General features: G+C 50.0%; 1 protein-coding gene across 5 annotated transcripts; it reads left to right on the top strand.

The window, feature by feature from the left end:
- The first annotated feature begins 5,882 nt into the window (after window positions 1–5,882).
- Window positions 5,883–58,816, top strand: MVB12B (multivesicular body subunit 12B). Of its 5 annotated transcripts, none has more exons than XM_048965858.1 (11): window positions 6,440–6,511; window positions 9,977–10,288; window positions 11,547–11,669; window positions 15,986–16,093; window positions 18,298–18,394; window positions 21,325–21,454; window positions 21,862–21,981; window positions 31,999–32,093; window positions 46,916–46,971; window positions 48,673–48,732; window positions 56,181–58,816. In XM_048965858.1, the coding sequence occupies exons 2-11, from the start codon at window positions 10,043–10,045 to the stop codon at window positions 56,307–56,309; spliced, it is 1,164 nt and encodes a 387-aa protein (XP_048821815.1). In that variant the 5' UTR covers window positions 6,440–6,511; window positions 9,977–10,042; the 3' UTR covers window positions 56,310–58,816. The 5 variants fall into 5 exon arrangements, with proteins under 5 accessions (XP_048821813.1, XP_048821817.1, XP_048821815.1 ...); XM_048965859.1 differs by lacking the exon at window positions 6,440–6,511 and adding an exon at window positions 6,770–9,607; XM_048965856.1 differs by lacking the exons at window positions 6,440–6,511; window positions 9,977–10,288; window positions 56,181–58,816 and adding exons at window positions 5,883–6,233; window positions 51,223–55,525.
- The last annotated feature ends 202 nt before the right edge of the window (window positions 58,817–59,018 follow it).

Below are 59,018 nucleotides of genomic sequence, written 5' to 3' on the forward strand. Positions count from 1 at the left end.
CACCCTCCGTGGGACTCCGTGTGCCCATGGGCACTGGGCACGGTGCCCGGGATTGATGCCTGCACATGTGCTGGCGCTTCAGTTGTGCAAATACTGCTGCAGTTCTGAGATGCTCCCAGCAGGCTGGTGGAGGCTGCAGGGCCATGCTCAGATGGAGCGCCATGCTTTGCTCCCAGAGCAGCAGAGTAGCACTGCGCTGCATCCCATAACTCCCACGCAGCACCGTACAGCGCCTGTCCTTGCAACCACACATGGATTTAACAACACAACTCTGACTCCTTCTCCCTCAGTGCTGCAGCTGACATAAGTAAAAGTGCAGGCTGCAGCCTCGCTGGAGATTTTATACTGTCTGTATTTACAACATGAATATTTCAGTGAATGTGACATTTTGGAGACTTCTGTCCTCCAGGTTTGGTGATGACACATATCTGGGTCAGGAGAGCCGCAGGTCCGCCAGCAGCATCCTGTCAATAACTCACTGCTCTGAGTGCTGAGCGGCGCTCGCAGGACATGCTCCGGCACTGCGGGGTTTGTTGGCTCATTGAGCTGACACCATTCTGTAGCAACAGAAAAACAGGTTTTGATCTCTGGCTGCTGGCCTCTGTCTGAAAAACACAGAGCAGGAGGCAGCCCCGTGGCGGCCATTCCACTAATGTCACTGTAATGCGGGCACTGTTTTACTGTCACTTAGGCAAAAAGGAACAGGGAAGAGTGAGCGGAGGCCCTTCTCAGCCTCTCTGCCAGGTGCCCTGGGCTCCACCCACAGCATCGTCCTGTTGAGAGTAGTACAGACTGTCACACCTGTGTGGGCCACAGCACCTGCTGCTGTCAGCCCTGGGCAGCCCCACCTGCCCCACACCGCCCCAGAGCACATTTAAGCACAGCTCTGGGTCCCTCCCTGTTCCTGCTGAGCTCTGCTATGGGCCTCTGCTCACCTGGCCTCTGCCCTGCAGGCTGGTGGCTTGGCCTCTGTTCTGTTGCATCTTGAGTTGTTGCACTGAGGAGACAGAGAACAGCATCCTCCAAGCAAGCCTTTGAAGAAGTGGTAGTTCTGGGAATGGGTGTTTCTGTTAAACCCAGGTGAGATTTTTTTCTTTCATTTTATGAAATGCCAGTCTTAAAATATTTACATTGCAGAAATACTCCATTTTGCCTACAAAAGCTGTGCTTGGCATGGACCCCCTTCAGCCAGGAAGGGGCTGAGGAGCCCTTCTTCCACTAATGCTAGGCACTATCGTGCTGCTGGGGCCTGGTGCTGTGTGCCCTGGGGGGTGGCTCTGTACGTGGCAGCTTCTAAGTGGGGTGTGAGGGCCTCCACCACTCTCGCTGGCAGCTCGGTGAGAAGCCCTTCCTGCTCTCCTAGTGATGCTGTCACTGTATGGTTATGGCTGCTGCTGGCATTGCTCTGCCCTGAATGCTGTCAGGCAGCCGAGCAGCGTGCTGGGGTGCTAAGCGGCACAAGCTGCAGCAGCCAAGGAGCCAGGCAACAGTGCAATGCTGCCAGCTGGCCTGGGAGCTGTGGCGGGGGAGCCAGCCTGCCCTGAACGGGGGGAGGGGGGGTGGCCCTTGGTGGCACACAGCCTCGCTGTGCTCCTGCACACAAAGGAGAGAGGCTGGAGGCGGCTCGGGGCTGCACCAGGGGGCAGCAATCCTTTGGCTGCGGCACTGACTGCAATGTGCGTGCATTATTTTGTTGGTTTTAGGAAGAACAAAGGATACTGAGGTTCTGCTCTGGTGAATCTGAAACTCACAGCTGTAGTTTCTGGGCCTTGTAAAGTGAAATGAAGAGGGGGCTGCACCTAGGGAATGCTTCACAGAGCCAGCTGGACTGTGAGCAATGCCAGTGCTGTCAAATGGTCGCTGCATGAATGATTGACAGCATTCCTCTGTGCAAACACCAGGTCACCTGTGTGCCGCTGCCTGGCAGTGTGCTCCTGGGGCAGCAGTGCTACATCCGTAACTGCCATCGACTGTGCTGCACAGCTTCCCAGGGAGAACAGGCAGCAGCACACTGCATGTGGGGCACCTCGGCCTGCGCGGGTGAGCCCTGGGCAGTGTGCAGCAGTGCCTGACAGCAGATGGAGGGCAGGGCAGTGTGTGCTGCACAGGGAGCCCCACGGTGCCCATCCTCAGCAGGAAAGTGAGGTGAGCACCAACACTCCACCACAGGGTTTGCAGAGAAAACGTTATTTCCCCAAATGTGTTCATCATTCAAAATCATTCAAGCAAAAGTCTCTGTCTTACTGTAGCTATTACTCATAATCGGAGACCCTGGGTATGTGCAGCCCTGGGTAATTAAGCATGTGCTTTTTCTGCCCTCTGTTTGGGTAGAAGGGCAGCTACAGTTCAGCTCCAGGCTGTCTTGCAGAACAGACAGGGCTGCTCCTGGTAGGGCACAGATGACCCCACTCCAGTGCAGAGCTGCTGCAGTGGCAGCACCTTGGGCAAGCTGTTCCCTTCCACCTTGTGATGCTTTGAGCCTGGCTCAAAGGGGGAGCTGTTGTCAGGGGGAGCTGATGGAGCCCTGGGCTGCCGCTTCCTGTGAGGAATGCCTCCACCTGTTCTATAGCACGAGCATATTTGACTGTGGCTGTCTATTGGTGCTCTGTGAGTCACAGCTGTCATCGGCAGCATTGCTGTATGCTGGTGTTCCTTATGCCATAACTGAACTGGGCTACAATATGTAGGTTGTTCTGGAAGTAATGCCTCCTATTTTTTCCATGGAAGCTACAACACACAGGCCAGCCGTGCAGCTCTGAGTCCGACCTTGGGTGCAGGCACTGCCCCAGCCCTGGACCAGCACCCCAAGGGCTTTGCAGCACTGTGTCAGCCTGTGTGGGCTGTGCCGCTGCACTGAGCAAAATTGCTGTCCCTGCGGGGCTGCATGGAGTAGCTGACCTCACAGCCTTTCCTTTAGTTCAGTGAACTGTTTAAGCATGTGCTTGAAATGGTACATACGTTTTAGTGCTTTGCTGACCTGGGGCTAAGTGAGGAACTGATAACACTAAACGCAGTGTTTCCTTTTGTGTTCAGGCTCCTGCATGAAGTGCAGCTTTGCCCGGGGAATTGCAAAACCAGCATAAATGTGCAGGATGACTTTGAGCTGCTCACTGCTATGCTGCAGGGACCTGGCAGCACCCAGTGTGAGGCTGTGGGGCTGTGGCCAGGCGGGCAGGGACAGCCTCTGTGTTGCTGCTGGGGCTGGTGGAGAGCAGGGCTGGCTGCCCCCACTGCGATCCAGCCCAAGGAGCCCTGGTAAGTGGGCAGCAGCAGCAGCAGGCAGGCAGCTCAGTGCAGCATTATCACCTTTGTCTTTGTGTTCTGCCCTTGATTTGTTCAATGAAGGTTAATGTTGCTCATGGCTGTAGGCAGTTTCCAGCTGGAGGGCATAGCACATTCCTTTGCCTTTCCCACCTATCACTGCTCTCACCTTGGGACCCTAGAGAGCTGTCCTCCCCCTCAGCAGCATGCAGGAGGTGCCATGTGTTCAAGGTAAGACACCACTGACCTGGTCTGCCCCGCTGTGTGCTCCCCAGCAGAGGGGATGGCTCTGGTCCCTGTCCCCACAGTGCCCAGCGCCAGGCCTCGGGGAGCAGCACCACAGTTGTGCTGTTGGGAAATTCATGGACAATTCATAAATGTGTTTTACAGACAGCTGTTAGTGTGTGCTGAGCAGAGCTCATTTTGTCAAGGAAAGCCAGTTACAGGATTATAGCAGGGCCACTTAAATATTATGATCCATAACATATAAGTAGTGGGCTGAGCGCTGCTGCGTGGTGCTGCACAGACAGCGCTGTGTGCTCTGCCCAGGCTCTCACAGGAAGATCAAACTTGCAGTAAAATGAGATGCAAAAAGTGCTGTGGGACCTGGTGGGCGGTCTGGAGGTTTTGACTCCCAAAATATCACTGCTGTTCAGGATCGTGTCACTACCTGAAGTGCTCTGGGATCTCCCCATTGAAGAGCAACCCACGCACATTCCGGGAGGCAGCAGGTGGTGCCCCACAGCCTGCAGCAGCTCGAGAGCCTGTCCTCAGTGCTGCTTTGCTGTAGCTCAGACGCTTTTAAGAAATGGTATTTGGCTGCTGATCTGCAGTGCAGTGCCCAGGCCTGTGCTTCCCTTAGGATGGAAATATGTGGGAACTGCCTCAGCTTCTGGAGAAAGAGAACCTGGAGCCCTCTGGGGTGCACTCAGCCATGTGCATCCCTCCTTCTGCACACTCCAATCTGTCCAGTCTTTGCCTGGGACCTCTGCTGGCAGCTGTGCTGTTCCCATGCCTGGACTGAAAACCTCCACAGGAGATACCAGGATATTTCTGCTCCTTTCAGAAAGCCATCCTGGGAGCCAGAGCCCACTGTGATGCGGACAGTGCAGGTGTCAGGGGAACTTGTGAGAAAAGGCACTGTCTGAATAAAAAACAAATGTACCCTTGGAAAAGAAATATATGAGAAGTATTCAGGGAATAACATTTTACTTGCAAATAGTTATGCTTTTGAGGAACTTTATATGGTAGATGGACCAACTGCAGTATGGTTAGTCACGTACTTAATGCTATGGGAATAAATATGTGCTGATTCAGAGCCTGTGCTCGTGCCCTGTGGAGGGGCAGCATGGCTTCCATCTCAGCCCTGCATACAGCAGCTCCGCGTGCCCCGAGCAGTGCCGGCACTGGGCAGCTCCTCCAGGGGGAGAGCAGCAGCAGCTGAGCTGTGTTGGGAGCGATGTGTCACCGCAGCTCATGCCAGACACACAGGGGTGTATGTTTGCAGTGTATGGTGGAATGTTTTGTGGATGCTAAGCAGCAATTAGAGTCTTCCTTTGAAATCGATTCATTTCACACTGTCATGGTAGCAGGGAGGATCTTATTGAAACTGTAGGATTTTTAATATTATTACGCTAAAGACTCTCTCAGTATCGGTGTCTCCATGGAGGGTCATTAGTGCACTATAATGGGTAGCAACTTCTCCAGTTCAGGAAATCTTGTTGTATTTGTAATTGGACTTCTGGGGCATATATTATGTATGGGACATATATTTCTCATTTCCACCAGGCATCATCTTTCCTTCTCTCTAAATTATTCTCCAAATAAAAAATAAAATAAAAAAAAAAATCTTTCCCCTCAAAAAAGATGTATTCCTTATATCTCACTATTTTATTTTAATCTTTGAATCCAGAAACTGCTACCACCAGGGCTGTACACACTGTATAGAGGAGTACTCAGCTGCACAGTGAGGGAAGGCCATGGGGCCCAGCTGTGCTGGAGCAGGAGTGCCATGTTCTGGGGTACACAGCACAGCCCTGGGCATTGCTGCCTGCCTTGTTATAAAGGTTCTCACCACACCTTCACAGAACCTTTCTTACTGCGCATTGTACCCACTGCTCCCAGACCAGACTGAGGACAAGAACCGGTTGCTGCCCTCTTCTTTGATTCTCCTCCAGCTTAATGCTTTCCTCTGTACTGCACTTTGCTTCTCAGCTCTGCTTATTTTTGTTTCATTATTTCTTTCCCTTAGTTTTTTCAGTGCCGCATTAAAGGCTGTTGATGTTGGCCTTACACCAGCATTCTACTCTGTGGGTTATTACCCCCTGCAAGAACGGTGCCCAGAGCTGGGTGCAGGAGTGCTGTGGCATTACCCTATGGCTGTCGGTGTAAGCCGTGCCGTGGTTTGCATCAGCCGCAGACTCAGTGCATTCTCAGTGCTATCGCTGGAACGTGACAACATCGAGCCCAGCAGAGCTCCGCAGCAGCTCATGTCAGGATGCCTCCGTGCTGCAGGGTTGCGTGCCCCGTTTGGTTGCGGGCTGTGGCGGGCGCCAGGCGGATGGCCGAGGTCGGGTCAGACCGGAGCCGTTCGACCCCGGGGGCGCGACCGCTGCCCTGCTGCCATCGGCCCGGTGATGCTCGAGGGCACCGCGCACCTCGGCCCCGCTCCTCCCGGCGACAGCCGCGCGCGGGAGCCCGAAGGCTGCATCTCGCGGTGGGGTGAGGACACGGGCGAAACGATTCCGAGACCCCTACCAAGCGGACGTCGACAGACGCGTCGTTCTCTTCAGAAAGTTTATTTTTTGGCAACGCGGAACTCTCGGCTTCCCGGACCGACGGGGCACGGCCCTCGGGTGGGCCGCAGCGGACCTCCGCGATCCGGGGTTCCCGTGGGTGGGGCGGCCGTCGTTTCAGCGGCGCGCCGGTCCGGCTCCGCGCGGGCGCGGGGGGAGCAGCGCCGCACGGCCGCGGTGAGTGCGGGCGGCTGGCGCGGGGCGGCGCGGGGCCGGGGCGGGGGGCGGCGCGGGGGCGCGGATCGGGGCGCGCCGGAGCTTCGAGGCGCGGAGGAGCTGCTCCCGGGCGCCGGCCCGGGCCGCCGGTGTGGCCCTGCTCGCCGCCCCCCGCGCTAGGCCGCTCCCCCGCCCCCGCCGCTCCTCCCGCCGCGCTGCCCCCGCCCCGCCGGGCGATGAGGAGCTGCTTCTGCCTGCGCCGAGGGAGCCGCGAGCCGCCGCCCGCCGCGCGGGGAACAGTTAAGTGTCCCCGGCCCCGCCGCCGCCCTCGGCCGGCCCCGCTCCGCCGCGCTCCGGGAGGGAAGGATAGGCGGGAGGAAGGGCTGGGCCTGCTGAGCGCTCGCGGCTCCGCGCGAGGCCGGGCCGGGGCACGGGGGAGCGGAGCCGCCCGCGGCCCCCGGAGAGGCGCGGCCCTGGGCGGAGGCCGGAACCGTGGCCGCGGCGCCCCCCGCGCGGGGCCGGGCCCGCGGGACGCCGCCGTGCTGCTGGGCGCCGGGCGCGGCCTGCTCCGAGGCTCGGCCCGAGCCGGGCTGCTGCTGCGCGGAGCGGGGCTGCGGGCGGGACGCCGGCCCCGGTGTGTTGGGGAGTTCGCTGCGAATTTTGTTCTCGGCTGGTTAGAGAGAATTGCAACGGCGCTGCGTTATGTGGTCTTTTGTGCGAGCATTTACGGCGCGGGTTTGTTTGACCGTTATTGTTTTTTTTCACCTGTTCGCAGAGGTTTCTGCACAGCTGGAGGTGATCGGCGTGCGGTGTCTCTTTGCCATCCCAGCCGGGACGGGGTGCTGAGCTGCCCACGCTCCATTTGCTCCCCTCCCGCATTCCCAGCACTCAGCGTCTCTCTGTAGCGCCCAGGAAGGGTCAGAGGGACCCTCTGAGCTTCACCCCCTCCCGTGCGTCCTCCGAGCTGGGACAGTCACAGCTGGGTTATGATAGCGTAGGGTCCTAGGAGGTGTTCGCTGCCGGGGCCGACAGCCGTGTACGTCCGTCGTGTGTTTATCAGGCATTGCTGTGCCCCTCTTTGTGCTTCGATGTTGTTCCTGCAGACTGAGGCGGCCTTAGCCTTGAGATGTTCTGAGGTGAAGCCTCAGTTTGAGCTCTTGAAGGTGTAAGATAAATACAGAACATTCTGGTTCGTGATGTGCTTCTGTGAGTGAGTCCCAGGCTTCAGGCCTTGCAGCCCCCAGGTGCAGAGATGGAAATAAATGACCCAAGTGTCACTGGAACCCTGGGGAAGGTCATCTGTGTGTGTGGAAATCTATTTTGGGTTGAAATAGGATACCTCACAAATGGGTGTCCCCAGTTAGAACTGCTGCGCAGCAACTCGAGAGCTCCGTTTTGCTCCGTCCCAGACTTCTGTTCCATTCAGGTCCATCACAGCTAATGGGGCTCTAGCAGCTGGTGCAGGGACAGCTGTGTGGAGAATGGGAGTTGCAGGTGACTCTTGATGAACCTTTGTTTGGGTGAAAGATGACCCTGAATCTGTGTCTGCTTGTGACTAATGTGTGTCCAGGTCCCTAATCATGTGTTCTGCCATTGGCTCCTACTTTTTTTGACCCAAATGTCAGTAGTGTGTGCAAACAGCCATGCTGTGACTTGAGATCAGAGTGATGGAGCAGAACCAACCTGTGTGGATGAGTTTCCAGCAGCACCTGCTCTGATTTGGTGGGATGTCTCCTGCGCAGTACAGGAACATACTGAGGTAGTTGGTGTTTGTTTGTTCCAGTTTTGCCTTAGCCCATGCTTTTGATGCCAGCCAGCTGACTTGTGCAGTTGACACAATAGAGGGGAGGGATGCCATCCAGAGCGACAGGCCAAGTGCAAGGTGTTGCACTTGAGTCAGGGCAATCCCAGATATGAGTACTGACTGAGAGAAAAACTCCTCGAGAGCAGCCCTGTGGAGGAGGAGTTGTGGTTCTGGAGGATTAAAAGCTGACATGAGCCAGCAGTGTGTGTGTGCAGCCCAGAAGGCCAGCAGTATCCTGAGCTGCATCAGCAGAGGGGTGGCAGTTGAGTAAAGGAGGTGATTGTCCCCCTCTGCTCTGCCCTTGTGAGGCCCCATCTGGAGCACTGCGTCCAGGCCTGTGACCCTCCGTACAGGAGGGATGCGGAGCTGTTGAAGTGAGTCCAAAGGAGAGCCACAGAGACGATCAGAGGGCTGGGGTACCTCTCCTGTGATGATGGGTTGAGGAAGTTGGGCTTGTTTAGCTTTGAGAAGGGAAGGCTCCAGGGAGACTTCATTGCGATCTCACCAACTTTTTCCAGTCTGATCGTGATAGGACAAGGGGGATGGCCTTGAAATCTTAAGATAGGTTTAGGTTAGATGTTAGGAAAGAATGTTTTTATTCAGTGAGCTTCTGGAACAGTTTGCTCAGAAAGGTTATAGATGCTCCACCTCTGGGAGCATTCGAGGCCAAGGTGGATAGGATCCTGTGCAGTCTGATCTAATGGTTGGCAACCCTGCCCATGGCAGGAGAGTTGGAACTAGATGATCTTTAAGGTCTCCATTCTGTGATGTTCTTCTCTGTAGGACGAGCAGGTTGGTGCCAAAGCACAGGGCTTACAGTTGCGAGAAGAACAATGATGCTCTTCTTTCTCCCAACTCCATCTAGCCTCAGAATCTGGCCTGGCTCCCTGCATTTTGGGGCTTCTACAGCACATACATCAGGCACTGGCTACTCATCTGCCACCCACTCTTGGTCTTGCTTCTTGAAAAAGAGCACGGAGAAGGAGAGCACTCTGTGAGCTCAGTGTAATGTGTGGATTTCTGGAGCTGCACTGCTGTGTGTGTGTCCCCACCGTGACGCAGCAGTGCGGGCGGCTGTGTCACCAGGGCACAGTGCTCCACTCCAAGCAGATAGTGAGGCCAGCAGGAAAGTGTGCCTGGGATCATCAGAGATGAGCAAGCAAGGAAACAGTTGAGAGAGAGCACAAAGTAGATGTAAAGGGAGTGCTTAGGGGCTGCGGCACGGTGAGGCCTGGCTCTGAGCACTGTGCTGGGGACTTCTTGTATGACATGGTGCTGTGCCTGCAAGTCACGGCTTCCAGCCTGTGCCTGTGGGGCTGGGCAGGAAGCCGCCACTGGTGCGTGCTGCAGTCTTTGTTCTGTGGCTGTTCTGTGTGGAGTGGAGCGTCCTTGCACACAGAATGCAGGGAGCTGGGGTGACTGACCCACGTGGAGCCTGCCTGATGCGGGCTGCCCTTGGAGCCATGGTTGAAGCTTTGCTGCTGAGGGACTGGGGGTGGTTTTGCTGCTTTTCAGGAAGGTCAGCTTCTGATGTTCCTGAGGCCGCTTCAGAGTGGGAATCTCTCTGTGCCCCGGGCCAGTACTGCACTCGGTGAGTGGGCCTGAGCAGGGCCTCTTCCTGCCCAGGACTGCGTCCGGCTTCCCCAGGCTGGGAGCAGGAAGTGCCCTGCTGCTGGGAACAGCCTCCAGGGAATGTGCTTTGAGCAGTGCAAAAAATGCGGTGCTTGTTTTTGGGGCTGTGCCCAGATTTACCCTGCAGGGGGGTGGTGGGGCTCTGGGGAGCACTGGGCCGTCCTTGGTTGTCAGCTGAGTCCTCAGGCACTGCCACACTGCAGGCAGGTCAGCGCTGTGGTGTTTGAAGAGAACTTCCCTAAAACAACAAGCTATCTAATGGATGTATTTATAGAATCTTGTTCCTTAATTTAATCTGCTTTTTCACTGTTTGTTTTTTATTTTTAAGTTCAAAGGTGTGATAGCAAAGAAACTAAACTTTGCAGGCGCCCGAGGGGGAGCTGAAATGTAACTCATGGTCTGCATCAGCCCGAAGCTCTGCTCTGACCTGTTCCGAGTTCAGAAAAACATTTACCAAGCACGCAGGCCGGTTCCTGCTGCTCTGCGCCAGCTCCAGCTGCATCCCAGTGCCCCGCGGGTGAGAGCTGCCCCGCCGTGCCGCACAGCTGGGGTCAGCCGGGTGCCATCCTGCAGGGTGCCATGCTGGCTGGTGGCACCACCAGCAGGAGGCTTCGTGTGGGCCCTGACCGAGTGTGTGTTGGTGCGTGTGCTGGGTGCTCACCCAGGTGCTGGGGTAGAGCTCTGTTGGTGGTGGTCTTTTTACCACATGCTTGCTCCCGCTGCTTTGTAGGCTTTAGGCAGTCTGGTTTGGTTGTTTGTGTGGCGTTGTTATTTACATAGGCCCCAGATTTGCTCTTTTTTGTTGCCTGCAGCACCGTGTTGGTTCAGACTGGGCATTGTGAAGTGTAACCCTGGTCCTGCTGGCACCAGCACTCACCTCTGCCTTTTTAGAAGCAGTAAGTAACCTGCCATCTCTGCAGCCTTAGTGCTGGGCTTGGTCCCCCTGAGGATACCCTGCCTGCAGTTTGTCTGCCTGCCCGCCTACAGCAGCGCTTGTGCCAGGTGCTGCTGTTGGATCTGCAGTGCTGGGGGGTCTGGGGCAGTCCTGCCAAAGCCAAGGGCCCTGCCCTGCTGCCGCTGCAGGAGGATGTGCCAAGGCAGAGGCACCTCTCCTCTCCCATGAGCTCTTTGGACAGCTCTCCTCTCCTCCTGCTTCCAGCAACAGCATTTCTCCAAATGGGTTGGTTTCACCTGCTTCTCTCCCTCTTTGTGTCGTCCTCTACCCTGAAGTATTCGGTGCTGTTCTGCCTTGCTCATGGGAGATGCTCGGGCTCCTTGAAGGCCTCTGTCTGCTTTGCATCGGACCATCCTGTGCTGCTTCGTCTGTGTTCCCCTGGCGCTCAGGCACTCTGCCACGGGCACAATTTCGCATACAGACACATTTGTGCTGCTATGCGGCCGTGGCTTGGTTCAGGGGGGTGTGGTGGGGATGAAGCCTCGCAAGAGCCCTCATCGTGCCCAGTGCCTGTCGTGGGTGGGAGCCTTATGCTGAAGCCATGGGGAGCGGATTTCTTGCTGCTTAAAATAGTAGAGCAGCTTCAGCCAGCCTGAGTCAAGGATGGAATTTGTTCTTATTTGGGAGGGAAGGGATGAGCTTGGGTTTTCCCATCGTTGCTAGATGGAGACCAGCCCATGCAAAATATCCTGGAAGTGATAAAATTAATCTCAGAAGTGGCTGCTGACCCAAATTCCAAACCAGTTGGGCATTGCACAAGCGTGTCGTCTTATCAAAAACAAACGAAAGCACAGAAGGTGTGTCTGCCTGATCCTGCATTTGACTTGGCAGCCCATGGTTTTTGGGCACAGGCGCTGTGGCACGCATGTGGGCTTCCAGTGCTCTGTTACTCTAGGGAGTGCATGCTCTCAAGCAGCCCCTTAACTCTGCTGCTTTCTTTCAGGATCAGTCCACAATGCCTGAAGTGCGAGATCTCTCCGATGCCTTGCCTGATGTGCCAATGGATCCCATCACAGGCGTTGGCGTGGTTGCGTCCCGGAGCCGCGCGCCGACAGGCTATGATGTAGTAAGTAGAGCTAGTTCAGCTGCTGTTGCAAATGCTTTGGTTCTGCACTAATGAAACTTTACTCTGCTTGGAATAGTATCTCTTCCAGCCAGGATTTGCCATCAGACATGTTGTAAGAAGTAATTTGGTGTCTGCATGCCCACCTTGCAGCCCAGGGCACTCAGCAGTGCTTTCCCTGGATGGAGGTCTGTAGGTGCAGTTGTGCAACTTTGTATGTGCTTCTCCTCCAGAGCATAATTACCTGGAGGAGGGGCTCTGAGAAACAGCTGGCTGCTGTGGCATGCAAATTTAATAATCCTAGTAACTGCCATCCTGAAGGATTCCTAAGTATCGCACAAATTACATCTCCAAATAAATGGATCCCGCATCAGCTGTTTAATCCCACATATCAGCACAGCATAATAATGATGAGAAGCTCCAGATTGGGAAGCAAAGAATTTCACAACCAGCTAAAATTGCGAGGGCGATTTTGATGGACAGAATGCAAACCTCTAAATTAAGCTTTGGCAGGAGGCTGGGCAGCAGAAAAAGGCAGCTGGATCCAGTGGAGATGAATATGTGAATGGATAGATGGAGGTCATTGTTTAACAGCTGCTTGTTCCCTGGATTAGTTGCTGTATAACCAACAGGGTGATTTTATTTGCCTATAGATGAGTGTCCTAGGCAGCAGAACATCACGAAGTACTGACTTCGCAGAGCAGTGTAGGGAAGGTTTGGCCTATAGCTCATCTTTCTGTGTGTCCTGCTCCAGCTATGCTGCATTGCATCTTGGGTTTCAGTGTCACACAGCTCGTGTAGCTCACGTCCTCACAGCCCTGGGTTGCAGTGTGCCCTGTGCTGCTGTGTGAGAAGGAAGGAAATGGGTCGAGCTGCAGTAAGGAGGGGGGAATTGTGAAAAGGCTTCTGAAAGGCAGAAGTTTTTTTGCATTTACTGCATTTTTCTGAGCACTGATTGCCTGTGTGAGCCAGGCTGTGTAATTAGCTGCTTGCCCTGATAAAGGAGCATGGGGCAGTGTGAGAGACATGGTAACAGAATAGTGTTCTGCCTAAATGACCAGGTAGAGACCTCACTTGCCCCAGATAGCATGTGTGGAGTTTAATGGGGGCTGCAGCCCCAACACTGTTTAAACTAAACAAGATAAAAGATTCTTCCTGAGGCTTAATCGGATTATAGTGGTGTTGCAATAATGCTTGGGAATGTGGGTCACTCTCTCCTAGGGGGCATGGGGAGGAGTCTGTTTTGCTTCTGATTTTTGTCTCACTTTGTGTTTACAAGGAGCTCTCCTCTGACCCTGGGGCCAACAGCTTCTGCTGTAGGCTCTGAGGTGTCTGCTGCCTGCAGCAGCTCTGCCCATGTTCTGTGCATGCAGCAGGTAGCTCTGCACGGATCACAGCTGGTGTCCCACTATGCAGTACGTGCGGTTGTGTGGCCTTATCCAGCATGGATGGATGCACTCAGGGCAGCACTTCCCTCAACCTCCAGAACCCAGGCTGTAGTGTCTTAAAGCAGGAAGCCAAGCACGCCCTGACTGCAGGTAGCTTTGGGAAGGTCTTGCAGCTCCATGGGGGATGCCATCTCTTTGCCCCTTGCCGCAGCATCCTGTAGCACTCTATTCCAACAGCGGGCTCAGAGCTGTGGGAATGCTTTTCCTCTTAGTAGTAATGAATTGGGCATTGTGTAGTTTTGTTGGTGGGTTTGAATTCTGTGATGGCATAATAACCAGTTCTTTTTTTCTGAGCCAGATGCATTATATGTAGGCTTTATCTAGTTTTCCTTTCATCTGTGCACTTTCCACAACACGCAGCCATTACTGCGCTACTTCCCTCCCTTCTGCCCTGTGCAGGGCAGTGCCTGGGGCTGCGGCCGGGCCCTGGGGTGCTGCCTGCCCAGGCAGGGGTGGCAGGGACTGGGGGGATCTGAGGGTTTGTGTTTTTTTTCATCTTTTAGTTTTTTTTCTTTCAGTAGTTTTCTTAATTATCCAAACAACTCATTTCCCTTTCAGTCTGCTTAGGAAACAGCTGCTGGTGCTTTGGCCAGATCTTTTAGTAGCTGGAGCACTAAAGAATGCATTTTGCCAAAACATACAGAGTGTGTCTGAACTCAGATTCCTGAAAATCCACCCCAGCTGGCACTGCTGAGTGCAGAGTTGGGCAGGAAGGGTGAGTGAGGAGCTTTGCAGCATGGCACAGGCTGCAAGCAGTGCAGACTGTGCTTTTCTGCTGCCTCTCTGGGTGTCTATAGAGCTGTGAGTGGGAATCCTCTCCTGTTGGGTTTCAGTGCATTCTGGAGTGGGAAGGCATGAAGAGCAGCTGAGCTGACCCATGCCTTTGACCCCTTGGTAAGGTCAAGGTGGATGTGCTGGCACCCATTACCAGGCATCTGCTCTTGTCCCCCGTGTTCAGCCTGGGTAGGAGGACACGGCTGGGGCTGCCTGGGGCCACAGCCCTTCCTCGTCCCTTCCCCTCAGTGCAGCCCCCACGGCCATGCCCTCATGCACGGTGCTGCTTGGGTGCAGCTCCACTCCAAGGCGCTGGGGATCCTCCCCACCTGCTGGTGCCCAGAAGATGATGCAAGAACTTCCTCATTTATGTTACTCTTTTTTTTTTCCCCATGGGTTTTCTGACAAGTTAATGCATGCTTACATCTAAGCTTAGAAAAAGGATTCAGCAGGACGATGCGAAGCCTCAGCACTCAGGATTAATTGCTGGGGATGGTGCCTGCAACTGCCGCATTTCAGTAGAAACAAGAAGGGTTCTCTTGGCTTACCCTGCCCGTGGGCACTGGGTGCCAGTAAGACCTGGACCCCCCTGTGTTGGTTTCCTGCTCACAGTTCTGCAGCGCTGTGGAGGCAGTTGGGCTGTGTGGGGCAATGGGGCATCAAGGCAGTGCAGGAGGGAAGTGGGGGCTGATGGGCCACGTGCTTCTCTTGATGACTCGCTGGTAAACTGGCTTCAGCTGCTGCATGTGGTAACTGTGGAGTTAGAATTGCAGGGTGCTTCCCTAAAAGGGTTTGTGGTGCGGCTTTGCTGTTTTTTTATTGTTTCTTTTTGAGGGCTTTTTTTTATCAGTCAGTGTGGGACACTGCTGGGCTCTGCTGCTCGGGGCAGGCACTGGTGGAGGCTCACAGCCCGCAATGGGGGCTGTTCCCATGTCCTGTTCCTAGGAATGAGCTCATCAGGGATTTGTGAGCAGAAGATGCTGAAATGTGAAGAGCAACCCATTCACTTTGTTGCCTTTGTGTTAGACATGCATTTCTCTCCTCCTCTTTGGATAATGGGGGGCTCAGCATGCACCTTGCCTCCTGCACTCTGCACAGAGCCTCTGCCCTACAAAATGTGGATGCAGACAGTACCAAAAGATACCAGCTTCTATGTCATCAGGCTGTGCAGGGGTCAAGGTCTCACTTAGTTCGGCGTGATCATGGCTTAAGAAACAGCAGAGGGGAAGTTTGTTCCTTCCTGAAAGGCACTGGGTGGTTCTGCCGTGCTTACTGTCCTGTTGGACTCCTTGTGGGAGCTGTGAGTGGGACGGTAGGGGAGTGTACGACATGTTTGCTGTCCCCTCTGCTTAGCAAGCGTGCCCTCTGGGCAGGGCTTTCTGCCCCCAGCTGCTGGCACAGCCCTGCTCTGGCCCCAGCGCCCCTTGTGCCGTGCCCCGAGCCACCGCAAATAACATCTGCTGCTGCCTGCCTTCCTTGTGCATTTGTCTCTTCCGTGCAGAACCTTTGGTGTTTCCCCCACCCTCCAGTTTGCTACTGATTGTACTGAATGCAATCGCTGTCACAGCTCCACAACTCATTTGATGTGATGCTTTAATCTGGTTGAAATCGTGTAAAATCACAAGGAAAGACAACGATTTTTGCAGGAGTGCTGTTCTTCCAGCTTCGTCCTGTCAGAAGTGGCCATGGCTGTGGGCAGCCTTGGAGCTGTCACTTTGCGGATAGCTCTCCAGTGCTTTGTCAGAATGGACCCCTCCTTGCAGCTTGCACAGTGTGCGTATAGTGTAGTGAATGCCTCAGTATGCTGACTTGTCCAAACTATTGTTTGGAGACTGCACCAGAGTTGCTGTTTCCTCATTAGAATAGCTTTTGTCAGAGCATCTTTAATCACTGCACTCTCCAGAGACAGCATTTTTAGAACTTTATCATACCTCTGCTTGGAAGTTCTCTGCACTGCACCTTCTGAAGAAACTAATGAGATGCTGTGAGAGTTTGGGCTACTGTTAATTAGAAAGGGTCTGAGAAAGAAGTACTGCACACATATTAATGTTATCTTGGCTTACATATCTCCTCTATCCCTCTGTTTCTTCTTTCCAGGTTGCACAAACAGCAGATGGCCTGGATGCTGACCTCTGGAAGGATGGCCTGTTTAAATCCAAGGTCACACGATACCTGTGCTTCACAAGATCATTTTCAAAAGAAAATGTAAGTCCTTTTGCTGAGTGTCTGCATGATTTGCATTTGTGCCTGGTGTGTTCTTACCTATACAATGATTACGGTTGTGGAGCCAATTATAATTTAAGCGAGTGTTTAGCTGAACTGGGGTGACCAAGAAGGCAAACTGCAATGGCCAGATATTTGTGTTTTATCTGTGTTCTTTGGGGAAGGAAATAATTGGCAAAATCTGTAATAAAGGCGGCAGAAAAGTGCATGTTTGCATTTCAGCAGCTCCCTTCCACGAGCATTTTCTCTTCTTAAAATGGGAGCTGCATGTTCCAAATGATGATCACAGAATCACAGAATGGCCAGGGATGGAAGGGACCTCAAGGATCACGAATCTTCAACCCCCCTGCCACACGCAGGGCCACCAACCTCCCCATTTAATACCAGCTCAGGCTGCCCAGGGCCCCATCCAGCCTGGCCTTGAACATCCATCCAGGGATGGACGGGGCATCCACAACCTCTCTGGGCAGCTGGTCTAGCACCTCACCACTCGCTCTGTAAAGAATTTCCCCTGATGATGGTTCAGATGATGAACCTCTAGCTCTGATCACTTGGAGAATTATGTAATAGCAACAAAGTAAACGCTAGTTGCTGAATCCAGGGGCACCATACAAGTTTTCTTCCTTTTTTTTCTTGTGCCAATTCTTAAAAATTTGCCCACACTGTGCATACACTGCCCTATACTTGTAATCTTCCAGTGTGGCTGTGAAACACGGCTTATTGTTGATTGGTGGCAGCTGTGTGCTCACATCTCCTGTGGAAGGGAGGAGGCCATATGCAGTGAGAGCCTGATGCCTTCTGCTGTCTTCACTTAATTTTTCAGCTGAGGGTAGTGTGAAAACTTTCTCTTTTCCAGGAGGAACTGTTCAGTTCGACAATGAATGCGCTCCATCTAGTGGGTAATTCTGCTTTTCTTGGTGTTTTAGATATTCTCAGGGACTGGATTCTCAAGGGTGTAGTGGTATCATTTTGTACTTGAGCCTTTCCCAACAACAGAAAAGCAACTGTGACTTTGGAGGTTGATCATAGATCTTGAAATGAAAACCAAGGGCCTGTCAATTCCCAGCCTTTGACCTTTATTCCATCCACTTTCCTTCTGTCCTCCGGATTAAAATAAAGCTCCAGAGCTATGCTTCCTGGGGTCAACAGACAATAATTGTGCAATACATCCTTGAGTAGCTGCAGTAGCAAGAATGATAGCCCAGAATAGGTAGGGAGGATACTAAACCAAAAGATTTGTGATTATTTGGTATTAAGTTTATCTGTGGCTACCTTAAATGCAAGGTTGTCAGAAATAATTACAGGATAGTAGCAACTACTGGCTATTGGAGGCAGTGTAAATCCCCTCAGTCAGTGTCTGTTGGGCTTTGGCATGATTCATCTGCTCAGCATGGTTTGGGAATACATTCCTCATATTTATGAGGAATGAATTAAAGCAAATGTAGCAGGAGGGCTGCGGGGGTCTCAGCTGTGCAGCAGACGGAGGTGCGAGGAGCAGCACAGCACTGCGCCCTGCGCTGGGGCTGAGAGGCAGCCTGCTGGGGCACCGCTGGGCAGCTGCTGCACTGAGCCGTGCTCCCACGCCTGATGGCTGGCGAGGAGCTCCTGTCTTTGGAGGCCCCATTTCCCGAGGGTGGTCAGCCTGCTCACACCTGCAGGGATTCCCTCCTGGGGCTGCTCCTCCATCCAAGCTGAACAGAAGGTGCAGAAGGTGGCTTAGGATGAAATTTTATATTGTCTTCATGTTTATAAGGGCTGCATACTAACTAAAGTATAGAGGTTTTTTCTTACATACGTGAGTGTAGATTGCTGGCAGCAGTGTTGGCTTTAATGAGAACTGCAAAGAAAATCTGGTCTCAATTGTGGAGGTTGTCATTCTGAATTGTGTTTTTAGCTCTTCAAGCCTTGATTAATAGGACAAGGCATCAGTTCAGAATTGATATGGACTCAACTGAAGTTCTTTGTTCCAGATGGCCTGCTTTTCTGGAGCACAGCTTTGTTTGGAGCTAGAACTGTCTTTATTCAGTACTAATTAGCTAATGCATGTAATAACTTTGGCTGTGTCTGCGTGAACCATCTTCTTGTAATACATTCTGCCGTTGTTGTCACAGAAGTGTTGTGTTGCTCTTTTAGAAGCAGAGAGAGCACTAAGGTTACCTGATGAACTGTTTCTTTTCTCTCTTCAGAGTCACTTGGGAAACGTCTTGGTTGACATGAAGCTCATTGACATCAAGGACACCTTACCTGTGGGCTTCATCCCCATTCAAGAGACTGTTGACACACGTAAGTCGAGGCTGTTTCTTCAGTCCCATGCTCTGGTGCCTGCACAGTTGGCAGGCCATGTCCTGGGCAGAGGGATGCTCTGGGCATGTCCGCTCTGTGTGGCACAGGAACATTTCAGGGTAGCTCTTCCTGTATTCTCCAGACTCATTAATACTGCCTGACTGCCATTGGCCTGCTTGCATGAGTGGAAAGGAAGAACTTGTCCTTCCATCTTGCAGGGTTGGACTGGGCCAGTAAAAGGCAGAGCTGCCATGCTGGAGGATATTCACAGGCATGTGCTGAAAGCACAGGTTTGTGCACAGTGCTGTGCTCATGCACACGCAGCTTTGTACCACCTGCACAAACACAGGCACAGGCCTCAGCACAGACTGCTGAGATGTTTGAGCTTGTTGAGAGAAGCCAGGAAAAATGCTGTCCTCGCTTCTGTAAGGCATTAGAGACTGTCTCACAGTGTTTAAGAGAGCAGTTCCTAAGCAGTGTCTTCTGTTCCCTGAGCCTCGTGGCAGCCGCTGACGCTGTGCTGGGTTGAGACAGCCTGGCCTGCAGCAGGCACCGAGTGCTCCTTGCTTCCAGTGCAAAGGGACCAGGGGAGCAGCCCAGGGCAGATGGCTGGAAGGGTTGCAGGGCACAGGGTGTGACTACACAGGGTGCACGTTGCTGGCACCTGTCCATGTCAGTAATGAGATCCAGACCTGTTACAGACAGAAAGGAGGCATGTGAACCTGCTCTGCAGGGAGTCATTCATTCAGGTCTGCAGCAAATTATGACTTTTTTAGTCCCTGCTGAACTGGTTCTGATTTGAACACGTAACCTAGAAGTGAAAAGTTCTGCAACCTGGTACTGGGTGCCTGACCCGTCCCCCTTCCCTGGAGAATTCCCCAACAATGTGCACCCCTGCAGTGTGGGGTAGTTGTCAGCTGCTGGTGCAGCGTTTGTAGCAGTGCTGGTAGAAAGGTGAGAGGAGAATTTGTCCTTAATTTAAAATGCATTGGATTTGCAGCCCGTATAGAGGCACTGTCTGTATTAATGAAGTGGTGCATATCCCTGTCTCCATTAGCATGACTGAACACATTTCGATTGACTGTTTATAATATGTTTACTTAAAATTAACTCAGGTTAAGCATGAGTAATTAATGGATTCTGCTCCTAAACCAAGTTTGCTGCAGACTCTAGCCAAGTGTGGAAGAGATTGAAGATGAAAGCAAACATTCAGTTCTGTACTTGCTGTGAAAGTCGAATAAGAGGCATGAGTTTTGTTTAAAACTGAGTGTTTTGGTTATGTGAGTTTCTGTATTCTCCTCTAAGGGACGCTTGATTTACAGTAAATAGGTAGAACATTCCTTAGTGGTCTTGACAAAATTTTCAGATGTGAAAGCCTTAAACCCTGAAACAGTATCCTAAAATCATTTTCAGACATGCCAAATAAAGGCCTCACTTTTCCAAAGCAGGAGTGGACTAGAATTTAGGGATATAGGTATCGAACGTCTATAAAAGGCAGCACTGTGAACGCAAGGGTGAGTGCACAGCTGCTGTACTGCGACACACCTCACTGCCTGTACACTTGTTGGTACTGGACGGCAGGTTTCCAAGGCCAGGATGGATTGCTTTCTCTGAGATACAGATTATGAAACAGGAGCAGCCTACGAGATAGGACTGCTTGCCATCTGGTGAAGTGAGGGCATATTTTTATACTGGAGGATATTTATTCATATTAAGTTGGAAAGGTTTTATTTTCCAGGTGCTTTCAGATTTTTCATTCATTGTCTGCACTTTCCATTTTTCACTTTATCTGTAAACTTCTGTCATGTCTTTTAAGTGTCTGCACAAATGGATACCTCACCTTGCTGACATTGAGCCCTGCAGATCATTTAGGAAGAGGTGGAGCAGATCTGTATCTGTGTACCAGAACCATGTATTATCCTGTGACTGACCCGTAACTGGATGTGGATTATCTGCATGCAGACAGACAGCAGCCTTATTATACATCAAGTCAAGCTACAGATAAGCCTTAACTTTGATGGGCTTGACTTATTCATAGTGGATAACATGGAAACAAGTGAAATTTCCCTGTGATGCAGCATATGGAAGGGCTGTGCAGGAGATGCTTCTATCCTTTGAATACGGCTCAGCCCAGTTCTCCTGTTGGGGCCCCAGCAGTTACTGCTTTGTAAATCTGATTTTAACCCTACAAAGATGCCACAGCATTTGCAGTGGGAGTATCACTTCAGTGCTAACTGACAGTCAGGACAGGTTGTTAGCACTTGAAATGTGTAAGAGTCGGATAGGTGAGGTTTTTTACTAGCTACTCTACATGGCAGCATGTTTCCTGCTCCTCCTCAGTGCAGTTTGATTGGCTGTCTGGAAGCACTTGACAGAACAAACTGCCTGGTTGCTTCAGCAGATACCAAGTCTGCTGAGTCAAATGCTACCTCAGAAAGAGGAACTGAATACGAGAATTATATCATAGAATGGCTTTGGTTGGAAAGGACCATAAAGATCACCCAGTTCCAACCCCCTGCCGTGAGCTGGTTCCCACCCAGTGGATCAGAGTGCCTGGAGTCCCGTCTAGCCTGGGCTTAGTATAGGGAAGTATAAAAACCACTTGCCACTTCTTTTGTGGGTGCAGTGCTATCCTATGTGTGATGTCTTGTCTTCTCTGCAGAGGGAAGTAGGAAGTGTTGGTTTGTCACAGTGCCCAGTAACAAATCTCACATTGTATACAGAGAGTTCCTGATAGAAGATTTCCTTAGTCATCAAATGGCACTGTACTGACTGGTGTGCTGACATGTATCTGGTTTTTGGCTCCATTTCCTGCCATGATTATCTGCCTAATATCTGGAGAGACAATAAATAACATTTATATCCCGATCTTGCATTAAAAAACAAAAAAAAAACAAACCAAACACCTCTGTTCTGGATTGTTTTTGCAGAAGAAATAGCTTTCAGAAAGAAGAGGCTGTGCATTAAGTTTATCCCTCGAGATTCTACAGAGGCAGCCATCTGTGATATCCGAATCCTGGGGAGATCAAAGCAAGCCCCTCCTCAGTACACGTTCATAGGGTAAGTAGCACTACTCCTGAAGCCCGTATTTTCAGATGTAGCAAGGCTGAGTGCCTTGTCTTCCTGTAATTAACTAGTGGGTGTTTGTAAGAACTGGAAAGGTCTGTGTGATTAGACGTGTTACTGATTGTGATGTGGAAACTAGTAAACCTGGAGTCACTGAACCTGGAGGAACGTTTAGACGTTATATTGAAGGATGTGATTTGGTGAGTGCTATTGGTGGCGGGTGGATGGTTAGACTGGATGATCTTGTAGGTCTTTTCTAGCCTTGGTGATTCTATGATTTTGTTGTTATTTTTTCAATAAAACTAGTTCTTGATAAGAACTTGGCAGAGCTGTTTATGAAATTTACCTGTTGATAGTTGTGTGCGTATGTGGCATTGATGTCTTCTGTGTTGACTACCCAGGGAGTTGAACAACATGGGCATTTGGTATCGGATGGGCAGAGTTCCCCGCAACCATGAATCTTCACAGCCTGCTGCTCCTTCCCAAGCTCCATCTCCAGCACCAGCTCCCAACCTGCCAAGGTGAGTTTTCTGCTTTCCAGCTCTTTCTGCTTTGTGCAGTGTGGCATGGTGGAATCAAGACCAGGGGCACTGCCTCAGTATGAATAACTGTGTGGTATGTTTTGTAGTTTCAGTCTACATGTGAGTTACCCTGGAGGGTGGGCCAGAACTGTAGTCAAGCTGATTTGTCTCCTTGACGAAAGAGGAGAAGTATGCATACAATCTGTAATGGGTAGGGAGACAAGTTTTGCTCGTTCTTCAAAATTAAAATCCACTCATGCTTTGAAGTAATAGTGCTTTTTTTGCTGTTTCTTGGACCCATCCCACTATGCTTCGGGTTTTCAGTTGGCATTGTGTATGCAGAGCAGACTGTTCACTTCGCAGTGAACTACAAGAGCAGCAGTGTTGGGCAGGCACTGGCATGGTGTCTGTCCGGGTTGTTTGCCCTGTTGTATGGTATCTATGTGTGTACTGATGTATGCACAAGTATACTTAAGGTATAATAGCAGTCCCATAATGACAGCTTACTTGCTGCATTTCTCTGGAGAAAACTGTTGTTAAGCAACAAACCAACCTAGACAGATGTTAAACTGAGTGATTTACACTCCTAGATTTGATGCGAAAGCACCGCCATGTAAGATAGGCTTCTACTGGTGAGTCTGGTCACACTGAACTGCTGCCCCAGCCATTGCCAGGGGTCAGCATGTTTTCTACAGATCCCTTCGTTTTTTGCTTAGTAGAGCAAAATACATATTTTTGCATTAGGATTTGGTGTACTGCAAGTATGTTTACAGTGTGACGGTAACTGTTGAAAGCTGAAACATCAAAGGAGTCAACAAAGAGTAATTCCAGTGAAGTTGTATACAAAGGTCACAGTCATTCCAGAGAGTGATGCTTTTAAACTGCTTTGAACTGTCCCTGAAAAACCTACTGAGTATATTTATAAAGCAGATGTGTATATTAGAGCCCTCACCTGCACCCCAGACTTAAATCTGCTGTCTTATGGTACCTCTGATTTCTCCGAAGAGTTTGGGCGCCTTTTTTCACCAAGAGGTTTGCTCAGTGCTGTGCCTTGGCCCCCTGCTTGCTGTCTTCCTTGCCAGGTGCTGTGCAAGCAGAGGTGCTTCCGTGTTTCTTGAACAGAAATGGAGGCAGAAGAGGTGAAGAGTCGTCAGGCTTCTGGAAACGTTTGCCTGTCTTACCAGCAGTTATTGCATTGTTTTGAAACACCACTGGTCGTGAGCTATGTGCTGGTGAGGGCCTTGCATGATCAGGAGAGATGTTCTGATTTTTGAGCACAGCTCTTCATTTTCTGTCTGCAGAAAACTCCTGCCTGGGCAAATTTCCACAATAAAGAGAAAAATTATCATAGAGAGAGAATGTCAATGGCAGTCCTTAATCACTAAGTGTGGAAGGGTCACTTTATAGCTGAACAGGGAAGGCTGCAGAACAGCTTCAGAGCTATTGGGAACAGGGCCAAAATTAGACTCAGAGCATCAGCAACAGTCTGAAAAGAAGTGTTTACAAGGCTTATATATTTTATAACCTCTTGTTGTACAGTTTATGGTTTACAATGGCTGCAAGGAAATTGGATCGGTTTTGTTTTACTTGCCAAATAAAGCAAATGTCAAAATAGTCAATATAAAATGTATTCTAATTTGGCTGAGTTAAAACAGCCAGTATGCAGTGGAATAATTGAATGTTACATTAATGCCTCCTAGTAAAAACCACCTGTCTGTTGCCAGCTCTGCTCCCATGCCCACCATGTGATTTAGAGATAACTTTTACACCACCAGCCTGATCATTCAAAGCATCTTTCATGTCTGTTTTTTACTCTGATTATTTATTATTCAATATATTTTTTAAGAAATAGAAATATATATAAGGGTGCACCCTGGAAATATTTCATTATTATGGGACGTGCATGCTACTCGAGAAGCCTTTTCTAATACTATATCAGCAATGTAGTAAGTTACTCAAGTTTAATGTTTGTGGAAGACTGTAGTCACAAGTAACCTCTTATTTTTACATCACCATAGAGAGATGCGATTATGGCTGTAGCTAGTTTGCCATTTTATTCTGTGTGGATGAATTCTGACAGGAGCAGCAATGAGTTGCTCTGCTGCTGTGAGTGCTGAGATCAAAGTGGTGAGCAGTGCAGAATGGAGCTCTGTGGAGATCCGGCTCTTAGGCTGGTCAGGTATTTGTGCTGTTCTCTTCAGTTGCTGGCTAGCTTTGTAAAACAACTTTAAATCAAAATGTTGTGCTTGAGTCCTTCTGAGCAATTGTTAACTCTGAATATAAACTAAACATGTATAAACCAAACATGAAAAAACACAGCACTGAGCTTCTACACAGCAACCATGTCTGCTGAGGAGAGCTCCTTACAGCGGGAGGTTTTAGTTTTTATACCAACAGTGTTTGCTCTGCTGGTCCTTGATGCAAGTTACTGATTGCCATCAGTGGAGGCTCATCAGAGCTTTGTTCTGTGTCAGAAGTTTGACCTCTGCAGCTTGCTACTTGGCAGAACATTGCTTCCTTTCTGTGCCGACGGGTTATGGCTCACATCAGAGCTGCACAAGGGGAGGCTTTGTTTGATATTCTTACTGGACTGCATGTGTTATTTTCTGGCCACTTCTTGGTGTTCCATACTGCAAGCATCTGTCTTACTGGTCTCTAATGGCTGCAGCAGCACATCCCAGCAAGGATGGCACACTGTGCTGTTCTGAAAGGCTTCAAGCTACCTTTACTGCTTTTTCTGTCCAAATCCTGTGACAGGCCCTTGGCATTAATGACAGCCTGGAGAAATGCCTTTTGCAGACTCCTGTCCTGGGAAGCTGCTACTAAGGAGCTGTTCCTGTTGACCTAAGTCACCAGTGAGCACTCAGTGCGAGTACCCACAGTTCCTCGCACTGTGATGCATGCGGCCTCCAGTACTAATAATGCCAGTTCTGCATATGACTGCATTTTTGGTACAGTGGATAGTGCTCCCACAGGAGAGGTGCCAGTAACAGGCCATTCACCTGGCCTTTGGCATGCTTCTGTTTCATCCAGCCTGCAAGTCAGTGACTGCAGTGTGCGTGTCGGGCCCTGCAGGAATACACATCAGCAGCATGTAAGCAGTGTCTCAGGGCTCAGACCGTCTCTGGCTCAGGCTCTGCCTGGGCTGGCAGGGGGCTGCTGTGCAGTGTCCCCTTCTTCTCCAGTCCACTTGCAGCTGGATCAGCTCCTGCAAGCCCGGCGCTGACCTTCGCTTGCTTTGCCCCATGACTCCCGTGGCAGCTGCAGCTCCTGCGCTGTGTGCGGCCCTTTGGGAGCTGCTGAGCACCACCACCACTGCCGGGCTGCGGCCGTTTGTCAGCTGCGAGCAGATGTCAGTCAGCGCTGCTGAAGGGTGCTTTGCAGTGACAGACATAATTGCACTTAACTTCGTGTGTGGATGTTATCAATCTGTGACAAATACTTTGGGAAATGGAGCGCTCTGATTGCGGATGATGTGTCACAGGCGTTCAATCTTCCTCTTGGAGAGACTGGGGTTCAGTCACAACTTTTACTTGTTGTTGTCAGGCTTTGAAAATGTCAATTGTCACTGACCCCGAGAGCCGTGTGGGGCTGTGAGCTGCAGCTGGGAGGAGGAAGAGGCGTCGTTGTGCCGTGTGGCCATGGCGGGGCCTGGGCTGCTCCTAGCCTGCAGGGTGAGCCCACAGCGAGGGGCTGGGCTGCTGCTGCTAGGGCCCAGAGTCTCCATCGCCAAGCAGAGAAGTCAGGTTTTCAGGTTGATTTATTAATGGTGTTTGAACTTTGTCCTGGGGGCTTGGAAAGCGATCAGTGTGTGGCTGCCTGCTGCAGGATGATGATGTGCAAGAGGCAGCAGCTAATAAAGCAGCCGTGTGCCCTGCCTCAGTGGCACGCCAACCCCACTCTGTGCAGCGGGGGAACTGCAGGCAAGGAAGCCTCTGCTTTCCCTGGTTTGTAAGTAGCAACAATAATATTTAGAAGTAACAGCGTTAACTTTTTCTTGAAGACATTTAGAGCAGTTTTCTTGGAGACTCTGTAGAGGAGAAAGTTCTGAGGTTTCAGCGCTTGCCTGTTCCAGTGAGGAGCACAGCCAGGACTTCAGGAAGCTGCCATTGAGCAAGGACAGCCCCCACTGGCAGCCTGGTAGCCAGGGTCTGCCTAAGTCCCTCATCTGAATGACACACTGCCGCACACAGAGGTAGATGGCTTTGATTTGACTGGAAGCCATTCAGAAACCTGCCTGAGAGAGCTCTGTCAGTCCAGTCCTCTACAAAGTCTTTCTTTCTGGGTGGAGATGCATTTTTCTGATAAGTTCTACTCTAGAGCTCTTTTGATGAAACTAATTTGCAGTTAATAAAATATATTATTTGATTTGAATGCTCAGATCACTTAAATCGTGAAATATTCTTGTTTTTAAATTATTTACCCTGTTACAGACCAAGGGTGGCATCGCAGGCTGCGGATACAAAGCAATGAGGCAGGTGTTCAGTTGAACCTTGGAGGAAGTGTCTGCCACAGACCCGCTGCCGTAGCAGCAGTGAGAAGCAAACGTGAAGGCAGAAGTTGTGTGGTGTGTGTACGCTGTGCGAGCCTGGACCCGGTACCCTGTTTAACTGGGTGAGCAGCACTGGCATACATTGATCCAGAGTCTGCTTCCCATAAGGAATTTGCTATGAAGCTACACTGACCGTATGGCTTGCATCCAACTCAGCTGGATGAAGATGTGCAAAAATTGGTTGCAGTCCAGTATGTTTTAGTGGCAGAAAATGATGATTAGGAAAAAATGTTTGAACAGTATGAGTGGTTTCCAGGCATAAGATTCCCTTGCAGCACTTGAGAAAGAAGGACGTTTTCTGCAGTTGCGAGAAGTATGATTAATTTAGCTGATTTTGAGGATGCATTGAAAAATTTTGGGGGAGTGCTCTGTGTGAAGAGGCTTCAATATCCTTAGAATCATTTTTCTTTATAGAGCTCTGCTCCTGGTGTAGTAATATTCCTAAAGGCATGTTTTCTTTAGGGTGTAGCATAGGGTCATTAAATATGAACCAAAGGTATTCATTCACAGAAGCTGTGTTCTCAGTTGTTAAATAAGCCCAGTGGGGGAATTTGAGCATTTTTTCCCCTAAAACTTGTATGTTGTTTCCTATTTAATATGATCTCTGCCACTGTTGATTTGTAATCTGTGCTTTCACCCCGAAGTGCATGGGGTTGTGTTCAGATATTTCCTTCTTTAAATCAATCACTTTCACCATTTTCAAAAACACGTTTCGAGTTTATTGCTTTTAGTAAAGTGTTTGGACTGTCATTATTTATTACTGGCAAAGTGCTGACGATGTGCTCTTCCCAGATGAGTCTTTACAGGGGTATTTGCTGGGCACGGTGCGGGGCCGCGTGCTGGTGGTGCGGGGCAGTGTGGGACTTGGCTTGGCGTGGTCCCGGGCTCCGTTCTGATTGATTTGGTGGAATTTAAAGTGCTAGCCTGGAAAACCTGTGCTGCACATAATGTATCTTTTTGGATGATTTCTGCTGCTTTGCAATTCTACCCTACTGCTTCATTACCGAAGAGTTCATGGCCCCGGGAGCGCGGTGCGGGCTGCAGAAGGCTGTGTTGCTCCACCCGGAGCGCCGCTGCATGAGCTGCAGCCGGAAGGCTGAGAGCTCGGTGCCGTCCTCTGCCCGTAACAGTTTAATGGGCTACAGGTCAGACTTTCAAGCAGCATAAATTAAACTTGTTGGTCTTTTTCTATTTGGCAGCTGTTCCATCCTGGTTGCTTATAGTCTCTGAACTAAGTTGATCTCTGTACAGAGGAGCTGCAGCAGCTTCATTCACGTCGAGCCGTGCGTCCTGGCTGCCGGTCTGTGGCTCCATGCGGCCCCAGGGCTATGGTTGTGGCACGGGACGCCAAGCCCTGCAGTCCCAGGGTGTGGGCACACAGCGTGCTGCCTTGGGCAGGGTGCAGGACGGGCTTCCTCCTCGCTGCTGAGAAGATGAAGTGGTTGAATGTGAAAGTGGAAAGAATCGCTCACTCCCTTCTTCATTCTCTCACGCGTTCGGGCTTTTATAAAATTTTAATCTGGCTCCACCAGTTCTCATTGATTTTTGGGAAACAGGATATTTTAGTAGCTTGGAATGAGATGAAATGCTTGCAAAGCCCATATGGTGCTTGTTTTAGGCAAAGGGTCAGCAAGGTTTTAGAAAGTATTTAAATATTTGGTTTACACGATTAGAATAGATTGTCTGGAATGGAGTCCATTACCCGAGGTGGTTCCTGCCGCGCAGTTTTGTTTTTCACTGCAGTTCTTTGGGGTATGAGGTAGGTGTTCTGGCAGTGCAGGGCCTGAGCACCGTAAAAGTTAAGGGCTGTGAAGAAATGCTGTAGATGGGGTTCTGGATGCCGCCAGAGCCATGGGTGTCTGTTGTGGCGCTTTTTGCAAGCCACAGTTTGGAAAATCCATTCTGGTCAAGTGAGCAGTGGTGCAGATGGCCTCCAACCCCGCAGTGAAGCACCCACAGGGCATTGCTTAGAAGCAGGCTTTTCCTCTACCCACAGGCAAGGCTTTCGAATGGGATTGTGTTTCTTGAGAAGTACAGCCCGACCGATTCCTTGTAGGTGTGTTTTTGTCTTCAGCTTTGAATGTTCTTAATCTTTCTGTCCTCGATTTTTCACGATCTTTGCATAATCCATCCATTAGGGAAGATAAGCTGTTTATTTTGGGCTATTCCTGTGGGGCTTTGCAGTACCTGCAGTGCCGTTCTCAGGTTTGCCCAGAAGGCACTGCTGAGAGAGGGGCATCGGGCACCCAGGTCTGGGGCTGCCGTTCGTGCTCTGTGCGGGCCGATGTGGGGCGGCTTCCGAGCCGCTGCCTGATCTCTGCTGCCTTCATCTCATCCAGTTGGAGACCAAACGCCTGCCATTGTTCCTCTGCTACGTGTTGTTGATATTTTTATATGAATTATGGAGCATCCTTTGATATCTGGAATTTCCCCTTATGCTCTTTTGTTACTTTTTATGAGTACTTTCTCCCTAACTTCAAAAGCAGTTTATCACCTTCGCGCAGACAGTCCCTGATCGCTGGTTTGGAGCTGTTGGCCATTCCTGGACCTGTTTTATGTGTTTCTCTCTAGAAACATTAAAAAAGGGCCATGATGTATGCAGACCTCAGACCTTTTTTGCTTGCATCCAAAGAGCCTCTCATCATGTGCTGCTTCTGGTGCTGCTGCATGTAGATGCTTTCTATTGGTTTAAAAAATAAAAAAAAGACTAAAAGTAAGAGAGCGGTTAAATCTAACCCGGTCTGAATTGTGGTGGTGTGGCTGTTTCTTCCTAAATCACCTGGAAATTATACATAGTATATAACACGTATTTTTAATCCCTCTCTTGACCTGTGCAGGAGCAGTGTGCGTTCCTGCAGTGGGCACTGCCTGCCCTCCTGTCCTCCTTCTTCTGCTGCTGTGGGACAGCAGCTCCGCAACCCCTGCTTTTGTGCAAGGGGAGGGCAGAAATCACTTTTTTGGTAGTCCAAAACGAAAAATAATTGGCACTAAGATAATTCACGTGAGTTGCCATTCCTTGACATTAGAGATTCCACTGAAGTACTCATAATTACTGTTAATATCTTTCAGTGGAAACTTTCTCAGTGAGCGAGCACTGGCGAAGCAGTATTTAACGGTGCTGCTGGCATGATAAGAATGCAAATAAGCATTATTAGCCTAATGATTCTGCTGTCACCGTGGCTGTGCAGCAGCAGTGTTGTGAATATGTCATGCAGCACCCGTGAATTTGGAAAGTGTGTCAAAACACAACTTCAATTAGTTTGCTCTAATTATGGCTCTAGAGAGTTCATATTATATTGCTTCTCGCTAACAGGGCTTTTCTTATATGGACACACACAGCACGTGAAGGGCCGGTGTGGGAGGCAGGAGGGAGCCTGGGCCAGGAGCATCCTGGGCACCTCGCAGCACACGGCCCTGCAGGGGGCTCTGGGCACAGCCTTCCGTTGGCTCCAAGAAACCACCTGGGAGCATCCCTTGGTGCTGGGAGCATCCCTTGGTGCTGAGATGGAGATCTGAGGAACGTTTGCTCTGACAAAGGAGCAGGGAACACAGGGGCAGCCATGGTGCCGTGGGCTCTGCCCCGCGTGGCGTGAGCGCGTTCAGCTCTGCAGCACTGGGGAGATGCTCCTGTGCTCGTAGGTGAGCAGATGGTGAGGGGTTAAAGCAGTAATTGTTTAAATCTTTCAGGCTTTCCTCCCAGTTCTGTGGTAATTTGATGAAGAACTTCACCCTAATTAAATATTCAAATTAGGAATAAGTGTCAATATGGCTTCCCATTGCCTGGAATGATGATTAATTGTATTCAAAACTCTAGTGGCCGCTGTAATCTAAACCAAACCGTTGTTCTTGATTATTTCTGCAACGCGTTTACCATGTTTTTGTTTTAAAATTTAAACTAGTAATTGATTTGCCATATGCCGCAGAGCTGCACATACTTTCACGATATGTGTTTAGGAACTTGGGGACTCTGTAATTGGGATTTTCTTGCTTTTCAAAGGCAGCCTCTCTTTTTCCTCTTTTTTTTTTTTTTTTTTTGTCTTCTACAATGCAAAATGATTTGGCTTTCACAATGCATAAGGAAAATGCATTATGCAATCAACTTACTGAGTAGAAGTTATATCGATCTTGGCCAAAGTTTGCATTAATTTAAAATAGATTAGATTTTGTTTTCCATTTTTTCCCTACAATGTCATGCCTTTAAAGAAGAGGAGGAGAGGGAGAGAACCGATGTCATTGCAGCAGTTCTTACCTCTGTCTCTCGGCCATGGCCCCACACAGCACAGCCAGGGAGAGGCGATGAAACACCGCAGTGCTGCCGAGCAGAGCGCTGCAGGCTGAGCACCCACACAGCGCTCGCATGGTTGTGGCTCTGGGCCGGCAGCAGTGCTGGGCTGGGCGCCTGGTGCTGGTTGGCCAGCAGGAACTGCACATACAGGAGGGAGGAGCCTCTTGCAGCAGGTGCTGGATGAACTTCTAAAATACTCTGCTTAGAAATTGACCTTTTCCAAATAGATCTGCTCTGCTTACGTGCGGAGTGTTTGCTACTGCTTTGTTCAGGTATGACAAAATTCATCCTCTGTACCAGCAAGAGAATTTCAGAAGATCTTTCTATTGGCTGTTCTGATGCCTCAGAAAGTGCTTTTGGATGCTGTTATTAAAAGAAAAACAAAACGAACAAAAAGCCCGAACAGATGAGGAGCCTGCAGTGCCCGCAGGCAGCACTCTTGTGGTTTATAGCACGTCTGTGACAAACTGCCTCTGCTGGCAGAGCCCCGTACAGATTCTGTTTTAAATGAATACTGTTTGCTAAATTTGAAATTATTTTCACACCACCTTTCTTGTTAGAAATAGCTCTGGGAAGAACAGCAAATTCAAACTGATTTTTGCTTTTTCTTATTTTATCCACGCTGTTCACCATCAGCCACATCAAGATCTGAAAATATGTGGTTCTTCACAAAATCTGGCTTCTTAATAAGGCAGACAGTTTCCAGATGATTTGCTCAAAAGATAAAACCCGCTGCTGAGAGCATGGGTCTGACTCCTCCTGGATAATATCCAGGGCTCCTACAGCTGCAGCACAGAGTGCCGGGTTCCCTGGCAGTGGGCAGTGCTGGGCACCTGCAGGTGGGCAGCTCTGCTGGGTGAGGTGATGGCCACTGCCTTTGCACTTGTGCCAGACTGAGCCCTGCTACGAGCATTGTCATTGCACGTGGCGATGTGATCCAGACGATGAATGATGATGTTTTACAAAAGTTCACGCGGACCTGAGATCAGTGTTAGAAGAATACAAGTTTGAGTTGCAGGGCACGCTCACTGCTGCCTGCAGCAAGGGTGATGGGTAGCATTTGGCTGCTCTGCAGAGGGACAGGGAGCAGGCAGCCCACCTGGGACTCCTTGGGAGCCACCTCGGCCAATGGGGGCATCTTCTGCTCTGCAGTAACTTTGTCTCCCTTTCTCTTCTTCAGGCATATCTCACTGACGCTTCCTGCTAGCTTTCGAGGCAAAAGTCACAGCCGCCTGGACTTGGAGCACCAGCACTCAAACCTGTATGCCATATCAGGTAAGCTGGCGCACGCCATGGTTTCTCTGCTTCTCAGTAAACAGAAGGTTAACCAAGTTAAAGCAGACTTGTTTGCATGAATGGCAGGTGGGTGGTGTCTCTGAAATGCACCCCAGATCTGTGCAGGTGCCATTGAAGCACTGAGCACCAGGAATGCAGAGGGACCACAAAACACCTGGGCAGGAGTGTTGTTAGTAGTGAGTGTTACTGACTGAGGAGATGGCAGCCGTCAGCGAGGGATGCAGCTGCCCACAGTGACTCCAGGTGAGAGCTCTGGTGAAAGCAGCGCTGGCGCAAACTTTGCTTTTCAGCTTTTTTATGACCTTCACTGGTGAGTTGTGTCAGACATCTCAGCTCATGTCCTGAGAGGCTCATCCTGCATTGCAAAGAGGAGTTTTCATACACGCAGTTCTTTGCTATGTGCCAACGTACTTATGAAAAACAAGTGATGTTAGGGCAAATTTGAAATCAGATGTGGAGGTGAAGTTAGAAAGAAATTAGAATACAGGTTGTTCTGCTCTCCATTTGCTAATCCAGGCTGGTTTGCTAATGCTGGAGATGGTGATAGCTTCCAGATGCTGATGTGGAACTGCCTATGAATATTTTTGCTGGTTTTTATTTTTACATAGTCTGTAGGGGAGATGTGTGTTTAAATAGCGTGCTGAGGCTCAAGCCCAAACCTCTGCCTATGTGGGTATAGGTAATTTTTTACTGTGCTTTAGGACCACATGGTGGCTTTGTTTTGGAACTGAGGTCCCTGTTGAGCTGTCCCTGACAGCTCTGCTCTTCTGAAAAGGTTCTGCCTTAAAGTGGTGATTCCTTGGAAGATGAGAATGCTGAGGACTGCAGCATGCTTCTGGGGCCCAGCACAAAGAGGTAGGGACTCTAGAGAGCTGTGCTTCAGAGTCTCTCACTCCTGCAAGTGCTGAGAGCTCTGCACTCTGGAAGCTATTCACAAAGCACAGCAAAAGGACTTTGGGTTCTGCAGACTAAAGAAGAGTGTTATGTGCAGCTGTTGCACAGGAGTACATTTCACCTGCCTGTCCTCTTATGGGGCTGTCTTTTACTCTAGTTCAGCTAAGCAGTGCGTGAGATTTTTCTTTAAAATTAATTATTTTTGAGCACTGTTACACCTGAACAAATATTGTTATAGCCATAGTAGAAACACACTTGGTAGCAGTTTTCTCTTTGTTAAAACATTTTTGCAAGAGGAGAAATACTTGCTTTAGACCTGACTGTCAAAATCTGATGAAAGTGAGCTCCATTTACCTGGCTGGAATGGATTCTCAGGACAGCTTGGAAACCCAGAAGCAGCAGCAGTGGATTTGGTGGGCTGTACAGTAAGTGCTGCTTGTGCAGGATCATAGAAGATGGTGGCAAAAATGTTCCGTTCACAGGTCCTTTCCATTAATAGTGAGTGGCACTTCTTACATGGGAACATGGCATTAATTCATGTACCATAATCAAAGGGTTATTTAAGAGGTAATCTCTGACTGAAACTGCAGCTTCAGGTTCCTAAATAGACAGAATATAACAGTGGCATAATTCTTGTCAGTACTCGTTTTTCTTGTTACCTTCCTGCCCTAATAGGTTTAGAAATGTAAGGGGAAGCATGCTCTGTTCTCATGCTCACGAGGCCATCCTGCACAGAGGATGGCAGAGCTGTGTTTTCTCTTCTGATGCGGCATCAAAAGCACTGGTGGAAGCAGCGCTTCCGCTTGAGAGTTGCTGGGCATGACTGCCTCTGGGACTGCCTCTGCTTGCAGCATGAGCAGCCTGGAAAAACAACCCTTTCTGCGAATATCTGGAATGTCTTACAGGATAGTTATAGGCATAGCATAAAACAGACCTACAGAACTAGGCATGGCATCATTTGCACAAAGACATTTCACTCAAAGTGCATGGCTGGGTGCGTTCCCCCACACTGCACGTTCTCTGCCAGGCACGTTGTTACACGAGTTGTGCATACCGTGGTGTAATGGCTATTGCAGCTGGGGGACAATTCTGTAGAAACGCTTTTGTCATGCGAAACATCCTTTGTGTTGGCAGGGATCTTCGTTTTCACCTCTGGACCGCTGCAGCCTTGTCAGCAGCTGTGATGAGGTGGTGGGACAATTCCCTCTGCTACTTAAACCTAACCGAGGCAGATCAACCCCAAGGCATGTGGTGGAAACCATTCAGAAGTTTCCTGTTGTGTAGGAGCAATTCTCAGCCAGTCCCTTTTATCCGCGCTGCAGTGTTGGTGTCTCACTGCAGTGCCATGGCAACAGGACATTTAGGAGCGCTTCCGCACTGCTGCCCTGAGTGCTCCCAGGCCAGGGTCTGGGGGCGAACCCGGCAGTGCAGGGAGGTGGGGGGGGAGCGGTGGGGAGCAGGCCCTGCTGATGTGCACCCGAGCTGCTGGCTCCCTCTCTTGGCTCCTGGCAAAATGGAAGGCTCCTGGCTGAAGGAAACAAAAGCCATTATGGGCAGCCTCTTATCTCCTAGTTCTGGTGTCATCTTGGTCTGAACTGTGGTAAGAAGGGGATGGGATATTTAGAGAGAGCTGCAGTGGAGCTGAAGGTCTGTGCTGTGGGCTCAGCGTTGTCCCGGCACGTGACACTGGGGAGGACTCGGCCTGTTGTGGTGAGTGAGGGGAGCAGCCTGCCCTGTGTCTCAACATATGGGTTGGTAGAAATTGCCATACCCCCACTGGAACCGTCCTATACTCCTCTGTGCATATAATGTGATTACTGTTGCAGAGTTGGAGTTGAGGAAATAATGGCCCTGAAAGCAGTAATTACAGTTTTGGCCATCCTGGTGTCATTTCCAGTCTCTGCAATTGATCATGGGTGGCCAGGGGATGTCCTGGCTGCACCACAGATGATGAACCTGCCCTTGGCAGGATGCTGAGGGGAGGCCCACACCTCCAGGTGTGCAACGCAGAACTGCTGCAGGAGGAGCTGCAATAGACCTGATGCTGCTGGGATTGTGGTGCTGCAAGGAGCACAGTGCTGAGGGCTGACAGGTGTAATATGCATGTTCCAATGGGCAGCAGCTGGAAGAAGAACGAGGCTGCTCTAGGCAGTCGTATCAGCAGGCACTGCTTGGTATTTCACAGGACAGACTTTCTTCATGGCCTTCAGCTTAATTAAGATGTGACTACATACTGCCTTCATTTCAGGCTGTGGCATCATCCGGCTGCATACTGCTTTGTCTTACTGGAGCCACAAGGATGGAGGGAGAAGGGAGCACTCACAGGCAGCTGCTGATGTTAACGCATAGGGAAAATTCCTGAATGAAGTGAAAAATTATTTATAATAATGGTACTCAAATAGAAGGGAAATAAGTCACTTTAAGGGTATATAAATTTTTATGATAGTATATAAACAGCCATAGCTTGCCTTGTCTCCCATCTATCCCTGCAGAGAATGAGGGCAACATCTAGCATAAAGAAAAATATAGTAAGAAAACAAAGAAATGAATGGGAAGAGCTGGAGGATTGATCGCTTGGTGTATTTGTATATCCTGATGTAAGAGGTGCTGCTGACAGGTGGCCAGGTTTCTTCTGTACAGAACCATGTGTGTGCTGTCAGGGCGGTGCGAGCAGCCTTGTTCCGATTGATGAATTGCCTGCTTTCTTGATTAAACCTTCCGTCACTTAAGAAACAAAAAGGCTGTGTTTGGATGGCAGAGTGGGACACGTCAAAAAAATCTGTCTGCTTTACCTTTGTGCAGATGTTGGGCACAGACTGTAACATGTATTATTAAAATGAATGTGGCATTTACTGTGCATTATTTCTTTCCTGGGAGAAAGGACCTGTAAATTATATGCTAATAATCAGCTTTAACCCTTTCAGAAACCAAGAGATGCAGCAGTGTGAATATTCTTGCAGGCCTCGCTAATTGGATGGTCCTTAATGCCACTGCAGCTCTCTGAAGTTAATCACAGTGTGTGTCAGGGCAGGATGCCACTGCCTCGAGAGTCTCACCTGCAGGAAGTGCTGTGCTGTGTGAGTGCCAGCGAGCAAAGCGTGGCGGTGGATGCTGCGCTGCCGGGGCTGTGCCAGGGGCAGCAGTGCAGGCCTGCTGGCAGGGCAGGCTGTGACCGCAGCTCCCAACTTCCTGCACCGCTCCAGGTTTGGTTTTGCTTGAGTTGCTTTGACCTGCAAGCTGGGCATACGTGATCAAGTTGCCATCTCGAGAAAAGAATTAGGGGTGGAACTAGGCCTTAGCATTCCTTTTGGAGCACGTGGCGGGACGTTGTTGGACACTAGCTGCTGAGCTTGCAGAATGAGGTTCCAACCTGCTCAGCCATGGGCTCTGTCTGGCCCTGTGCCTCCCGCTGTGCAGTTCCTTGCTCGTGGGGGGATGAGGCCCCTGCTGGCACTGTGCGTGCCCTGCCGGCAGCCCCAGCTCTGCTGTGAGGCTTTCTGCTGCTGGCTCCCGAGTCCTGCTACAAGGGGGTGTCTGTGGGTTCTGCTGCCCGTTCTGACTGCCTCATATACAGTGTCTCTGTGTAACTTCTGGAGTTTGATGCACTCAGACTGTCAAGGCAGAAATTGCATTGCATGAACTGCCCCATCAGAATATGTGTGTACAAAATAAATAGAGCCTCTTTGACCAATCTTGTATTTGAAACAAGTGCACAAATGTTCAAATGCTGCTCCAGCTCTCACCTTCTGGGCAGGAACCTGACTTCCATCATGTCACCCTCTGCTTCTGAAGGTTGCTGCTCTGGCATTGCCTGGAGGTAACAAGGTGATCTGCTACCCTTGGATGTGACCAAGTTTCATTTATTTTGAGCATTTAAATACAGAAGCTGCACTGAAAAAAGGCAACACAAACAGTATACTTTGCTGCCTGTTAGTATATGGTGTTTCAAATGACTCTTGCTGCTTTGTGGCTTCTAGCCATGCCACTGCTGCAGCCCCTCATGCGTGGCTTCTGGAGGAGCTGAGCTGTGCAAGGGGCAGGACTGCATCATGGAGCTGCTGGGACTGGGGAGCCCAACCCCTGCAACACATGGAGGGTTTGGGAACATGCTGTGATGTGTAATGCAGAGCTCCAGAGGCAGTGGAGAATGGAAACTGATGATAATGAGCTGAAAAAACGTGAAAGCCAGCGAATTCCTGGAGGGAAAGAAAGTTACTTTCCTGTGTTGGATAATACTGATGTTAGCAAGAGGACTTGTCATTTTTTTATAGGTAGATTTCTTTGCAGGATTTATTTTACATGTTGCTCTTACGCAGCGTGATTCCCTCCATGCTTCCTGAGCTCCATCTCTTGCAGCAGGGCCCAGTTCTGCTGTCCTGTTCCAGGTCGGGCCCACCAGCCCAGCCCCAGAGCACCGCATGGCATGCGTCACACAGAGGAAAAGTAAGGAACGGTGGTCTTTCTAGATCAAGAAGTGGGAGAAAAGTTACAGGCTTTGCTACATTTCTGTGCCCATGCGTCAACTTCTGTCTGGTTGCAAAATACCAGGTTATCTATGCTACAACTGCCACTTACTTCTCTTCAATGTGCATTTTCTTTTAAAAGATACTGTATCTTTTATCTGGTTGTAATGAGGACAGACGTTTTAATCAGAGGTTAGTCATTTATTTTTGCAAACTATTGTTTTCCTTCATCATTTTTGCGGATAATTAAATGGTTCGCTTGGCACAGTGTGTCTGCTTTATTAAAACAGGTAATTTTGAAAAAAAGAAAGATGGTATTTTTTGGTTCACTGCACAAGAATTGCTTTTATCTTCATCTTCACGTGTAGTTTCTGGTGGCTCTGCAGTCCCCTCGTGTGTTGGAGCACTTTGGTACGCCCAGCTCTGCTCTGCAGAGGAGAGGCCCTGTGCTACATTTTGCTGTCGATCCAGAATTCCCCGTGTACATTCGTTGCACTTCTTAAGAATCAAAGCAGAACTAAATTTATTTTTTGTGGCACTGAATTTTAATCAGAATGGTCCAAAAGCAGACAAGTTGTGAGACAAGCTTTATTCTGCACTGAAACCTCTTTGCTGGGCTGGGATTAAAGTCAGCCCATTCTCCTGCCCTGCAATTCCCAATCTCTGGACTTAGAGAGCTGGATAATCATCAAAACACAAAAGACTCTATTAATAACCAGCCATGCGGGGAAACTGAAGGCTGATGTAAAGTGCTGCAGCTGCGTCTTCCGGGCAGGGAGATGTGGTGCTTAATGCTGTGTTTAATGGGATTCAGAGGAGTGTTTGTGGTGGGCTCAGCTTTGCTGTTCCTGTTGTGGTGGGACAGGCGCTGGGCTCAGCAGGCTTGGCCCACATGCTGTGTTCTGCTTAACCTGGTCTGGTCCAGAGCCGCATCCTTTGTCTTCCCATCCCATCTATGCATAGTGGTACGTGTGCAGGAGCTGTCAGCTGCGGCGCTGCTCTTTTCTGTGCCCGTGTGCCATTACCGACCACTGCAGGAAGCGCTGCACCTTCATTCCATTCTGTCCTGGGCTCCGCTGCATACCAGGGCCATGCGCCTACTGCCAGGGGTGCTGGTGGGGTCTGGCATGTGCAGGATGGCAGTGGTGGCGCTGGGGGGCCCCGTGGTGATGCAGGATGGCAGTGGTGGTGCTGGGGGGCCCCGTGGTGATGCAGGATGGCAGTGGTGGTGCTGGGGGGCCCCGTGGTGATGCAGGATGGCAGTGGTGGTGCTGGGGGGCCCCGTGGTGATGCAGGATGGCAGTGGTGGTGCTGGGGGGCCCCGTGGTGATGCAGGCACCCCATGGCAGCGCAGCTCACAGCGGTTTCTGTGCAGTGCGACCTCCAGGCGCTACATCGTGTTTGTTTTGCTTTTCTGAGTGCCGTAGTTCCATTTTTTTAAATAGGAAGCTGCTCTGTGGTTTGGATATTTAAACAGTTATTAACCAAATGACAATTAACAGATTGCACCGACAGATTTTCTTTTCAGAACCTCTGAAATCGAGTACAGTTTGCAAAACTATCGCAGCACAGTAATGACAATGAATTTTGATTTCCCGGAACTGATATTAGACTCCTTATTAAACTATGTGCATCTGCTTTTAATTTACTCCAAATAATTGGAAAATGCAATGAAGCTTTCCAATTAAAGCACGGCTTTATGCTGTTTAATAATACCCCCATAATATTATAGCTTACGAAGTGACAGGTGAGTTGGTGTATGAATAAAACATAAAGGCGGCAATAAGGGACAGAAAACCGGAGACAGTTGTTGGGGATTTTAAATGCTGGATGTAATTTGCATATATTAATCTCTTCTTTTCAGCCTTATCAGGCGTTCTTCAGTATTTGAAGTTAAAATAGCGTTGACAGGCGGGAGTACGCTTAGTTTTTTCAAGGATTTATTACTTGTATAATTTCTGATCTTTAATAAGCAGATATGACTGATCCTCATAGTTCTATAGAAATCGGTTAATTGTTCCAGATGGCGTGTACTGATTATGCAAAATTACTTTTCACACCATTTTTTTTTTCTGATGGAGTTTGGAGTAAAATTAAATTTTTTATAGCTTTCTTATCATGCTGTTTTACAGTGGTTTTCGCACAGAAGTTGAATTTAATCTACTATATTACATTGACCAGCAGAGTTATTCTAATGTAGCATTTTCTGATTTGACAAAGAATAATAGAACACATTGCTCATTGTTCGTTACTTGCTGCTAATAAAAAGGCGTTCTAGTGCAGAAAACCAGGCTGTTATTTATGAAGAATGCTTAATTTGCACCGTTAAAATGCAGAATTGTTACAGTGAGATGTTCTCTCTTTTGGATAGAAGACGCAGGCAGAACAAATAAAAACAGTCTCGTCGCTGCAGATTCCCTCTGACGCCGGGGATCTCTCAGGCCGGCTGCAGGCAGGCTGGGAGGTGTGTCCCCTCCCCGGGGATGGATCTCAGTGGCGTGGTTTCGTAATCCCCGAGGTGGGCATCCCTGTGTCACAGCCATCCAATACCACGCTGTCCCCATCCGGGGCTGCTCCCCCCCACAGGCCGTGGCGGAGGGCCGAGGTGCAGAGCCAGCCCAGCCGTCCCGTCCTGCTGCTGCTCCTCGCAGAGCAGAGCAGCCTCTGGTGAAGGCGGAATTAAAATCTGCCGAGGAGTTGGGAAGTGGGGATGCAGCAAACGGACCTTGGGAAAGAGCGCTTATTTCTGACTCTGTAGAAAGGAGACGAGTAATTAACTCAGCCATTAGAAATCTCAGGATTTCTCTCATCTCCTGCGGAACGAGAAGATTGTTTGTGTATACTTTTATATATTGTGTGTTTATATATTGTGTACAAATAATATATAGGAAAGCGAGTAATGGCATAAATCAGGAACGATTAGAAAATATTTGTCCTAATGAAGTAATAATTTGGTAGTAATGCTTTTCATCAGCGTAGCTTAAGGCTACATTAAGTGGACAGACTTTATATGGATTCTCTAATTTTAATCTCCAAAATGCTATCTAATGTCTCATTAAGACTCGCATATAATGTATCTTAAGTACAGTCATTAAATATAGTTTAGGGAGATTTATGTTCAGATATTGCTTAAAGATGTTTTAATAGGCCCATTTACTCTGATGATATTAACGAGCTCTTAACACATATTAAGCTTCTAAAACTGGGAGCATTCCTCTCGCAGTGACAAAACAACGTGGACTGGGGTCCTGTGGCACAGCCGTGTTGCAGGGCTGCCGTGCCCCAGGGCTGCGCTGCTGCAGGTGGTGGGGCTGGGGGGCACCACGGGTCTGTGTGTGCACTGCAGTAAATAATGAGGGCTTGTAAGGACTGAGCCAGGCACGGCCGTGATTCATACAGCCCGCAGTTTTGATCGCTTCAAGTCGGTGCAGGAATTGTAATTATGTTGAATACAAACTGCTTGTTCCCATATCGTCGCTTTAGTTCCAGCTCCACTAGTTATTGCAAACAAAATTCTCCAGTTTCATCATTCGGCTCTTCTTAAAGAATCCTTCTGAGTTCAGAGACTTTTCTAATTACTAAATTGGTTTGTTAGGAGGAGATAATAGCAAATTTCTTCTTTTCATAATTGGACACTTCTTCCCTGTAGGCTAATGTATGCTCAGCACTCGCATGCACAATAAGCCGTGCTTTTGAGAAGCCGTAACTAGCTAATAAGTGCCGCGGTGTCATCAGAGAGTAATGGTTTGCTGATTAGCATAATTAATGACAAATGGTGGTGTGGAGCTGGCGGATTGGTTTAGCAGATGATGAATGCGTTGCAGCCGCCACTGAATCCTGCCAAAGTCCCCTGGATGCCAGCCGCCCGTGAGCAGAGCCCTGTGGCTGGGGCTGGCACAGGGCACGGGCATGGCCCTGAGCACAGCCCTGTGCATGGCCCTGAGCACGGCCCTGAGCACGGCCCTGGGCACGGCCCTGGGCATGGCCCTGGGCATGGCCCTGTGCATGGCCCTGAGCACAGCCCTGAGCACGGCCCTGAGCATGGCCCTGAGCACGGCCCTGAGCACGGCCCTGTGCACGGCCTTCCCACTGCAGCGCAGTGCTGAGCACACGGGGCAGCTGATGCACTGCAGTGAGCTGTGTTGAGCTGTGTCAGGCACTCTGCGGAGGGCGGGAGGGAGCTGCCCACGTCCGTCCGTGCTACGAGACGGGTGCGTTTTCTGTGACTTGATTAATCAGTGCTAATTTGCATTCGCACATGAGACTGATAAAAATGGAGTTACCTTTTCACCTTTAAAGGGGAGCTGGGATTATCTCTTGGTTGTCTCTTTTTTAAGTGATAAGCAACTCTTTTACCAGTAAGGATGAAAATACTTAATTTGCATTAGCAAAAGCAGCTAATTATTATATAGTTAATTAGCATCTGGAAATGAGGATTATCTTAATTACAAAGCACAATTTCCTTAATAGCTACAAAACTGTAAGTTTGATCTGTGTGGAGATTGGTGACTATTATTATGTAATTAGTGATCATATTAATGGTGCAGTGTATTTAGATATAATTTGCATATGCAAATGAAATTTACCCGATAGAAATATGTGGCTCCGCTAATGGCTCTGAGCACTTAAAAACTGAATTACATCAGGAGGCGAGGTCCTGGCCAGCTGCGTGGCACCACTGTGCCCCCAGCCCCTCTCAGCCGCACTGCAGCTGCCGACAGCTGGGCACTGCCTCGTGCGGCACCGCTCTGCACCTCCCTGCACCGCCCTGCTGTGCGCAGCACTGGGTGCAGGACTGGCGCCTCCTGCAGCAGCAGCTCCTCCCCTCTGTTTTTACAAAAAGCCAGATACATGTCAGCTAAGGGAAATCAAAGCTTGCAGGGCCAGAGCCCCTAACAAAAGGCATTGTGTTCCTTTACTGTGCCCTGGTCCCAACCTGCAGTACTGCAAATGGCTGAGGTGCCAAGAACATGAGTGCTGGAGGAAGCAGTCTGCCCCAAGCAGGATGTTTCTCTCATCAAGGGGGGAAATTTACAGCCACAGCCAGGGAACACTGCAGCCATTGTGGGTGCCTCCTCAGATGCTTTTTGCAACTGTTGACCCCAACCTGAGTTGTGCACACTGGCATTGCTGTCAGCCTGCTGCGGCCCCACAGGCTCTGCTCCCTTCAGTCAGAGCTGGAGGTGATGGAGCAGTGTCTGTGTTTCCTTCAGAGCACGACCCCGCTGTGCTGCTCAGAGCTGTGTGAGCGCCCCACGCTGTATCAGCTCTGCTCTAATTAATTAAGGGCTGTTGCTTGGGAGCAGCACGTGCTTAGGTGTAAGCTTTGAAGTTCAGTATGTTGCAGAGACTTCAAAGGAGACATTTTATTAAAAAATAATAAAATCAAGAGCTCCCAAACACTCGCGATCCGAAGAGCTTGTTTGAAGTTGCTCCATGCTGGCGATGTGGGGCAGCCGCAGCACCCAGGTACCATTAGCTATTACCATGCAGTGCTTAACCCTCATGTTATTTAAAGAGAGAAAATAATCAAAGCCAGGAGTATTGCTCAAGTGTTTTCAGGGCTTGATCTAGCAGTACAGAACTAATTGTGTTGTGTCGTGAGTTATGCAGGAAATAGAGAAAATCAAGGCTGACAATCAAATTAGCAAAAATGTAAATTTATTCCAGGTCTGTTTTTTGAATCAATGTCATTCAGGATGAACAGAAAAGCTGTGGCTGTTTCCATTGCCAGGACTCCTCTCCGTGGTGAGCCTGACCCTCCTGGGGAGCTCTGGGCAGTTCCAGGCTGCGCTGTGGCCTGAGGTGCCTCGTGCTGGGGCCGTTCCCCTGGGCCGCAAACAGAGCTGGAGGTGCTCCTGGAGGAAGGTGGTGAGCTGCTAGGTGCTGCTGTTTCTCCTCTGGGGTTTGGCTGTCACAGTGCTCTGGAGATGAGTAGCAGTGCTGCTCCATCTGGCACGTGGCACACATGCTGTACTATTCGGGCTGCTGTTTACATGGCTGTGTACAGAAGAGCAGAAGTAGGAGGCTTAGCTGTACATCGTGGAGGGAGCAGCTCGCTCTGGAAAGTTCCTGCCCCCCTTCTGTTGCCTTGCAGGCTGCTTTTCTCTGCACTCGTGAACAACTTTCTTTGGGGCTGAGACCACAGCGTTCCTCAGCTCTCAGTGTCCTGCACAGTTCTGCACATGGGTGCAGGCACTGAGCTGTGCTGCGGTGGCAGTGCATTCAGGGCTGTGTGTTTTCCTGTGGGTTGTGGAAGCGGTTATTGATGTTTAATTTTCAGTGCAATACAGGAAAGTATTTTGTTATTCAGTTATTTGAATATTTTTAAGATCAGCAAGTGAAAATTCAAGTGTAAAAGACCGTGCAGAGAGCAGTGAAAATAGCCAGAGCTACAGAAGCGCATGGAGAGGATGTGAGGAGGGGTCAGAGGGCTGTGCCACGTCCCCATGGCTGCACTGTGAGGCACCGGCACTGCCGCAGTGTGCACACCCAGCAGCACGGCACTATTTGTCTGCACCCAGGAGCTAAATATGACAATGTTAGCATTTTTCATTTCCCTGACGTTACCATTAATAAAGCAGTGATCCAAAAGAAGCTTTGCTGAGTCTGTTCTTTATGCTTCCATCACTCACGACTAGATAATTTCACACAGGATCGTTTTTAAATTAAATGACGATAAAAGTGCTCTGCTGTCCTGTGTTCACTAGTTCATAGAAGTCTATCAAGTCATTAATGTGTCATGACAAACTGCTAGTTGGATTCGAGAATAATTAATTATTTGCATAAATAACAGGTTGGACTTGGTGCCTTGCACGGAGCATTGGGCGCCGGGACGGCTGCGGGTGGACGGAGCTCCGCCGCTCGTTTTGCTCCACGGCCTTCGGCAGTGGCTGCTTCAAGAAACCAGCTGATCGTTGGAGATTTCAATGAACAATGATACAGATTTTCATAATCACCATTAATCACCACATATTTTTCAAGATAATTACAGCAATTATTATTTAGATTCCTCTTTATGTGCACATTGTAGAAAAGAACAAGTGCTTATTACGCCGGGTAGTGTAGAGAACTACAGTCTGAAGTTCTTTGTCATCCAGAAACTCATTATGTTAACTGATGCTGTCTGTGAAAGTTCGTCAGCGTGTTTAAATGAGGGTAGCATTGGCAGGTCTGATTATTTAAATCTGGTAGCTTTGCTAAAAATATAGTTATTCTAGAAAGATGAATTACTAATTTGACAACCGCGATTTAGCTGGAGTCTGCAGCAAAGAAGGCGGCATCTATCGTGTGCTCAGAGTGGGTGACGGTGCTCCTCGGGGCACAGGGGGAGTTTCTAAGTCAGCTAACAGCTCGTGCTTACAGCCAGGAGGGGCTGTGGGGCGCGTGGCCCCACAGTGGGCTGATGGACTTCTCCGGAGTTTGGGCTCAGCACTTCTGGCCGTGGGCTCTTTGGGCACTCTTCTGATACCAGCAGACGAGCTAATTGCTCGTGACCTTCAGGGAGGAGCTGTTTCTCAGAGACATTAAGCGGCGCTGACATTTTTCTTTCTGAGATCCCTGTCTGTTTTTTTCTGGTTTTGAGAGCGGTGCAGGCAGCTCCCTGATCTGTTGCAGATGTTCCACGGAGGGGAGAAGCCATCCGGGCGCAGCGCTGCGGCTCTCGGCAGGCCTTCCCCTCCGCTGCCTGCCCAGCACAGCAGCGCAGGCCAGGCTCTGCCCAGCTGTGGGCACTCTGCAGCGCCAGCCATCACTGCCGCAGCACGGCATGTGTAAGTGCCGTGAGTTCTGCCTGGCTGTGCAGAGCTGCTGGGCGAGCTGCTGGCCTTCTGCCTTTTCCTTGTAGTGTGATGGGTCTGCCGTGCCAGCTCCTGTGCACACTCCCTGCGCTTTGGGACTGTGCCATTAATAACACGCTTCCATGCATCGTGCCATTTTTAAGTATGATCGTTAGGATAAAGGGCATATACTTAATTACAGGCCTGCTTAATTACAGCTCTGTTGAAGCTCGTTTGTTTGGGAGAGTGCTAATTGTGCTGCTGGGCCCTTGGCACGCCCCGCGTTCAGCTGCTCCTGGCAGGGCGGGCGCAGGGCAGCGCGGCCCATCCTGCAGATCGCCGCACAAACAGCGGCGCGAGCGATCAAAGCAGCTTCTGCGGGGGGAATGGATGCAGATGGTCTTCCAGGTTCAGAACTTTCCAGGGTTTTGTGACGCTGCTTTTCATCTGTTTCCTTTTGTTTCATAAAACACCGTGGCTGACACATAACACCTTTGATAATGAAATGATCTCAGTGGAGTGGGGTTTTTTTTGTTTTCATTTGGTTTGGTTCTTTAAGTCAAAAATAGTGTGTCAGATGCTAAGTATTCTTAAATGACTCATTAAATCACTAACGTAATAACTCGCTGGTGCTGATGGCAGTTAGGAAACAGCAAGCGGGGAGATGCAGGCTTCAGGGGTGCAGATGCTTTGTGAAAGAAAACTGTATTTGAGGATTACTGGAGGGCATTTCAGGGGTTAAAGTTGGCCTGGTTGAAGTTTTTATTTCCTTGAGAGCTGAAACTTAAAGGTGTAACTGACACAAAGCGTGTGTGTCTGGGGCTGCACTCTGCCTTAGAAATGTGCCCTTTTCAGTCTTGTGTGGAAATTGCTGAGATGCATGCTTCAGAAGTAAGTGGCTCACTTGTAGTGACATATCTTGTGGGAGGGTTTCTGTGAAGTTTCCAAGGCAGCGATAACAAGACAGGAACACTGAGCATCACTGCATTATCAGAGAAGAATATACAAGACATTAAAATAGAAGAAATCCTCTTAATGTCATTAAGGTGGTGCTGCAGAGAGTGCCTGGCACAGTGATGTGTCCGTGTGCCTGTCCTCTACTTCACTGATTTCTGTCCCCCAGAGGCCATTTGCGTTTTGTTTCAGCTCTGTTTCTTGCTGTCAAATCTCGAATGATGACAGCCGGGCAAGGGAAGGGGCTGGCAGTAGTTCTGCCCAGGTAGCAGTTCTTACAGCTTTGCATTTGGAAGGTGAAAGTTACCTGAACAGGTGTTTTCCTTTTCCTCTTGCTCGGACACCAAGTTAGCTCAGATGGATCTCTGTGGTAGTGTTAAATAAATATCTGTCCTTTCAGAGTGTTTATTTTGCTTTGCAAACACCATCCCGTTTTGGCATCTGGCCCAAATTGGAACCAAACTTAAAACTAAGACCATGAAATTACATTGAGTAGAGCAAGGAAGGTTCATCGAGCCGCTGACTTTGTAGCTGTGTCTTGAATGGAGAGAAACCCCTGGGAGATTGGAGGGAGAAATGATTGTCAGTAACATCCATGGAGCATCAGTCCGATGTCACTGCCGTGTACACTTGGTCTGTTTTTGTGAGCGTGAAGTTGCACACCAGAAGTGAGCTGGAAAAGTAACATCTCTGCTTGTTTTGTCCCTTACAGCAATGGATGGAGTGCCTTTCATGATCTCAGAGAAGTTTGCCTGTGCTCCTGAAGGGGTGAGTTGTCTTCATTCTCATTCCCATGTCCATAGTTTGTCTGTTCATGGGGAGTGGTCACAAGGCATTGACACAAACTGCCTGCTTCTGGGAGCTGATCTCTGGGAACCCACATCTTGCTGAGCTGTAGGGCAGAAGCAGCCTGGGGCCAGGTCTGCACAGGAGCTGACTTCTCCCAGGAGAGGAAGGTTTAACACCATTAAAATGGGAGTGGCAGCGTGGCTTTGGGCACTGGAAACACCTTTTATTTCTTATTAGAGATTTGAAGAAAGCTGCAAATACTCATGTCTACCACATTTCTATGCTACTGATGCGGCATCGCAGAAGTCAGCCTCACAGGTTCCACTGTGCACCCTGAAGGTCAGGCCAGTGGTAGCAGTGCGATGCCAGGTCAGGCGCTGTGCCCACGGCTAGGCCGGGCTCCTTCCTCCCACTGCCTCACCTGAGGGCGATGCCGGGAGCACCACCGCTTTTTCTGCCCTAAAACTAAGTGCAGTTGGCATCACCTGGGCCTTCCAGAGCTGTTGAATCACTGTGAGCACTGGTGGCTGCACATGGAGCTGAGGAGCTGCGGCTGACCCGAGATAGCAGGGTTGCCATGGCTACATTGGAGGAAATCCAATTCCGACGTGAAAATGTGCCATCGTGTTTACCAATTCCAGCCTGGAAAGTTTAGAGAGGTGCTTGAGTCCTAATGACACCACAGCTGGACCTCTGCAGAGCGCCAGGAGCAGGAACAGCGATAGAAAAATGATTCTAGTGGTCCTGCTGCCCTCTGGCTTGAGAGATTATTTAAGTCAGGGCATCTGTGGCACAGCAGCAGAGCAGAGAGGTCCCCACACACAGCACAGCAGCACAGCCAGGGCATCCCTGTGCACAGCACACTTGGGCCCTGCGGGAGCTGCTCAGCATCGCATCCTGCAGCTCACGGCAGTCCCACAGCACTGACCGGAGTTGGTGGGCTGGAACTCAGAAGCCCTGAGAGCCTAATGCAACCCATTACCAGTTCTTTAATCCATCTAATCACTAAAACAATATCTCTTTTAAAGTCAATTTATGAGAATCTGTTACAGCAAATGCAGAGCCGTCAGCTGTGTCTGATTTTTCCCACCATGCTCCTGCTTCGTACATCCTTTTTCTCGCTGACACAACCTGTGTGTGCAGCCGGATGCAGTTTTTCACATCCACTGCTCTCTGCAAGGGTTGTTTATGGGCCGTTATTCCCGGAAAGCTGGGTCCCCTGTTGCAAGGACAAGCGCAGAGAGATTAGGCTGTGCTAATCCTCCCCTCAGATCCTTTAGACACCATTGCCACCATATGGTCACTTTGGTCACTTTGTTTCCCCGCCCGTGCCACTCACACCTGTGTGCTGCGGCCAAACAAAGCCTGCGGGCAGTGCGGGGCATGTGCTGAGGGCAGCGAGGTGGCTGAAGATTGCCCTATCTGAAGTGATGCAGTAATGGGTGTCAGCTGTCCCCACTTAGGGAGAAAGGCATTAGAGCTGTTATCCCTAAACCAGCTTCTGCTTCTTCACTCTTGTGGTGCACCAAGAAATAGGATTATGCATGCGTTTACAGATGGTGCCTCTAAATCTCTGGTGATAGAATCTTTGCTGACTTTAAACAAAATGAAAAAAAAAACAATAGAAAAAAAAAACAACAACAAACTAAATTGGACATTTGTTTCTTTTTTTCCCCACAGATGCAGCCAGTTGATCTCTTGGGCATCACAATCAAAAGCCTTGCAGAAATTGAAAAGGAGGTAGGTACCCAGTCATACAGTGAGCAAAAGCTGTATGAGATCTGTGCTTATTTGGTTGCAAAATCCTCTGCCCTGTGGCAAAGCTCTCATCTTTCCCAATTCACTGTTTGTGGATGAAGTCAGTTTTGAGTCAAATAGTTAATATGGAATTAGAAACATCTGTAATTTGTGCCTACTGAATCTTCAGGTATTGAATCTAGTGGCAAAGTCTGCTGCCCTTCACTTAGTTCCAGATGTCTCTCTTATTTAACCTTTCTTTCTTATTATCAGAATGCATTGCCTTTGTGCCTCCTTGCTCTCAAACACCTCTGTTGTGCACACCGTCAGGGTTAAAGACTGTGCTGGGAGACTGTGAGCACTGGGGCTGGCACCTGCTGGCTTTCCTCACACCCTCCTGATCCATTGCAGGCTATGTATTTTTCAGAGTAATGAAAAGTCTAATTATGCAGCCCATATTCCTTGATGAAGTATCTTGTCTGCACATAGATAGCTGCAAATATAAATATTGCGAATTTCTGCATGACTTTATTTCCCTTGCAAGCAATAGCACCATTAAAGCCAATCTTCTGGATTTCCAAAGCAGCAAGAATGTTTTCCCTGGAGCTAGATGCCTTGCAAAAAGTATTCCCAGAGAATTCCAAGAGTTATTGTTCTCTGTCGCCACATTTGCAGATGTATGCACCCATCCTCCAAGCTGCACAGTGAGCCCAATGAAAGGACCCCACCCTCTCAGGAGAATCAGGGAAAAGAGGTGCTGTTCTGTTCTGCACCCTCAGGCTGTGTCTGGAGCCAGCCTCTCGCTGCACCAGGCCCAGGACCTGCACGGCTGTGTGCTGGAAGTGTGTGAGCAAATGGTGAAACCCAGTGAGAGCAGAGGGTGAAGACGCTTGGTTTTAAGATGAGGGCGCAGTTGGCCTGTGCCCAGTTCAATGCATGTGTGGCAGTGAGGAGCAGAAGCCCCGCAGCATTGCTGCCATCTCCTTGCAGAACTGCAGCCAGTTGTGCTGGCTGGTCCTCGTGTCCCAGGCAGGGAAACTTCCTGTGTGAGTGCCAGGCAGGCCAGGCGGGCTGCACGTGGTGCAGCGGTGCAGCAGCAGGGCTGTGCTGTGTGCGGCTCCGGCAGGTTGGGCTGCGTGGGCCTGTGCTGCTCGGGCTGCTGCAGGCCTCGGCTCTCCAAGTGAGGCGTCCTCGTTAGCTCAGCGTTGAGCTGAAAGTCTGGAGTCTAATTAGTGAAGTGTGCATCTAATATTAATCATTCTTTTTAAACTGACAAGGAGGGCTGCCCGTTTAACCACTTAATGGCTTCAAGTATTCTTAGGCTGCTTTTTGCAAATATATTTAATGAAGAAGTTGTAAATCTAAAGGAGCTTAAAATTTTAATTTTATACAGAAATATTTTTCCTTGTTCTCATGTTTGTAGTCAATTCTCCAGAGTGCAGTCACATGAAATGTTCTTTAAATGAACATATTTGCTAACTGGCATGATTTCAGTTTTTAAAACATCGGTTCCAGCAATTAGGCATTTTTTTCAGTTCCCAAATGACTAGAGAAATTCGTCTTGATTATAATTGCTCTTAGCCACGCATATCTAATTTGTGTCTTTTTAAGTGTTAATTAGTAAACAGTTTGAGCTGACATCTTTATGTGTTTGTGTGTTGAAAAATGAGGCTTATTGCTTCTGTAGCTCGGGGTGGTGCTGCTGGCTGCGACATCGTGACATTGAGGTGCAATTAATGAAGACATGCCTGCCAATTAAAAGGCGGTCTGGAAGCGCGGCTCGCTGACACGCCGCCCCGCAGCTGGCAGCGCTCGGTGCCGCGCGGACAAAATGGAAGCTGCGCGCGGTGCCGCGGTTGCCGTGGCAGCGCCAACTCCCGTCGCGCCGCGCGTGCACCGTGACGCGGAGGAGGCCGGGAGGCGACTGCGGCGCAGCCCGGGAGCGGTCGCCGAGCACCCCCTAGTGCCCAGCGCCTCCGTGCACCGCGCGGCTCGGCTCCCGCTCCGCCCGCAGACGAGGCCGGCGCTCGGGGTCCCGGTGCGGCTCTCGCTCGGCCCCGCCCGGCGCTGTGCCGCGGTGCCGCCGTGCGGCGGGGCGGGCGGGGGCGCGCCCGGGCTGACCGCCGCCAGGTGGCGCTGTGGCGGCGGCGGCGGCCCCGCGCCTCGGAGCTCGGCGGTGCTGCCCGGGGTGAGCGGTCCGGGTTGCCCGAGACCTGCGGGCTCAGGGGCTTCCGCCCAGGTTGCCGAACCGACGGTTGTAATTACGGTAGTACGGCTTGTGTAACCGGGCGTGCGGCGGGGACTCGTCCTGCCCGGCTGCCCGGTGTGGAGGGCGGCGCAGCGGGCGCGCCGGGTTAACGTGGGACTGCTGGAGAGGGGTGATTCTCCGGAGTGCCCCCCGCCCCGCCTCCCGCTCGGGTCGCTCCCCCTGGGGCCACGCCGGGGAGCCCGTAGTCGGGTGTCCCACGGCGCCTCTGTCTCGCTTTCCCGCAGTACGACTACAGCTTCAGGACGGAGCAGAGCGCGGCAGCCCGCCTGCCGCCCAGCCCCACGCGCTGCCCGCCGGTCCCACCGTCCTGAGCGCCGGCGCCGGAGCGGCCGCGTGCAGCACTACTGAGCGGGACGCGGCTCCGGGCCCCGCGGCCCCGCCGCTCCGGCCTCGCCCCGCCCCGCACCGCCTCCGTACGCCCCGCTCCGCGCGTCAGACCTCGCGACCCTTCGGCAGCTGCTGCAGACGCGTCTCCACGTGAGTATGCTGCTCGGAGAGCGACCGGCGGCCTCCCGCCTGCTCCCGTTCCCGTATCCCCTGCTGTAGGACGGTCACAAAACGGCCGACCGTAGCGAAGCGCCGCGCACGGCCAGCTGTGAGCTCGCAGACGATCAGGGACGCTCGGCAGCGAGCCCTGAGAAAGAAAAAGACTCAGCCGTCAGCAGCGGGCCCAGCCCGCGGTGCTCGGTGGTGGCCCCGGACGTGGGGCGCACGGCAGCTCCGCCGCAGCCGCGATCGGCCCGGGCTCAGATCTTCATTTTGCCACGGCCGCGTGGGGCCGGGGCCTCTCGCTCTGGCCTCGCTACGCCTCCCCTCTCCCCGGCAGCTGGCAAACGGAGGTCGCGCGGAGCCCGGCGCTGCGGTTCCTCTGCTGTGCGCGGCGACCTCGAGTGGCGAACGTCCCGGCTGCCCCCGGCTGGACGCTGGACGCGGTCCGGGCGGCCCCTGCGCGCCGTGCTGAGCCGCGCCCCGCTGACGGGTGGATGCTGCTGCCCGCCTGCGGCGTGGAGCGGGTCTCTCGTTTTTGCCTCGTAGCTGCTACAAGAGGCGTGCCCGTCCCCTCCGGCACTCTGGAGGGAAGCACTGAACTCTGGCGTAGCGCAGGATGAGAGCTGATGCGTAAAGCTGACCTCAGCCTCCTTGTGAGCTCGCTCCAGAGTTGAATGCATGTCTTGGAAAAGTCTGTTGCTGTAATAAGTTATTGAGAAATGCCTATCTGACCTGTGCTGCTTTTTCAAGTTTCTGCTGTAGAACAAAGCTACATCATGGCAGCAAAATGGCAATTTTTAAATAAGTGTTAAAATGTACAACTTTTTGTATTGTAAAATAATGATTACCTAACCCCATTGAAATGCAATTGCCATAGTAACAAGTATCAGTATTGCCGCTCTCTGTCTGGGTCACATGTATGCCCTGACCTGCTTTGCACTGCATTTGATGGATCTTGTATTTTCTAGTTGGATGGAATGGTGACTAACGGTAGGTTTTGTACTGTCAGCTTGTATTTTTTATTTGTACATATGTAAAGTATTTCTTGTCCAAAGACTCATTTCTGGTTTTAAGGCACCATATCGTATTGCTGGGATAATGAGCACAAAATACCTTAACGTTCAGGATAGTCTGATTCCAGTTCTCTGCTTCAACTTCTTCCAGTCAGGTAATCATTTTCTAAAACTGCCTCTGTAAAGCAAGGCTGTGTGATTTGAAAGCACAGGCAGATTCAGTTGCAGGTGTGTCATAACTTGGTCAAAAGAATTAAAGCTATTTCATTTGCATCAGCTCTAGAGGTTTGAGTGACCCCCTGGAAGTGCTCATTTACTTGAAGGTTGCAGCACCATTTGTAGTTCTTATTTATCCTGCAGGAAAGCAAAGCCAGACCTCACTGCCAAGCTTCACAAAGGCTGGATTGATGATGCCGACATCGACAAATGAACACACCATGGCAGCCTGGTCATTTGGCTCAGGTTCACTTGAAGTTCAAATCCACTCTATGCTGTAGTAGTATGCCCATATCATCCATCTTTTGTCGCTCTGTGTTTCTGCTTGTAATTTGTCCTGTAGTTTTCTGCAGCATCCATTCATAGCTTCTCCTGTATAGCAGTGGGTGCTGCAGGTAGGTGGAAGCTGGCCGTGGCGGTGTGTCCTCACGGCTTTGGGACGGCAGAGCTGCAGATAGCCAGCGTTCCCCATTGCTGGTGGCAGGGGAGCGAGGGCTGTGGAGACAGTGCCAAGCTTGAGGGTCAGCTTTTGCTACCAGGAGATGGGGGCATATCTGGAGGAGCACCTTGCCCACCACCTCGCCACATGCCCAGGGCAGCACCGACCGCACAGCGGTGAGGAGCAGCTTTGGGCACTGCCAGGCTCTGATCTGAGGGAGCTCTCCCTGAGGATGTCTCAGGGGAAACAGGCTTGCAGCGCTGAGTCCCTTCCCATGAGATGTAGCTTAGAGCAGGTGAAACTTGTGCTTTTGTGTAGCTTAGCCTTCTCAAGTAGTAAGTTCAGCTTTTTCCTCAGTGACCTACAAGAAACACTGGATGGCTCAAAATGTTGACAGGACAGGCAGCTGACACAAGCATCTAAGAAATCTTCAGGATATATTTGTATAGTTGGTTCTCCTTCTCTCTTCTCTTTCACTAGCCTAGCAAATCTACTTAAGGGATGTGTCTGCAAATCAATTTGGAAGATAGAATAGTTTGGGTCTTTGCAGTGTTTCTGCACTGTGGCACTGCAAAGATAGCTGTTCCTGAAAGTATGAAAAGTGTGACTGCAGTTCTCTCTGTATGAGCGCAGTAGGGATGTCCTGAGCACTGAAGGCCAGTTGTGCTCTCAGCCGTGCTAACCAGTCTAATAAACTGTTGGCATTTCCAAAGGGAGACAGCTCAGAGTCTCCCCTTAGAAGCATGATGTGATACATCACAGCTTGGCTGGTTTTGTGTGTCATTTTTGTGATCCACTGATTTTCGGAAGATTTCTTGCTGCACCTCTGCATCCCCAGGCTGTGGGTACCAGATCAGTATTTCCACAGGCAGTTTTTTACTGTTCTGCCACTTTTGTACTCTCAGTGGCTCATTGCAAGGCTGGTCCTTGCATGCTTGCAGCGATACGCTGGAGCCCGCACAAGTATCTCTGCATCTTCCTCCCTGCTGGTCCAACATGCAGTGTGCTAGCACTGCCCAGGGAGTCAGTGTTCAGGCAGCCTGATACTGATGTTTTCTGGCTGAAGAGAAGCCTTCTGAAGCAGACAGGGAGGGGATTTGTCAGCAGACGGCAACAGAAGTGGATTTGCAGAGCTGTGCCAGATGTGTTCGGTTACCTTATCTCTTTTTCTAGAACAAAACTAGATACCAGCTAGCTTAATGTTGTGGCTAATGGAGAAATTAGTTTGCTGAATTATCCACCAGATTTGTATCTCTGCAAGAAATAGAAAAGCAGCAGAGGTTTACTTACTGTACAATATACCTTCTGATGTGAATTAGGAGAGGTGTGCTGCCTCCTGGATTTCCCTCAGCAAAGAGCCTGCTGGGGTGACTCGTGGACTATCCAGGACAGACAGTGATGTCTAATGTGTTAATTATGGAAAGGCAAGATATTAGTGCAGAAAGTAATGTATAGCGTGAACTTTGTGATCAGGTGTGGACGGACCTAGCAGATGTCTTCCTGTGGGATTGCTTCCTAGCTGTAGTTTGTAGAAATAAGCTTCGTCAGACTTTTCTCCTTTGACTGTCACTGCGGTTACCCACTGTTTGTAGGAGAGGGTCCTCTGGGAGCCTCCTGTGCAGTAGGGCGTTGTTGGTGGTCTGGAACCTTGGGTTGTTTGGCGTGGCACCTGGTGGCACCTGGCAGGGCCGCTGCAGCTCTCCTTGCCCCTTTCCCAAGGGCGGCACAAACAGCTGCACAAGATGGAGCATGCAGCACGTGGTTTACCGGCGTCTTTAGAAGAGATAACATCCTTGCTGTGCTCAGCCCACGGCAGAGCAGCGATGCTGGCTGGGCGAGGGCCTGGCGATGGAGTCCCAGCCCCACGGCCGCCGTGCCCCGCTGCCCTCCTCCCGCAGCGCGCCTGCATGGGCCAGCGAGGATCCCGGCGCCGGGGCGGCCGCGCGGGGTCGGTGTTCGCTGTGCTGAGCCGTAAAGCCAGCGGCAGTGCTGCAGGTAGGGAGGTGCTGCCCGCTAAGGGAAAGGCGCGGTGAGGGGCCGCTCGCTTCATTCGGCGCAGGGAACCCAAATGGTTTGGGTATTTCGGTCAGTTATTGTAAAATTGTTCCCAAACAGCAACAGTTTTAAATGCTGTCAGACAAAAGGAGGAGAGAAACCTTTTATGCAGTTGGCAAGTGTTGTTTTGAGATGCTATGCATTGTGTTGGGTTATTGAGAACAAATTTACTGTGCATTAATCTAATGAATGTTACTACCTTTTATATTTATTTTAGATGACTCTCCTGTATTTTACAAAGGGAAGTTTCATTGTGTGATAACAGTCTGTACTCTTAATATAATTTGTTAAATAAAATCTGTTATGATTGGTTTATTCTCTGTTTTGTGTATGTGTTAATTTTGGAGCTTAAGAAGCTTACAGTGCCACAACTGCTCACAGGAGCAGAAGCACTCGGCCCTGGGACCAGTCTGCTGGTTTTGGCTCCTCAGCACCGCTGCATTGGCCTCTTTGGATCCCAAACCTGGAGTTAGAATGTGTCAGGAAGAATAAACATCAGTCAGTGCTATTCTGAACTCTGCTGCAATGCAGCGGTTTTAACTGTAGCACCTGGAACTGTTTTTATTTCTTGGTAAGATTACAGGTTAGTTTGATACAAGTAATGTTTACTTACAGTAAAAACATTGTTTTCTTTGACTTCGGTGCAGCATTTGATACCACGATACCACGATGAATACTTGTTCAGGAGTTAGAACAGTACAAGGTTAGCATCCTAAGTGAGTAAGAAGCTGGGTTTCTGGCCAGGTGGATGTTTCCAGCAACATCCTGCAGTGGTGAGTTTTCTCACCTCCCTGTCCCATGATTTTGAGGAAGTTGAAGAAAATAGAAAATCATTACTCATAAATGTCCCTGGATGGGAAGGTCTCAGAGAGGAGCAGGTATTGTAGGCTTGAATACAGGGGACTCACAAAGGAGCTTTTCTCTCTGTCCCAGCTGCACATCACCATTTCCTTCTGCTTGGTGCTAACAGGGACTTTCTGAGCGGTTCTGGTGGGACGCAAAGGCTGAAATCAGGTACAGCCTTTCCTGTGCTCTCAAGCTACCTGGGAGAGCGAAGGACACTGCAAGAGATGTGACTGAGTTCAGGCACAGGACATAAACCATGGGAGCAGAGGAGTCACTGGCGGTCGGACCAGGAGCTGTGAGCCTTCTGATGAGCTGCAAAGCTGGCTGCTCCTGGCTGCCTGTGGCTGCAGAGGTGATGGCATGAACCTCATGAAGGTAATTTGCTTTTGTTTGTGTTGGTTTTTATCCTTGTAAACCAATCTGAAATGTCTGCTAAATTCTATGCTGCAAAGTAAAAAAATCAGAAGTCAAAATATCTTGACTTCAGCATTTTCTGGAGGGGAAAGGACCATACATGGCAAATACACTGCTGCGCAGGCAGCGTTCCAAGTGTGTGTGGCAATGAGTTCAGTACAATAGATGCAGGCAAAGTTAGTGGAACAACTCATTTATCCTCTATGAAGTGCTCAGGCAGGGCCAGGAGCAGCTGGCATTGCAGCAGTGTGCAGCAGGTGACAGCAGTGTGCAGCCTGATCACAGCATGCAGCTTGTGGGACTGTGGGGCACCTTGCAACTACAGCCACAGAACCCATCTGCAGTGATCTGATAGCGGGGAGAGCCCTGGGCCTCAGGCAAGGCCTTCTCTTGGAGGGAGCAGTAGCTCTGGGGCTTGGTGCTGGCACAGCATTGGGGTTTGGTGCTGGTGCAGAGATTCTGGTAACTGTGTGGGCACAGAGCAACCCTGCTGGGCTCAAGGCTCCATGGTCTCATTTTTTACAAATATTATAAACTGGGATTCTGCAGAAGTAAACAGGGTTTTATAATCAGCTCTGAAATACGGCTGTATTTTAAGAGAGGCAGTTAAGGATGGATGTGTGAGTTACAGGGAAGGTGCAATGCTTTTACGACCCATGCTCTGCTCTGTGTGGCCCTGCTTCATGCTCTCTTTGTCAAATGCTGCTGCTGGCGAGCGATTTAACAGCAGCGGGGGAATGCGACTGGGAAGGCTGCAGCTCCAGTACCACTGCCAGCATGGTCTGCAGGGCAGAGCTGCCTCCGCAGCAGGGTGAAGGCTCAGAGCGAGGCAGGATGGGGACAGGATGATGCCCAGCATGGGGAGGTGCAGGCAGCAGTGCAGGCAGTGCACAGCAGGGGCAGGGCTGCTCTGTTGGTTGGACAGGGGGTCCTGGCCCCGTGGATCCCAGCGCAGGTGGTCCTGGCAGCTCTCTCCCTTTTGCAGGCACCCCGGGGGCACAATGGACTTCTCGATGGGGGAGAGGTTCACGTCACACCGTTAGAACTCAAGTTTGTTATTCGTTCTGCTGTTATTTTTCTGAACTTGACTCAGCGGTGGTGCACACTGTGACCTCTGGCATCTTCTCTCACCCCAGCCAATATCCCCATCTCACATACTTTGAGCGCCCTTTGAATTAAAGGAGATTAATTCCCAAGTTCCCGACATGCTCTTCAGGCACATGTTTTTATAACCTCCTAAAGCAAGTGCCCCTGGTTCCGCCAAACTAGCTCAGCCCTAAGCTGCAGGCACTGGGAGCTACTGCTGGCCCCCAGGAGAGCACCCCGCTGCACGCACCCACGGCCTTCCTGCCGGCTGGGGATGCAGCAGGCATAGGCTGGCAGCAGCCGTGGGGTGCGATGTCACAGGCTGCTGGGCTTTGTGCTGCTGTGGCTTTTGTTGTTGTTTGTTTTCTTTGCCTCTTCTCCCTCCTACAGCTTCAAGAATTAACTCGCCCTGGGAATATCTCCAAATCCTTTCCCTTCTTCGAAGTGATGGATAAGCCATGTAACTGATTGCCGTGGCCTCGGAGAGGGTAAACATCTTCTGCAGCTTAAAATGAAACTTTCTCACTCCTTGGTTAATGAGTGTTGAAAGAAGCATAAATAGAAATAACACAGGATTTCCATGACTAACAGGATGACCGCATCAGTGAATGTTGTCGGGGTTAAAAATGACTCAGCTTTTGCTTCCCCAGGGTATGATGTTTTATCCCGCGGCAGGAAGGGCTGCCAGCAGCACTTTGAAGGTCTGGCAGAGCCGCCACGGCTTGGATCGTGAACTGGGAAGTGTTTGAATGCACTGGGAAAAAAAGGAAAGTCCTGAACTCTGCTCCATGTGTGCAGATTTCGCAAAGATAAAGGAGCCCACAGCTTTATCCAGCCATGCTGACTCTTTTCTTTTCCAAAGCCTTTTCAGATGTTTTCACTTTTCTGCTTGCTTTGTTGAAAGATGTAAAAATTTAAGACAACCACAAAGTAAACATTTCAAAACTTTCTATTCTGAAAATTAGCGACATTTTCAAAATCCCCCAAATTCTGTTTCTGCTTGATCCAAAATGAAGATGTTTGGCATTTCTTCGGTTGGCGGCAGATTTTTGTTTGTTGATAACCTTTCTTCTATTTTTCCAAGAAAACAGATCAGTTATTCAGTAGAAACACCAGATAAGTCGATGTCTTGTCAAAATAAAGCAGGTTTTCCTTATTAGAGTGAAATAGTAATGAACTCATCTGCTTCCAATATTTATAAAGAGTAGAGAAGCCCATTAATTCTACTGCTTGTGAATAAAACCATCTGTGATTTCTTTCCATTTGATGTGTTTTGGTTTTAATATACATTTTTCACAAATAAGTGTAGGGATTTTTTGTGAAAATGTCACATTCAGAATCTCATAAAGAAGGAACGCAAAGAGGGGGAAACGAAATGTTTTGTTAGCTAAGTAATTTCTCACCTTGTGCAGAGAATAAAATTCATGCCAACTTTAACACATTAGGCGACAGAATTACATGT

This window comes from Lagopus muta, chromosome 19 (genome assembly GCF_023343835.1).
Source record: "Lagopus muta isolate bLagMut1 chromosome 19, bLagMut1 primary, whole genome shotgun sequence".
Taxonomy (NCBI): Eukaryota; Metazoa; Chordata; class Aves; order Galliformes; family Phasianidae; genus Lagopus; species Lagopus muta.

Excerpts from the sequence above, each read along its gene's own strand:
- MVB12B (XM_048965856.1), top strand. The coding sequence starts at position 5,898 with ATGCTCGAGGGCACCGCGCACCTCGGCCCCGCTCCTCCCGGCGACAGC. Across the intron at positions 18,395-21,324 it reads TCAAGAGACTGTTGACACAC|AAGAAATAGCTTTCAGAAAG; the intron begins GTAAGTCGAGGC and ends TTGTTTTTGCAG. Across the intron at positions 21,982-31,998 it reads CCAGCTCCCAACCTGCCAAG|GCATATCTCACTGACGCTTC; the intron begins GTGAGTTTTCTG and ends TCTCTTCTTCAG.